Below are 72,089 nucleotides of genomic sequence, written 5' to 3' on the forward strand. Positions count from 1 at the left end.
GAGCCCTGGTTAAGCACAGGATTATTTTGTGGTAATGATCAAATTGCTTAGGTGTGGTACTTCTCATTTAATATTAACTGTCTAAAAGGTGTTAAATGCAAATTAGGCATCACTGAAGTACCCAACAGAGTAAACAGAGAAAAGTATCCTTTTCCTTTGTAAGGTCTCTGACCAACAACATAATACACCTTCTAGAAGTATTTCTCTAGGACCTAGACATGTGGCTTAGACTAAGCCCCTAGCCTCATATGCCAGTTAGGAGAAATGACCTCTTAACTTCAGTGTCATTTTTCAGAGAGTAGTGCCTTTCTAAGTCAAAGGGTACAAACTCCCATCTCTAAACCCACCCTCATGCACTCAAAATGCTGCTTTCCAAACCAACTGTCCTCATGCTTCTTGGTCAGAATTTTACTTTCCCTATGTTCCATCCTTATTTGGTCCTCTGGCCTTTTCCTGTTGTTCAGAGATCTTCCCAGGCTTCCACATTAGTCAAGCTGATGGCTTGAAGTTCACTTAATAAAGATTTGAGCCTGATCTCTATAGGTATGGGACTTAACTTGAAGCTTCCAGTCAGAAGTCCCAACCAGATGTTTTCAAACAAAATCTTTTCACAGTGTGCTGTGAAATTTTCCCAGGAAAATATGCTATAGTTTCAACAGAAAAGATTCTCAACTCTAGGATCAAATTTTTACTGTATGGAAAGACAGATCTCTCGACCTCTGGATAGTATTTTATTTTGGATATAGGGTTCTTAGAGTTTCACTTTGGGTTAAACCTGATTCTAAGTTTTCTTACTGCTTTATTTCCTTGACAAATTCTGAGCTTTCTTTGATTGAAGTTTCACTTCTCCCTGTGCATTTGGAAAGTTCTCCTTCAGTGATCACACTGGGACTACTTCAGTTCTGTATTTCAAAACTAATGTCAAATGTATGTCTTCTCAAGTACAGACAAGGTCACTGAATCCTCTATACAATCACAAGGTGACTGGCACCACTACATTTTTTTTGTCTATAGTAGCTGTTCCCCATTAACTCTATTTTCTATTTAAGACTACTCCTACATTCAGCTTTCTCTCTAGAGGTTAATCTTCATGAAGAATGTTCTAATATTCTGTTTGCTGAAAAGAGTCCATAATGATTTCTTTCTCCTCCCTCTTGTTGAGGATATTCAGGCACTGACTGTCAGTATCAAATGAAAAACTCTCAGCAGTAGTGGATCTTGCACTGATGTACAGCCAAGCTATTCAAAACACAAGAGAAAAGAATAGGATCCCAGAAACATCACAATTTTGTCACATTCCGCCATTCTAATATTACTGCTTATCTGTGCTGCTAGTACTGTACTGTGGCTGGCAACATAATTCAGCTGGAGTGGAATGGGATGTTGGCCCCACGGAGCACATGCAAATTGTTGACAGACTGGCAGCTTTCTTTTGCAGAAAGTACATGCTGAGCATCTCTGGATCTACTAAGATTATGCTGCAGCTATCATTCCTTCCCTGGAAGCTTTTCCATTCCTTGTAACTGCACGTACTACATGTTTTTTTCACTTTTTCAGGACACAAACAACACTGCAAGCAACAGCAGTTCTGAAATTTTCCTCTCTTACCACATTTCGAGTCATGACTCTATTTCTATTTTTGTTTTCTGGTTTTAAATCTAAAAATAGATGATTTATATGTATTTTGAGCATTCTTTACCTTTCCGTGTTACGTTTCTATGTTATGCAGCTGTTCACTCTACTGTGTTGTTTGCTTTTCCATTTTTGCCTTATGCATTTAGTGGACAGAAGGAACAGATCTTAATTTATTATCTACTTCATCATTACTATTTTTTTTTTCTACAAAAGCAAGATTATCAGTATATGTGTTGTTCCTCATTGTGTTTCATGTAATCTACTTTCAGGGGTCTCTAGTGAGGAAGATATTACTGACTCCTAGGTAATCTTTACCATGTTTTCAAAAATATTACCTTATTATGATCCCTGACACCATGAATAAATAATTTCTTTTCTTTTTGCAACATTCTCTACATATTTGCAGGTTGTTATCAGCTCTTTCTGATGTTATTTTTTCCAGCAAAACAACAGCAAGCTGTTCAGTCTTTCCTCCTAGCATACGTTTTCTGAAATTGTGCTTGTTTTCTCCTTGACTACCTTCAGCTGTTCAATATTTCTTTTGAAATTCAGTGTCCCAAAGTGGATGGCTTTCCTTGTCTTTCTAACTTTTCTCTCTTTGTTCACAGTCTTGGATATGTCCAAATAAGATATGATATTGCGGTAAACTAACCCTGCTGGGGCTACAGCTGAAAAGCTATTGTTAAAGGTCATATATTCTCTGATCTTTACAGTGAAAAAGAGTAATCATACACCTTTGAAAGTTTACATTCCTCTATGGTGGTAAAAGATGATTAGTTGTTCAGATTTACAGTTATTGTGCAAGAATTTCTTAAAATCTCTCTCATCTGTCTGGATAGAGCACTTCTTATTACAGCAAATAGTAAGGGATTTTGTTTATTTGTTTACTTGTTTAATTAAATTGGAACATAAAACAATGCTCTCCTTGTTTTCTGCACTCAAATTTAACCAAATCAGAATGCAGGAACAAGCATTCTGTTTTGGATGAACCTTGTGAATATTGTTGAACAGAACAGTGAGGTTTGTTTGTTTGTTTGTTCGTTTGTTTGTTTGTTTATGACGAGTTTGTCTTAGATAATCAATACACTGAGCAGAATTAAGTTCACAGAAGTAGAATTTCTGGCTAAGAGTCCCTCAGTTTCAGTTTGACATTTTTGGTTTAAGGAGACCTATCTTCAATATTTATGATTGTTGTTGCTCAAGGAAGATAATTTCAGTGTTTACTTTTAGCATAAATCTAAGAATAACTTATTTGGGTGACTGATTCTGGGTAGTTTATGCGTCTGTGACAATAATTGTGAGAAACACTCTGTAGCCAATAACATAGGCTCAGGCGAGGATCTCAGTGAAGTAGTAATTTATTCGTGATTGCAATGGCGGACGTCCCACAAGTAGGAGCGCACCTACTAGTCACATAGTACAGTTTATATACTTTCTTTCTCGAAGACCGAGACCCTCCCCTGTTTCCCCATTGACTGGGTAATCCAGGTTCACAACCTATCCGATGCTTCACAGACAATACATGGCTTTCAGTTGCTGGCCTGTTAAATTTCAAATTTCTTTTGACTTTTTTACTGTTTGAAGTGGTAATGTTTCTTCACTTATCTGATTTGACTTGACACCGTGATTTTCACCTAATTGCTCTAAGGAGTCTGGTTGTCTGCATTTTAGAAGGTTTTCTGTTAAGCTTTCTTATCACTGCAAGCATATCTCAATACCACATTCCTTCCCTTTAAACAATGTAATTCTGCAAAAAAAAAAAAAGCATTTTTTTCCCACATAATGTATTAGGACTATTATAAATAGAACCACAGAATCACAGAATGTCTTGGGTTGGAAGAGACCTTAAAGAACACCTAGTTCCAACCCCCCTGCCATGGGCAGAGATACCCCCCAATAAATCAGGTTGCTCAAAGTCCCATCCAACCTGTCTTTGAACACACCCAGGAATGGGGCATCCACAGATTCTCTGGGCAACCTGTTCCAGCCCTTTACCTCTGAGTAAAGAATTTCCTCCTCATATCTAATCTGAATCTACCATCTTTTAGTTTAGAACCATTCTGTCTTGCCCTATCACTCCACCCCCTGACAAAGAGTCCTTCCCCAACTTTCCTGTAGGCCACCTTTAGGTATTAGAAGACCTCTATAAGGTCTTCCTGGAGCCTTCTCTTCTCCAGGATGACCAGCCCCAGATCCCTCACCCTGTCTTCATAGAAGAGGTGCTCCAGCACTCTGAGCATCCCCATGGTCCTCCTCTGGACTCATTCTACTAGGATAGTTCTGGAGAAACTCAACACACTGCTGTAAAAGTATGTGGTGGAGAAGAGGTATAAGACAAGAAAGGATTTGGGAGAAACAAAAGGATTTGCAGTCTCAAGTTAAAGGAAGGAGTGGGGATGGAAACAGGAGTGACAGTGATGTGTGATTTTGAGCTATATATTAAGCATTTTAGGGCCATTAAAATGTATCTCTCACTGTAAACATGATTGATTTCAACTTTTGATTGAAACATTATTTTGCAAATTCCTCCTTCTTTGAAGACATCTAATTTCTCTGGTCCATCTTCTTCCCCACAGTAACAAATTCAGTCTGGCTTTGGATAGTACTTCACCTCAGAAAGGGGTCTGAGTCCTCCTGTTTTCCCCAGTTACTGGCTCACAGAGGAGAAAATCGATTCCTTTGGACTGAAACTTCATGCGTCAAGGATCCCACATTTAGCTTGGGGCAGTTAAGAGGGTGCCTGCAAAGGCATATATTATAGGAACAGAAGCATTGATGCTTCTGAGGCAGCAATAATAGTAACAGCTCAGGTGACTGAAGCAGTTCATACATTTAAAAGATGCTGTTTCAGACTAAATTCGTCTCCATGCAGTTTTCTCATTCAGTTGAGAACATTTCCTGGAGACAAATTGGCCACTTCACACTTCTGTGAACCTCCTAAACTGCAGATGGATGTGGAGAGCCCTTAGCTTTCATCCTTCCATGTAGAAGTCCTTTTTTTCAATACTGGCAATGTTACTGTGGCAATAGCAGTGTTTTGTGATTAATTTTATATAGTACTATACTGGAGAACCAGACTTCCTATAGTGAAGCTGAAGACGAATCACTGTCTCCCAGGAATCTCTTGAGGTATTTTGCAGTCTGGATGACTAACAGGATTGTGTTAAAACTTGTTTCTTTTGGTAGGAATGCAAACAGAATTAAGACTTTAGGATCCTGAAGCAAAATCCTCCCCAAAGTGAAAGTTATATACAGCGCAGTATATACATACTTATTTTTTGTATGTGTATACATATGAAAATGTGTTTGTACATAAATATTCATAAATAGGCTCTTAATACGTGTTCTGGTACCTATAAAAATAGTTAATAAACCCTAACATTTTTACTCTTTTTAATACCCAAGTGGATCTGGCTGCCTCCTTCTCACCACAACCCAATTTGTACAGTCCTTCAGGATTGAGTTTGAAAATTTATCTGAAAAAAGCATTTTGGCTAATGGCTAACTGTGGCGTAAGGACCACACGGACACCAGGGTTCTTTTAGGAGCAGTAACTGCTACTTCTTTATTGATGACATAACTTCATTATATCGTGTTGCCTCCCATACTGAGGACAGGCTCCCTTCTTATACTATTTGCCCCACCGCAGTGCTTTTCCACTAACTATTCATTGGTCAACAACTTTGCCCGGCAACCGCAAACACCCAGCAACTTCCATGCCTTAAGGGCTAGAGAACAAGCAACCCGAGATGGCAAGGCATCTCCTGAATCACCCTTCTTTGTTCCCTCTAAACTCTTTACATTCCTGATGGCCTCATCGTTAAGAGTCCGATGTTATCACCAACCATGGGGCTTGTCGACACCCGTGGCCACACTCCCACATCTCCCCCTTCTTTAGTAACACAAAAAAGCGCGATTAACACAAATTAAGAAAGCACATTTAACACTAACTAAAACTCAGAGAAAAACTACCAGGCATACTAATTCTATCTTTAACAAACTTTGTAACCACATCCCTAGGAGAGGCAGGCACTAAGTGTTGCCTAGCTGGGGGGGCTTTGGCTGCCCCTCCAATTCCTGGAGTCCTTGTTTGTGGGTCTTGCATTTGCCAGCGGGATCCTCCCATACGTTGTTTTTAGTTTGAGCTGGAGTCCAAACCGTGAAGGACAGTGCTGTGATCATGTTAAGGCAGATGATGAGATGGCCGGATGGACCCATCGTGCTGACACCCATCTAGAAACCAGCTCCTGTTAAAACACAAGCACAACCTCGGCCCCAAGCTATTAGAGTGTAGTGCCCTTCCCAATGATTGGTGCTTTAATTTTTTTACCAAGACATGTGCCCTTTCTTTAAATGAGTTTCTCCCAGATCTGTCTCCCAGATCTGTCTGTTGCCTTTTCTCCTGCATGGACAGATGCAAGGACCTTCCTCTGTCCATTGATTTTAAAATTTAAGAACATAGCATGCTTTAGCTATCTTTTCCTGGGGGTCACAACCCTATTCCCCCTTTTTTGTTTTAGAAGCATAGCTTTTAGGGTACAATGGGCCTGTTCAATAATTGCTTGACCTGTAGGGAGAATGTGGTATACCCGTCAGATGTTGAATACCCCACTGTTGAAAAAAAGTGGGTTGCATGGGCCCCATATCCTGGCCCATCATCTGTTTTAATCATTTTTGGAACTCCTAAATTCGCAAAAGCTGACAGAAGATGTTTACACACATCCTTTGCCTTTTCCCCTGCATGAACAGATGCAAAAATACAGTCAGAAAAGATATCAATTGAAACATAAACATAGCAAAGTTTTCCGAATTCTGGCAAGTGTTTAACAAACAATCCTTTAAGTCTATTACTATTAATGTCCATGACTAAGGGAGCATAGTTGGAGATGGTAATCTTGGCTGAAGTGCTCCCATATCTTCCATGAGTTCATTAATTTTTCTCAGATCATATGACAGTCTCCATTTTCCATTCCTTTTCTTGACTACAAACACCAGAGAGTTCCAGGGCTAGTCGTGGGAACAATATGTCTCGCTTTAAGCTGTTAAGCAACTCGGCCTTCGGGCCCTATGTATCCTATTCCTCCCGGATCGACGGGAAACAGATCCAACTCCTTTTCAGGGCCTATAGGGCCTGGATCAAAATGAACATCCAGGTCACCGGGGGGCGTAACAGCAAAGGCCTGCGATGGCTGTAGCGCTGGGGGGGGCGACGACATAGGAGGCGGATCAGTAAACGCGCCCGCAGTTCCCTCACTGTCTGGCAAAGCACGCGTTTCTGATTGTGGTCCCCCACAGCTCTTTAAGGCCTCAGAGATTGCTTGCCAGGTGCCGAGCAATCCCGCCGCAACCTTGTCGTGTTTAGTAGCAGAATCCCACACCTTGACCTCAATTTAGTTTTTTGTTTCTAAGGACATATGATTCCCCATAGTGCGCAACTGCTTACCTTCGGCCAGTGAGGGGCAGTTGTGTGCGTGGGTCCGCTTCTCTTAGCTTGAGCTTCCTTCCAGCTCGGGTGCGCCTATTTCCAGCGACTTTCAGTACGAGCTTCTTTGAGCGGTTTGCTGAGTTTGGCCGAACCTATCTTCATGAGGCGATCAATGTCCCTGTTCCTGTCCTGGTCCCTGTTCTGCTAGCCTGTCCCTATTCATTCCCTTTTTTGTTTCTGTCCCTGTTCTGTTAGCCTGTCCCTGTTCCTGTTCTTCGTGTCCCTGTTCAGGCACCATTTGTTGCGTAAAGACCACAGGGACACCAGGGTTCTTTTAGGAGCAGTAACTGCTACTTCTTTATTGATGACATAACTTCATTATATCGTGTTGTCTCCCATACTGAGGACAGGCTCCCTTCTTATACCATTCGCCCCACAGCCGTACTTTACCACTAACTATTCATTGGTCAACAACTTTGCCCGGCAACCGCAAACACCCAGCAACTTCCATGCCTTAAGGGCTGGAGAACAAGCAACCCGAGACGGCAAGGCATCTCCTGAATCGCCCTTCTTTGTTCCCTCTAAACTCTTTACATTCCTGATGGCCTCATCGTTAAGAGTCTGATGTTATCACCAGCCATAGGGCTTGTCGACCCCCATGGCCACATTCCCACAGGTAACAATACCGAGGAGGAATAATTAAGTCTATCCAGTCAGTTCTGCTGTGGTCCAGGTTGTTGTGGTTTAGCCCGGCTGGCAGTCAAACACCACACAGCCGTTCGCTCACCCTCCCCCCTCCCTCTCCGGGATGGGGGAGAGAAACGGGAAAGTGAAGTCTGTGAGTTGAGATAAAGACAGTTTATTAAGACAGGGAAAAGAATAACAAGAATAATAATAATAATAATAGTATTAATAGTAATAATATGTACAAAATAAGTGATGCCCAATGCAATTGCTCACCACCCGTTGACCGATGCCCAGCCTATCCCCGAGCAGCCGGCCCCCCCCTCCACCCCGGCTAGCCACCCCTATATATTGTTCAGCATGACGTCAGATGGTATGGAATACCCCTTTGGCCAGTTTGGGTCAGCTGTCCTGGGTCTGTCCCCTCCCAGCTCCTGCTGCATCCCTAGCCTGCTCGCTAGCAGGACAGAGAGAGGCTGAAAAGTCCTTGGCTTGGTGTAAGCACTGCTCTACAACAATTAAAACATCAGCATGTTATCAGCGCTCTTCTCATTCTAATCCAAAACATAGCACTCTGCCAGCTACTAGGAAGAAAATTAACTCTGTCCTAACTGAAACCAGGACACAGGTATTTCAATATGACATGTCAATTCAACATATTTCAACTGTACCTTTTTCATGTCTTTGAGGGAAAATAAAAAGAAAAACATCATCAGAGAATGATTGCACCTGTGTTGCTAAACTCTGGTCTATACTTAATTTCTGGAAAATATACTACTGGGAACAGTGCAGAATTAAGAAACAACAACAACAACAAAACCCAGCAAACTGTGTACAATTGTCCTGGTTTCAGTTAGGACAGAGTTAATTTTCCTCCTAGTAGCTGGCAGGGTGCTATGTTTTGGATTAGAATGAGAATTTATCTTCCCCCCCTCCTGAACAAACCAGTGGCCACCAACTAAAAGAATTTGAAGAATACTTTTGGAGAATACTTTTGGAGAAACTTTTTGAAGAGGTCCTAAAGAGAATTTATGTTCCCCCCCACCTGAACGAACCAGTGGCCACCAACTAAAAGAGAATACTTTGGAGAAACTTTTTGAAGAGGTCCACCAACTTAAAGAGAGTGTATTTTCTTCCCCACCTGTACAAACCAGTGTCTCGGCTATTAGGGGTAAATGTGCATCCGTGCAAAGAAGACAATATGGTGGGTACACACCCCGCGCCACCCTGTGGTTTTACCTACGTGACCATGGAGAGGACATGAGAAAATGGGATGGAAAATCTACTGAGACCCTAGAGGCACGGGTACGTGAGTTGCAAAAGAAAACAATCGGGAGAAAGGGGTTCTCTGAAAAGTTTGCTGCTCCAACTTCTAGCAGGCAGTCTTTTAAACACAGAAACGAAGATTCTGACCAGGACTAGAGGGGCCCTGCCTCCAGCCAGGGGGAGGAAAGGGACAACCGAGTTTATTGGACTGTGTGGATTCGATGGCCTGGCACGTCTGACGCACAGAAATATAAGGCTCTAGTAGACACAGGTGCACAATGTACTCTAATGCCATCAAGCTGTAAAGGGCCAGAGCCCATCTGTATTTCTGGCGTGACAGGGGGATCCCAGCAGTTAACTGTATTGGAAGCTGAAGTGAGTCTAACCGGAAATGAGTGGCAAAAGCACCGTATTGTGACTGGCCCGGATGCTCCGTGCATCCTTGGCATAGACTATCTTAGAAGAGGATATTTCAAGGACCCAAAAGGGTTCCGCTGGGCTTTTGGCATAGCTGCCTTAGAGACAGAGGACATTAAACAGTTGTCTACCTTGCCCGGTCTCTCAGAGGACCCTTCTGTTGTGGGGTTGCTGAGGGTTGAAGAACAGCAAGTGTCAATCGCTACCACAACTGTGCACCGGCGGCAATATCGCATCAACCGAGACTCCCTGATTCCCATCCACGAGCTAATTCGTCAACTGGAGAGCCAAGGAGTGATCAGCAAGACCCATTCACCTTTTAATAGTCCCATATGGCCAGTGCGAAAGTCTAATGGTGAGTGGAGACTAACAGTGGACTATCGTGGCCTGAACGAAGTCACGCCACCACTGAGTGCTGCAGTGCCGGACATGCTAGAACTCCAGTACGAACTGGAATCAAAGGCAGCCAAGTGGTATGCCACAATTGATATTGCTAATGCATTTTTCTCCATCCCTCTAGCAGCAGAGTGCAGGCCACAGTTTGCTTTCACTTGGAGGGGAGTCCAATATACTTGGAATCGGCTGCCCCAGGGGTGGAAACATAGCCCTACCATTTGCCATGGACTGATCCAGTCTGCGCTGGAGCAGGGGGAGGCTCCTGAACACCTGCAGTACATCGATGACATCATTGTGTGGGGTGACACTGCAGAGGAAGTTTTCGAGAAAGGGAAGAAAATAGTCCAAATCCTTCTGAAGGCCGGTTTTGCCATAAAACAAAATAAAGTTAAAGGACCTGCACGAGAGATCCAGTTTTTAGGAATAAAATGGCAAGATGGACATCGTCAAATCCCAATGGATGTGATCAACAAAATAACAGCTATGTCTCCACCAACTAGCAAAAAGGAAACACAAACTTTCCTAGGTGTCGTGGGGTTTTGGAGAATGCATATTCCAAATTACAGTCTGATTGTAAACCCGCTCTACCAAGTAACTCGTAAGAAGAATGCTTTGGAATGGGGCCCTGAGCAACGACAAGCCTTTGAACAAATTAAACAGGAAATAGTTCACGCAGTAGCCCTTGGGCCAGTCCGAACAGGACCAGATGTAAAGAACGTGCTCTACACCGTAGCCGGGGAGAATGGTCCCACCTGGAGCCTCTGGCAGAAAGAACGTGGGGAAACTCGAGGTCGACCCCTGGGGTTTTGGAGTCGGGGATACAGAGGAGCTGAGGCCCACTATACTCCAACCGAAAAGGAGATATTGGCAGCATATGAGGGAGTTCGATCTGCTTCGGAAGTGGTCGGTATTGAAGCGCAGCTCCTCCTGGCACCCCGACTGCCGGTACTGGGTTGGATGTTCAAAGGAAGGGTCCCCTCTACACATCATGCAACTGATGCTACATGGAGCAAGTGGGTTGCACTGATTACTCAGCGGGCTCGAATAGGAAACCCCAGTCGCCCAGGAATCCTGGAAGTGATTATGGACTGGCCAGAAGGCAAGTACTTTGGGTTATCATCAGAGGAGGAGGTGGTCCGTGCTGAAGAAGCCCCACTGTACAACAAGCTACCAGAAAATGAGAAGAAGTATGCCCTGTTCACTGATGGGTCCTGTCGTATTGTGGGAAAGCATCGGAGATGGAAAGCTGCTGTATGGAGTCCTACACGACGAGTTGCAGAAGCTGCTGAGGGAGAAGGTGAATCGAGTCAGTTTGCAGAAGTGAAAGCCGTTCAGCTGGCCTTAGATATTGCTGAACGAGAAAAGTGGCCAGTTCTCTATCTCTATACTGATTCATGGATGGTAGCAAATGCCCTGTGGGGGTGGCTACAGCAATGGAAGCAGAACAACTGGGAACGCCAGGGCAAACCCATCTGGGCTGCTGCATTGTGGCAAGATATTGCTGCCCGGGTAGAGAACCTGGTTGTAAAGGTACGCCATGTAGATGCTCATGTGCCCAAGAATCGGGCTACTGAAGAACATCAAAACAACCAGCAGGTGGATCAGGCTGCTAAGATTGAAGTGGCTCAGGTGGACCTGGACTGGCAACATAAAGGTGAGTTATTTATAGCCTGATGTGCCCATGACACCTCAGGCCATCAAGGTAGAGATGCAACATACAGATGGGCTTGTGACCGAGGGGTGGACCTGACCATGGACACTATAGCACAGGTTATTCATGATTGTGAAACATGTGCTGCAATTAAACAAGCCAAACGGTCAAAGCCTCTCTGGTATGGAGGACGATGGCTGAAATACAAATATGGAGAGGCCTGGCAGATTGATTACATCACACTCCCCCAAACCCACAACGGCAAGCGCCACGTACTTACAACGGTGGAAGCAACCACCAGATGGCTGGAAACATATCCTGTGCCCCATGCCACCGCCCGGAACACTATCCTGGGCCTTGAAAAGCAAGTCCTATGGCGACATGGCACCCCAGAAAGAATTGAGTCAGACAATGGGACTCATTTCCGAAACAACCTTATAGACACTTGGGCCAAAGAACATGGTATTGAGTGAGTGTATCACATCCCCTACCATGCACCAGCCTCCGGGAAAGTTGAACGATTCAATGGACTGTTAAAGACTACACTGAAAGCAATGGGTGCTGGGACATTCAAAAATTGGGAAACACATTTGGCAAAGGCCACCTGGTTAGTCAATACTAGAGGATCTGCCAACCGAGCTGGACCTGCCCAATCAAACCTGTTACGCACTGTAGAAGGGGATAAAGTTCCTGTAGTGCACGTAAGAAACATGCTGGGTAAGACAGTCTGGGCTACTCCTGCCTCAGGAAAAGGCAAGCCCATTCGTGGGATTCAGGGACCTGGATGCACTTGGTGGGTAATGCAAAAGAATGGGGAGGTCCGGTGTGTACCTCAAGGGGACCTAATACTGGGTGAGAATAGCCCATGAGTTGAATTATAGTATGTTAATTATCATATAACACTGTATGTCATCGCTGCCATGGTTGCTATACATCATAGATGAAAATGGTGATTGATTAGAAGGTATTGGAAAGAGTGTAACCTGAGCATGACATAAATGGTATGGAATAAGGGGTGGATATCTGTCCTGGTTTCAGTAAGGACAGAGTTAATTTTCCTCCTAGTAGCTGGCAGGGTGCTATGTTTTGGATTAGAATGAGAAGAGCGCTGATAACATGCTGATGTTTTAATTGTTGTAGAGCAGTGCTTACACCAAGCCAAGGACTTTTCAGCCTCTCTCTGTCCTGCTAGCGAGCAGGCTAGGGATGCAGCAGGAGCTGGGAGGGGACAGACCCAGGACAGCTGACCCAAACTGGCCAAAGGGGTATTCCATACCATCTGACGTCATGCTGAACAATATATAGGGGTGGCTAGCCGGGGTGGAGGGGGGGGGCCGGCTGCTCGGGGATAGGCTGGGCATCGGTCAACGGGTGGTGAGCAATTGCATTGGGCATCACTTATTTTGTACATATTATTACTATTAATACTATTATTATTATTATTATTCTTGTTATTCTTTTCCCTGTCTTAATAAACTGTCTTTACCTCAACTCACAGACTTTGCTTTCCCGTTTCTCTCCCCCATCCCGGAGAGGGAGGGGGGAGGGTTAGCAAACGGCTGTGTGGTGTTTGACTGCCAGCCGGGCTAAACCACAACAACAATAAATTGTTTTGATAAGGTGAAAGAAATACAGAATCACAGAATCATCTAGGTTGGAAAAGACCTCCAAGATCACCTAGTCCAACCTCTGACCTAACACTAACAAGTCCTCCACTAAACCATATCACTATGGTACTAATAGTACTGCTGAGCATGCATGTACAGGAAGTATCAGCTTCATCAAATCATACAGCAATGGGAAAAATTTTTGGTGAATGAGCTGATGGTGTAAGAACAGCCAAGAGATGAGAAAACTTAAATATACCTAGTTTATATCTGCTGTGTCACGGCCTAAGTTAAAAAGCCAACCCCAGGAATGCAGAAGCTGGGGCATTGTTTACCTGAGGCCTTTTTTACCTGAGAAACACTATTAACTTATATCTTAACAGCAGGTGGAATTGGTTTTAATTATTTAAAGTAGTGTAAACTGGCCACAGGGAAAATAATCACTTGAGCCAGAAGGAGTATTAAATGAAAGAATGCTTCAAATAAAATGTGTTGTAGTATATGTATTGCTTGTAGTATATGCAGTATATATGTCATTTTGTATACTTAGTATATGTAATATGTATATCATTTTATCATGGGCTACTTCTGGTAAGTACATTTTCCAAATCAAGTCATTTAGCAGCATTCAGAAAATAACCTACTTACTCCAGAAAATCAATCAATCAATCAATCATCAAAACCTTCGTATACGGAAGCAGCATGAGAAGAGATTCAATTTTAATTTACTTCTTAAAAAATTAATTTTATTCAGGGAATGTTACTTAAGGGATCCAGTAGCTTATTCATACTGGTGCAGGAAATGGTACAATATGAAATCATTCACTAATGACATCTTGCAAGAGAGAACTTAAAGTTCTGGTAACTTTTGTTGACTAAGGAGGTGTTGTGTTTTTCTGTTTGTTTATTTGTTTACTGTTAAACATTGTTTGATGCATTTCTTTGAAAAATGATGTAAAGTGATCAGCATGTGGGAAACTCAGTTGTCCTACACCTTTAATAAAAAATGAGAGTCACACAAACTACATTTCCCAGAGTGCATTTCTCTATCTTTCATGTGCGGTTAGGCTCTTCTTTCTTTCTCTTCTCTCAACTCAGAAATACAGCACTCTTGTCCCTACCTTCATCTCTGGGCTGTTTATGTGAAATGACCCTTCTTTGCTCCTTCCAGCCTTTGTATACATATGCAACAAAGAGCAGGGTGAATCACGGGAATGCTCACTTAGAAAGATGACACATTTTAGAGAAGTAGCATTGTTTGGTAGATATGATTTCAGGCTACGCAGATTTTTATTTTTTATTTTTTTTTTTTACTAAATGCTTGAGAAAAGTATGTTTGCCCAAATATTTGCCTGTCTGCCCACAATTTCTTTCACACTCTCTAAAATCTATGCATCTTTAACATATTGAAAACACCTATTTGCCAACTTTTCACTGACATCATCCTCACTTGTCACAGCACTGTATTACACCAAAATCAGCAGAGTTGATGCTCTTAACCTTGGCTGAAATGTGGTCCTTTCCATTCTCTCCTCCTTCTGTGAGTCATTAAAATATTAGGCAAATCTTGTTCAGGTTTATACCCTATACAGAGGCTCAGAGACCTTGGTTTTTTGGTAACCATTCAATGCACAGTGGCATTGAGAACTGTCTCCCTCCTCAAGAGAGAAGTATCCCACTGCTGATATGAATGCCATCACATCAGTGGTCTCTGATTTTTGTTGTCAGTGATGGTGCAAGGGCAATTTCAGCTTCCCTCTGCATTCCCCCCTAGGGGTGTAAAACAGCACTCTCAGGCTGAAAATTGTTAACTAATTTATTTCTTTAGAAAAGCAGAAAATAAATAAAATAAAATAAAATATAAAATAAAATAAAATAAAATAAATAAAATAATAAATAAAATAAAATAAAATAAAATAAATAAAATAAAATAAAATAAAATAAATAAAATAAAATAAAATAAAATAAAATAAAATAAATAAAATGCAGGAACAGTGCACATTTTGAACTAGACTAATATTTTTACTTAGATTTGGCTACTGACTACAAGTCAGTGCTAATCTGTGGGTCATGTTTCCACACCTCTTCCCATCTCATTTGCTGGTGGAAATAGTCCTCTACTGCTGTGTGCTTTGTCTGCACTCCCACCCAAAGTAATAATAAACCTCTACTTGTTTCCTCCTTTTCTTTCTACTTGCCTATTGGAAAGGCAAAGCAATGGAGAATCACAGCTTCTCAGAGCCTGACCTCTCAGCCAGCTTTAAGGGAGATGAAGAAGGACACTTAGCAAGACCAGCAAAGGTGACAGTATGTTTCAGTGTGTATGAGGGAGAAGAAATACCCTATACCTTCCTTATTCCTGGATTTTCACTAGTTTTAACTCCCACTTCACTACCTTGCCTAGACTCTTAGGTTGACTCTTGTGTGATGAAAATTTTTATGAGTGTTTCTCAGACTCGGACTCTGCAGACTCATTATGGTTGGAAGCTTGACTGTCCTTGAAATACACAGCAGATTTTTATAAAGTACTGCTTCATATTCATAGAAAAATACATAATTTAATTTCTTGGTTCTAATATATATATGTGTATATATATATATATTTGTACACATGTACATATACAAATATATACGTATATATATATTTTTTTGTCCGTGGTCCATGAATCCTTGAGGCCTACTTGTAAGAGTTGCTCAGAAGATAGGAAGAACAGACAGCTTCTGTCAAGAAGCCATTCACTATCAAGGGGCCTGTACCTCCTTAGGAATATTTAGAGGTTCGACAAACCCTCCCAAAAAGTTGATAGCCACTTCTCAAATATATTAGTTTCTAGCCAATATAGATGAATTACATCTGTATTTAACAATCTGAATCTTTCTGGTTCCGTGACATTAAAAAAAAAAAAAAAGTGACTTTTTCAGGTTACTTACTAGTAAGTAGCAAAGTAATCCCGTGAATCATAGAACATTTGCCTATGGTGCAAGTGCTTCATTTGAGAGGTTCCCTTTGGTTTCAGTAAGTGCAGAATAAAACTCTTTTCTCTTTAAAAAAATGTATCTCTTATTTATCTTATTTGGCAAGTTTCACTTAAGAGTTCGTATTTGGCTTTGACCAGAACTGCTCTCTAATTTAATTCCTTGACCTTGAGGCTTGAGTACCAATATATAACTCAAATTTTAACATTCACAAGGCATAGCGTATATGAAAACAGAGTTCTTAGGAATAATTTTCTGATTTTGATTATATTATGAAAACAGCTGACCAATCATACCCTTCTGCAGCATTTGTTCCATAGATACATGTATAAACCTAACAGAACTTATAAAATGACAGGTAGCTTCCAAAGGGTTGTTTAGAAACCAAAAACCAAATTCATACATTGCAAGGAATCAATCAGTGAAGCATTGCTTTGGTTCCAAAGGAGACTCTGAATAAGGGCTATGCTATGAAATTATTCCTGCCACCAGATGCTGTTTGTCTGCTTCTGTGCTCTAATTGCTATCAATAATTAAACACAGGTCTCTGATTCATATGCACAGAGGCAGAGATTCTTAAATTAAACATTTTAAAATCATTATAGTACATTTTATATGTTCAGCTAAACACTGCACTCAGGCTGATTATGATTAAATATACTGATACTAAATTACATATTGATTCCATAAATATCAATGGATACCCAGAACAAATAAGAAGATTCCTGGTAAATAGAGGGAACTTTTTAATTTCAGATGACTAACAGAAACTAGCTTATATTTGTTTATATATGTTACATTATGTTGCTGGCACATTGTGCAAAGAGACAGCATCTCCCATTTGACTTGCAGAAAACACAGAATAATTTCCATCCATTTGGAAAATAACGAAGACAATGTTTTGTACTCAAGTTTGTGTGACAACCACTTGAAAAGCCAAGTCTGAATTCAAGTGAAGCTTTCAGTTGTTAATCAGTCTGTGACAGACATGATCTTTTCCAAAACTATACCCCAAGGTGATCCTCACTCTTCTTAATATAATACGGCCTGTGGTATGTCTGGGAAAATAAAACTAAAAAAACAACAACAACAACAACAACAAAAATAAATAATAATAAAAACATTCCTTTGAAAATGCCCACCCTTACCCCTTGGCAGGTTCTACAATCTGATGACATATTTTGCTTATGATGATTGCTGTTAGTCATACTACTGTCCTGCCCAAATGTTTGGCAGACTTTCAAGCAGAGGTATGATGATGAGCCATCTCTGGTGATTCATTCTTTCCACTACATCCAGAGAGGTTAGTGCAGTATGTCCCCTAATATCAGGCTTGCAAACTACAGATTCTCTGGAGTCCGATGCCACTGTTCAGACATCCTTCATCTGCTCATTCTGGACCTTTGGGTCTGTTCTCCTTTGTTCCCAGAAGCCCATGAGTTGCTTTCTGTAACTTCTGTTCAGTAAAAATCATAGAATGATAGAATCATTTAGGTTGGAAAAGATCTCAAAGATCATCAAGTCCAACCATTAGCCTAGCACTGCCAAGTCTACCACTAAACTATGTCCCTAAGCACCACATCTACACATCTTTCAAATACCTGCAGGGATGGTGACTCAACTACTTCCCTGAACAGCATGTTCCTATGTCTCAAAACACTTTCAGTGAAGAATATTTTCCTAATATCCAACCTAAACCTCTCCTGACACAACTTGAGGCTATTTCCTCTTGTCCTATTGCTTGTTGCTTGGGAGAAGAGGCTGTCCTCACTCTGCTACAGCCTCCTTTGAGGTAGCTGTAGAGCATGATAAGGACTCTATTCGACCTGACCCTTTGGGCCTGGCTACCCAGCTAATTTTTTACCCGGCAAAGAATACATCCATCCAAGCCATGAGCAGTCAGTTTCTCCAGAAGAATACTATGGGAAATCAAATGTCAAAGTCTTTACACCTTAGCTGGGGCAGACTTGAGATAAAGTTTATTATCCATGGCATCCTTATTTGAAATCTACAGCTACAAGTGAGTCCTATTCACAGTTTCATAACTCCCCTTTTTCCTTTGCTGAGTTGTCACTGAACAGCTTTGGGAATATACAGGTCAGTGGAATAGAGAGTCTGTTGAACAAAGGTTACTTAGGGACAATGTGTTCAGTTAGACTTTGAAAGGGCCAATTATTTATGGAAAACAGTTCCCAATTGTATAGAGATTTCGCCATTGTGCACTGTGGGATGGGTATTAGTAGGGGACTTTCATTCTGAGACACTGGCAAAAGAACTACATAAAAATGATATCATATAAAGCTCTCTTCCTAAACTTACACTCCTGATCATTTAGGCTCACTTCCACAGATTTTGTTATCAGAAGGGAAAATCCCATCTCCTGAAAAATGTGTTCAGATCCTAGGAAAATCAATGTAAATAAGCACTTGTTTTTCCAGTTAAAAATATTTCTTAAATGAGCTGTTGTTGCTGAGGATATGAGATAATTTAACTTTATTACTTAACACGATATGGGTACTTAAACATAACTGTTTAATACCATTTGTCGTTTGGCACTAGGATTTTATGTACATGCCTCCAGCTGCACTCCAAAACGGTATGGGTCTCCCCTAGGTCCTGTGTCATATTTACAAGCCCAGCAGAATACCTCAGATATTCTAGAATGTTGCAAATGACATTTATGTTTAGGCAAGCTGACTCTTTGGCACTTGCCACTTCTAGTTCATCTGTTGCTAGTATAATCCTGTAACGGTTTAATATTCACGAACCATTTGGAAAAATAAAATGCCCAAAGTACAGTGTATGTCACACCATATTTAATACTAGAAATCTTCAATTAGCTGTTGTGCATTTTCGTGCTGTACTTAAACACTTTGATTGTGTAAGACACTTTAGGAGGAGGAACATGGAAAATATGACAAAATATGGCTAAAATCATAACACAAGCAAGGTATATTAAATGCTGAAATGTTTCCTAATGAAGAACCCCCCAGTCTAATAGTCTATTGCTTTGCAATACTTTTGCCATACAAAATAACAATAACAATAAGAACAACCTTAATAATAATGCTAATAATAATAATGAAGAAGAAGAATAATCAGAAGGATAAGGATAAGGATAAGGATAAGGATAAGGAGAAGGAGAAGAAGAAGAAGAAGAAGAAGAAGAAGAAGAAGAAGAAGAAGAAGAAGAAGAAGAAAAGAAGAAGAAAGAAGAAAGAAATAATCTTTAGAATTGCCTTCTAGACTTTCTGAGAAGCAAATATTGTTGGTTGGAACAGCTTAGTTACCTGTTATAAAACTCAGCTGACATTACCCATTTTAGAACCTTATTTACAGCTTTTCATAACTTTACTAACCCATAACTCTGTGGACTGAAAAACTTTGTGTACATGTAGTGCTTTCTTGATGGACTGTACAAGTAACCAGATTATACTAAAATATTTTCACAGAATCACAGAATTGTAGGGGTTGGAAGGGACCTCAAGGGATCACAGAGCCCAACCCCCATGCCAAAGCAGGTTCCCTACAGCAGGTTGCCTTAGGGAACATTCTGGACAAAACAGTTCAAAAATTCTGGACAAAACAGTACAAATATTCCTTATATTAGGAAAGCTGGTAAAACAGATATTCTGTTTTCCTCACACAAATCACATAGTTAAAATCATAAAAAAAAAAAAAAAACCTTTATTTTCACAGGTGTGTGTTCTAAAACAAAGTATGCATTTGGCAGGGATAAGGCCTGAGTGGCAAAAATGGCTTGACCAACCTTCATTCAGTCCCTCCTTGAGAATTACTAAATGATGGTATTATGTACCATGGGCTCCCTATCTGTTTCAGAAAACATGTATCTGTGAATCAGAATCATGAAATAATGTAGTTTATAAAACCCCATCTCATTTATTGAAAATGTTGAAATGACAATAGTAAACAAATTTTGAGACTGAAAAGAGAAAAAATATACTCTGAGAACTTATTGAACCTTGTGTGTAGTAGATTGGTGATTAGTTATCTTTTAAAAAGTTAATTTAAGCCCAGAAAGTGAGCTTACACCTTCATAGACCTCCAAAAAATCACAGGAGGTAAAAATACCATGAAGGCTTCAAGGAATAAATTTCAAGCCTGTTGGACATACCTTTAGTGGTCAAAAATTCTCTTGGAGATAAATCCTGTTCAAGGTGTAAATTCCCCGTTGTGTAACAAAGCACAAAATCTGTCCTATTCCTCCTCCTGTAGTTAGAACATCCAGCAGAAATGGCAGCAGAAAGATGAATTTTATAACTTCTGAAAGGAGATAAGTGCTTTTATTTTTATTTATTATTTATTATTTTATTTATTTATTTATTTATTTATTTATTGAGATCTTCTACCTGATCTATTACCTCTGTCTGGCCACTAATTCTAGGACAATATTCTTATGAGTTAAAAGGTATGAACTGCTTTCTAAAAACCATCTTACAAAGGCCAGGATGCACTTTCACTCACTCTCTCCCTCCTTTCTTCCCCATGTTTCCTAACTGCCAATGACCATCTACTTCTTCCCCACACTGTACCCTACCAAGTTCCTATTTCTCTTTTTCTGCTGTTAGGCAAGAGGCAACACATATAGAGTGGTGAATATGGTGAATGGTATCTGCCTCTCAGCAGCTAAATTGACCAGTCAGAATGTGTTGTTTTTTAGCAGCTACATGTAGCCCTGAGGCTTTATTTTTTAAAAAAATCTCACTTGTAAGTATTTTAATATATTTAAGATTTCTACTCCTTTGTCCAGTTTGGCTGATATTTGCCAAAGGGATCGAAAGTTACTGGGAGAAAGAGGGCTGACAGAAAGACACAGTCAGAGATATAAGAGTGATGCCATCACATCAGGTTTGTCCCCTTAGTAAATCAGTCTAAAATGTGGGACGCTTTCAGTATTAAGAAATCTGATTGCTGCCCTAGAGATACAGTCATGACACTGCATCTGGCATGACTTTCTTACATGACGTTGGGCACATCACTTCAATCATCTTAATATGACTTCAATTATGAAATGCAGTAGAGCTGAGCTATGGCAACTAGAGCTGCAGTAACTAGGGTTTGGGTTTTAAAAACACACAACATACTATATAATGTGAAGAACTCTAAAAATGTGGGTCCTATGGGACTCAAGTAGGACACTGAATTAGGGCAGACTCATGACCTGAATTTTTCTGGCTGACGTTTAACAAAAACATCTGGGTTCCTAACGTCATATTTGGCTGAAACTTAGAAGCCAAGGATCATGAAGGCAATTTTGAAAATAAATAAATAAATAATTAAATATGCTTACTTTTAACAGCTTACCACCTGAGTGAAACTGCAGTCTTCAATAAGGTATCAAGGATCTTTGGGTTCTGAACTTTTTGTCTGTTCATTTGTTATCTTTCAATTTCCAGTGATTTCTCAAGGCAAGGTATGTGATCAGTAATAGAATTGTAGGGTAAGAAAATCATTTAGGTTGGAGAAGATCTTCAAGATCATCTAGTCCAACCATCAACCTGACCTACCAAGTCCCATCACGTCTTATAGTGCCACAAGCCCTTGAAGAAAATCATTCTCTAGAACAAGGGTTCTCCATCATAGTTTGCTAGTGAGACTGGAACTGGCAGCAGCAATGTTGCAATCAGTCACAACAGCACCAGCAACAGAAGGTCTTAATGATCTGCTGGACTAAAAATCATAATCTTCCCAGTTCTTACCATAGCCTACAGCTGACCAAATTATAAACACATTCCCAGTCCTCTGTCTTCCCCCTACTTCTCTCATACTTTCCACTCCCATGAGCCATTTAAAGTTAATTCTATCCCCAGACAGTTAGTGCTAATCATCTGACTAGGGCTAACAGTTAAGAGGTGCATATTTACACTGAAATTATTCTAAGAACACATTTTTACAAGCTTCTCGTAGATGCACATACAGTACTTACTGGTTTCCTGTTCCTCTTCTAAAGCCAAAGACAGTCATAGGTCTTGAGAATCTTACTGTATTCATAATCATTTTTTGCTTTTTTTTTTTTTTCTTGGTTGCTGTTGGAAAGAGGTAAGAAGATAACTAAGTGAAAGAGACCAATTATTAACAGCAAGACGTGCTTGTTTTGTGCCACCTTGTCTTCTGGAAAGCTGTAGGATCCAGTTCCTATCGGACTGCATTAAGCAAATCATCTCAAGCTTAAGGTATGTACATACGGCCAGTTAAATAGAGAACATGTTTTCATTACTTATCACTTGAAAGTGAAGCTTTATGTAAATGAGGGAAGCAAATAAGATGAGGTCAGAAGGCCATGGTAGATCTGTATTGACAGGTAATCTTCAATAATGTGTAAGATACCTACTTCAGTGCTGGTACAGCTTTTGAGGACTATGTTATGTATTATCAATTTTTGCAACTATAATAAAAATGCTTGTTGTTCTTTCTAAAGTGAGTCACTCTATTGAATTATTATTATTATTATTATTTTATTTGAAAGAAAGTTTGTGGGACACCTTACAACATCAATAAGATAATGCTGCAAAGTTTTCAACCAAAACATGTTTCCTTTTTAGGGCATGGATGTATATACTACAGCTCAAAACCAAACACTCTTAGTATTTAAACTTAGATCTGGATTCTGGTTTCAGAAAAGGGGTGACAATAGTTGACAATGTTTCCCCTTTCTTGTATCAAGTGATTATGTTTTAGTGTTGTATCTGTCAGGAACCCAACAGAAAATAATTGATGTTACAGAAGTAGCACGATACTGTAACAGTGAGCAACAGCAAAATCTACAAGAAAATTAATTATTTTGTTTCCAGAGGAAGGTTTTATTAGCATGTGATAATAACTACCTGTGGCTATACATGGAACAATAAGCATTAACCAAGAATCACTGCTCATTAAATGAGCACTGTCCATTCTAAATTAGCCAAATGTCCTGTGGAAAAAGCAGTTTGTGATTGATGTAATTAGATGTTGTATTGTAAGGTGTATAAACATGCACAGGGTGAGCAAATTCAGGTACACAAACTGAGCTCTAGCATGTCTGGACATGAGCATTTAAGTTTGCAAGACCCGCTAAAAATCTTTTATGCAGATACTGTTTAAATTCTGAGAACGATATTAGGAGGTCTCCTCATTAGTTTCTATGAAGATAGGACCTCATTCTAAAAATACAACTGAAAACAATACAGAGAAACTAGGTAAACTGTTGGATATTTGCAACTCTTTACAGCTCTTGCAATCTGATTGGAAAAAATCAAAAGTACTACCTGGGTCTTTAACAGTACAAAGTTTAGAACAACTCAAATCTCCCTGTTCAAGAGGTTGGTAAGAGTCAGAGATGTAATGTAGATCACAGAATCACAGAATCACAAATTAATCTAGGTTGGAAGAGACCTCCAAGATCACCGAGTCCAACCTCTGACCTAACACTAACAAGTCCTCCACAAAACTGTATCACTAAGCTCTACATCTAAATGTCTTTTAAAGACCTCCAGGGATGGTGACTCAACCACTTCCCTGGGCAGCCCATTCCAATGCCTAACAACCCTTTCAGTAAAGAAGTTCTTCCTAATATCCAACCTAAACCTCCCCTGGCGCAACTTTAGCCCGTTCCCCCTCATCCTATCACCAGGCACGTGGGAGAATAGACCAACCCCCACCTCGCTACAGCCTCCTTTAAGGTACCTGTAGAGTGCGATAAGGTCACCCCTGAGCCTCCTCTTCTCCAGGCTGAACAATCCCAGCTCCCTCAGCCGCTCCTCACTTGTTTTCCAGACCCCTCACCAGCTTCATTGCCCTTCTCTGGACTCGCTCAAGCACCTCGATGTCCTTGGATGGCATACTGAAGTACTGGACATTCTTTGAAAACATAATAGTGGACAATATTTTCTGTCTGCTGCTTATGAAAGTGGAAAAACAAACAAACTTATTTTCTGCTATTTCTTACTGAATTATACAAAAGGTACTTTTTCCTAAAAGTGTCTCTCTTTTTTTTTTTTCCCTTTTCAGCCATTCTCATGTTGTCTTGACTTCAATATAAAATGTTTCAGAAAACTTCCTTCCCTTCCCTTCCCTTCCCTTCCCTTCCCTTCCCTTCCCTTCCCTTCCCTTCCCTTCCCTTCCCTTCCCTTCCCTTCCCTTCCCTTCCCTTCCCTTCCCTTCCCTTCCCTTCCCTTCCCTTCCCTTCCCTTCCCTTCCCTTCCCTTCCCTTCCCTTCCCTTCCCTTCCCTTCCCTTCCCTTCCCTTCCCTTCCCTTCCCTTCCCTTCCCTTCCCTTCCCCCTTCCCTTCCCTTCCCTTCCCTTCCCTTCCCTTCCCTTCCCTTCCCTTCCCTTCCCTTCCCTTCCCTTCCCTTCCCTTCCCTTCCCTTCCCTTCCCTTCCCTTCCCTTCCTTTTCCTCTCCCTTCCCTTCTCCCCCCCCCCCAACTTATCTGCATGAAATTAAAACTCAATCTAGAGTTCTTCATGTGCTTAAGAATTAGAATCTCTAACAAGACCAGAGCCTGAGAAGTGATGCATATCATATTAAGCACAAATTCAGTGGAGCAGAATTGTAGTTGTAGATTCCCCTTTTGGCTTGTCAGCCACTGCTTGCATCACTTCATTATTCATTTTTTCATCCTTGTGTTTCCTACAGTGCAGAGCAACATCTTTGCCTCCCTTCTTTCATTCTCTCTCCTTTCCTCTGCTTCTGAATTAGGTTACAATAGAATTTTGTCCAAATTTAGGCTTTGCATTACATCCAAACCACATTTCAAAAAATTTTACCAATTTAACGAGAGTAAATCTTCATTTCCACATATTGCTGGTACATATGTGAATCATTTGGTTGCATAAATGTACAGGAAGTTCATTAACTGATTATAGTGGGAGGAAATAGTCATAGAAGCAATGGAGAAAAATTACTGCATTTCTGACGGCACTGAAGAATGGAACTCTTCTCTCTCCATTTGGCAGACTCATACAGAACAAAAAACAAAGATCTCCAGACTGGTCTCTTAAAGGCATCTACTTTACTCTTAATAGTACTGATATAGAAATAATTTAGTTTAAAATTCCTGGTGCTATATTTAGTTAAATGAAAACATGTCTCATAAATGCTTTTAACTGCTTGTTTTTCATCTACAGTTTCCATTTACTTCTCTGGTTGTGCCAGAAGCTTCACCCTCCCTTAAAAAAATAAAATAAAATAAAAAATAAATTAGAATTTACTGACTGTATTTCAGCTTTTTACTTCATGTGTTTCTCTTCCCCTTGTGTTGAGGATATATCACTCAGAATGGAGCACGAGATATAAGGCTACAATATCAGACTTTCAACAAATTTTGGGAGTAGTTGATTTCTGAAAACTAAGCTCCTCATGTTGTAATATTAATTTACATACTTAAAACACATTAGCATTAAAGGTCTGACTTCCACCAGAACTTTCATATGTGATGAAGACACCCGGTAATTACAGAATATGTAGGGTCACGCAGTTACTACCAGATCCAGACTTTTAGTTTTTTTTTTTTTTTTTAAAGAATAATAATAATAATATTAACAATAATAAAATCCTCTTCAGAATCTCTCTTCTTCCCTCTCTTTTATTTACTGTTCACTTCACTTTCCTAAGTTTTATCTATTTCTCATTGCAAATGGATTCAAATTTTAACAATAAGTGTTGCAAGATTTTTACATTTAAACTACAAATGTTAATAGTAATATATTTTCTTAATTGAACCATGCAATCCCTGAAGTCCAGACAAAAACTAGTTTTAAGATAGAATGTGGTATACAATATATTAGTTGTCCTTGATAAATCCCTCTATTGTGCAGAGGCTTTAGTCCAAGTTTCAGAGAATTTCTCCAATGTTTGAACCTCAAAATACTGAACCTCCCCTGGAGTGAAGTGCTTGTACATGTAATGTTAAGTTGCCAGAGATACAATATGAAAACATTGATTGGGAGGAAGATGAGAAAGAAGGCTTCCATTCTTAGTGGATTATTTAAGTTATGTTGCATATTTATTTCATGACTCAGTACATCATCACATTGGACAAAAGTCAGTGGATAAAAGTCCATTTCTTCCTTTAAAGTACTGTAAATAATGTTTCTTAGGATATTTCTGCAAGAGCACAGGAAATACTTGAACCTGAGTTATGAGTTTTTTTGATGGAGCTCTCCTACCTCTGTTTTCCTAGAAGGCAGTAACTCTTTCTAGATGCCCTGGTCTGCACCTGCTCCATGAGGCATGTCCGGACACTGGGTCCAAAGCAGGTGAGCAAAGTGAAGAAATGAATTAGGTGCTTGACTTCGGGCAAGTGTTCTTGAGTATGGTGAGAAAAGTAAACATTTTACAGGAAGTCCTTTTTATTGTTCTAAGATTTCTTAAGGTGTTCTTGCTCTTAAATATAAGTTAAGCAGTGATTTCAAGCTTTGAATTTTAGATTAAAGCTCATAAAAATGAGGCTAGGTGTGGTTTAAGCAACTAAATCCCTGTTCTAGCATAGTCCTTATGTTTATTAATTAGGTAATAATAACAATAAACACACGCACACAAAAAAAAACCCAACAACACTACAGCAACAACAACAAAAACAAAAACACAAAAACATAAAACGTCTGTCTGTTAGTTAAGACGGAGATTTCCAAGGAAGTCTGAATGAATTAGATATGAAATTCAGATTAATTCAAGCCTCTTAATACCATAACTGATCTATAGTCTCAGCCTAATTCCCTAGTGATACCTTTTTCTTTATTTCATTTATACTTTAACAACTAAAGCTAAGTAAAATGCAAAAGAGATTCCTGATATAAATAAGGTTCTGATTCTGTTTCCAATTTTCAGCACTGTTGGTATCAAAACATTTTTTTTTTTTTTTTTTTTTTTTTTTTTGCAAAGGCTCCAGAATAGTTTCAATCCAAGTATACTGGCATTCATGGACTTTCCAAAGTGTCTGAAATCAGCTGGCTGGTGTATCAGCTAGAGGGTGATTCAGTTCCCTAAATCTTTATTACCATTTCAGGAATTCTGTGGTATCTGCTGTTTTCACATGGGACTGGCAAATATGTTCCAGAAAGCCTACAGCATTCTTCAACAGAAACTGGAGGTCATGCTAAAGTATCTCATGTAGCACTGGACATTACTGTGAGTGCAGACAAATTTAGTCTCAGCCCAGGGAGGATCGATAAGTCTGTAAGGCCTAGTAGGCAGCAGGATGAGTCTTTGGGTTATAAATCCTGGTTTATGGGTGTACCTAGCACACAGAGATGTTTCTTTATGCAGCTAAGGAGTGTTAAAGGCTGAGAGATGAGACATGGAGGGCTGCTAACCCCTTTCTACTGTCTTATTGCAAATGGAGGCAGAGCAACTGAAGTGCAAATTAAGCAGAGTGTAACTGCCTAAATCCCTTTGTAGATTGCTCGGAAGTTGTTTCACTTTTAAAGGTGTTGGATGCTCTGCACTTCCCCCAAATCAGGGACTTCCACCTGTATTCTCACTGAGGTTTTATTCTGTAAGTGTAGCTGGAGGGCTTGATTTTCACTGGTGCCGAATAGCATTAATTAATGTCTGTAGTTTGGCACCTGGCAACTGCAGAACTCAATCCTAGACACTATTTTTGAAAACATGAAACTGTCTTTAAGCTCCAGGGAAACATTTCACAGAGATGGAAAAGAGCTGTTTCACCAGCTTCACCTCATACATATAAATCACAGAGTTTTATTTTTAATTGTTGGTTGACTCTTTATTGGATATAGTTTAGTATTTTTTTTTTATTATTTTTTTTTTTTAGAGGGGAGAGTTAGGATTTCCTCACACCCAGGGTAGGGGATATGAGGAAAGATGACAGTTCATTTGCAGGTAGGGGACCCCCTTTTCCAGCCCCATATGCCTGTTTGAGGCCTGTCTGCTTCGGGAAGCGTACAGGCCGCGTCGCTTAGCAACCACCCTCCCTTCTCTCTGCGTGGCACGAGGGTGCGCTGCGCATGCATGAGCACTGGCAATCTGCTTTGCAGGCCGCAGAAGGCCCTGTTGTGATACAGCTAGATTATACATAGAGATGTTTTGCTGGTGATCAATCCACTGCGACTCAGTGCAGGCAAAATGTCAGGCAGCTCCTTTTAGTGTTCTGTCTCTGAGCTGGAAGCATGCAGGATCATTGTATTTCATCTGCTGCAAAACTTAAGGGAGTATTACTAGGGCAGTGAGTCCTTAGTGCAAGTTTTTACTGAAAAGCTATTTGCAAGCTCTATAAAGTTTTGCTGAAGTGTCCATGATGTTTCTCAGAACAGAAGGAAATGTAAAGAATGTACAGTCACAAAAAGGGAGAGTCATTATTGTGTGGGACTGAATTGAAAGATAGTCACTTAACTGGTTAAAAAACAAACAAACAAACACAAAGGCTTCACATGATGATTTTTTTCCCTCTGGCCACTTGTCAGAAAAGTACATGAAGAAGCAGTGAGGTGGTTGCATACATTTACGTTTGTGGTACCTACATGTGTGTATGCTAGTCATCTGGTGGTGGGTCTAAGACGTACACTAGATGGTGCTTGCTCAACACAGGGAACAAAAAGTGCGTCTGTCTCAGGATGTGTCAGCAAGTCAATGCTCCACCTCCTCCTCAAGTATTTTCTGGGATGTTCATTCTGTTCCATTAAGTGGAGTCATGAATTAAATATAGAAAGTTCATGAGTGATGTAGAAAGATGGTTATTCGTTATTTCACTGACCAATGCAATGAAGAAATAATTGGTGTATTTGCATATATGTTTATATATGCTTATGTACACACACAGTCTTGGCAGCTCCAAGTTTCTAAAGACAGAAAAGTGGTACTGTGAAACCTTTTCTATAGTGCTTTGTAGAGCTACATGTGCACAGAAATGAGATGAAAGGAAGGGCTCTTTACAATATGTTTGTACAGCACCCAACACTGAAGGGGTTTTGACAAAAGTCTAAAACCTAAGAAATATTTATTTTTTTTTGGGGGGGGGGGGAGGGAGGAGACGTGGGGGGGGTGGAAGGGAGAACATTTGTCTTTCCCATGTCAGCAGTTTATTCACAGAGAATAAAAATAAAATAAAATAAAAATCTGAATCCTGACGGAAATGATCTCTGCATGTTTTATAAAGACATATAAATCGTATAAAAGCTTTTATATACCTTTAGGACATCTAAGAAACTAAAAGGAAGAAAACCTGAACCAATAATTGTTATACTTTCATGTGGTCCATACATTTGTATATATCATCAAAGGATGTCTCAGATTTCATTCAAAATTATAATAATAACAATCATCATCATCATCTTCACAAACTATTGACAGTAATTCAATGTCAACATATATGCTCACAATATCCTATCTCATCTAGGATTAATAACCTAACAAGGTATACCATATATTTATTATTGGTCTATTGTTCTTAAATTCAAGACACTGGAACAGCTTATAATAGTTTAACAACCCAGATAAACACATTTAATTCTAAATTCATTTAAGGATCTTGTTTATTTCAGTCATGTCTGGAGGCTTGTATACCTGGAAAGTGGTTTTAAATCAAATATAATTACTTTCAATGGATGTACATTTCGAGCATGGATGAATTTTGGACAGAGAAAGAGAAGTGGATAGCAGGGCTGAAGGGAGGGAGGACTGGCAGGAAAAAGAGAGAAGTTGAGCCAGATGTACTTGGATTGGTGCCAACATCTGAACCCAAACATCCCAGATCAAATTGTGCTGCCAAAACATACAAAAAAGCTGAAAAAATAGTTCATTGGACTCCAGGTGTTTGTAAAAAGATCAGTGGTGGGAAGCTATTTTCTGTGTTTTATTAAATGGGATAGGATATAAAGAAGGTTGGAGAAGTGGATTTGACTGTTTGTGGAAGTCTTGTGCAGGTGCATACCAAGGCCAAGTTGCTAAAAGGTGTAACAGAAGCAAATAAGCATAAACAATATTAGTCAGTGTGTTTCCAGTTCTCAGGACTAGACAGGCATTTCATTCAGCTGTGTTTGGGCAGTAGCTTGCAATGATTCCTTGGCCTTCCCATTTTTATGTTTCTGAACTTCAAGGAGCTTCACTGGCTTCAGTATGAAGGAAATACTTGCTTTAAAGGGGGGCAAGATGTCCAAGCAGCCCATTGTGGGGCAGGGTCATGCCAGACTATGCTTGCATCTGGATTTTGTTGTTTAGAAAAGCAACTACACCTGTTTCCCATTTATGCAGCGGGTGGTCTCCAAAGTTGTCTGCTACCATTCTGAATCCAGAAGGAGTCAGATGCCAGGTGCTGGCTTTTTCAGCTCTGTTGCACCAGGATTTAGCTTGGCTTATTTTATGTTGTAGTGGTTCTAGTTACAGGCAGCTCTGCTTTCTCATTCTGTTTCCCTTCAGTCCTCCTGCCTGCCTGCCCCTTCCCTCCCCTCTACATGTTCTTAGTCCAGACTGGTAGACAGACATGTAAATTGGGTAAAATCCAGAAGTATCTCAGTAGAGTCAGCTCTTTCCCAGACAAGCAGGAAGGTCAAGAAGAGAAGAGAAATATATGTGCAAAGTGAGGCTTAAAAAAAAAAAATAGGCTTAGGGTTTTGTATGGGGGTAGCTAGTGGGGAGAATCAGGGAGGAGGGACAGGGAGAAGACACATCAGGAGTTTTCGTGATTCAAATCCAGTAAGTGTATCATGTTAGTCATAGGAGAAAACTGCCTTGCAGTTGGAGCCAAGGTGTCTGGACCATCTGAGCTGGCATCTCCTTCACATCATTGTAGCCTGTCCAGCTGATAGATAAATAAGCAGATAAATAGATCTTACCCCAGAAAAACAGACACACCCATGTATTACACAAGATGCATTGAATCACAGACATTAGCATTCCCCTGTCTGTGTCCGACAGAGGGTGGGAGCTCATATCCTGCAGCAGGGCAGTTAAAATAATCGATGAGTGCATGTTCAATCCGAAGAAAGATGGAAGGGGGGGGGGGGAGGGGGGAAGGAAGGGGGAGAGAAGGGACGAAGAGAGGGAGGGTGTGGTGGTTGGGAGGGGGGGATGGGAAGTGGGAAAGGTGCTGATTTCAGCCCTGTAGCGTCAGGATTGCGTCAATTTGGGTTTCAACCACGTCTTCAGTCTCGGAGCGGAGCTACTCAGAAGAGCCAAAACAGGAAGGGGGTTGCAAATCAGTGTGCAAAGGGGAGGACCGAAGCTTCCCCTCCCCCCACTCCTCCAGCCCCCTCTCATCCTCCTCCTCCACCTTCCCCACCGCTCGTGTCTCCAGGTTTTGTTTTCCGTTTTTTTTTAATTATTATTATTATTATTATTATTATTATTATTATTATTATTTATTTATTTTCTTTTTTTAAACCACGTTGGAAAAGCCGGCTGCCCGGGTGGTTTGAGAGACAGGGGGTCAGCTTCGGAGCTCCGGGCAGGTCTCTGGACACCGGGGGTAGGCTCAGGCTTCTCGGCAGAAAGCTCCAGCACCGCGGGCGGAGGCTCCAGCACCGTGGACAGCATCCCCAGAACCGGGGACAGCATCTCCAGCACCGCGGGCAGCATCCCCAGCACCGCGGGTAGCGCACGCTGCCAACATGGCTCCGATCGCGGCCAGCCGCCAGCACTTCGGTAAGCGCATCCCCGTCCCGGCAGAGGGGTTGGGGGTGCTGGGGTCTACTCCCTTCCCCAGGAGCAGAGCATGCAGGCAGGCTCTGCTGAGGCACCCCAGCGCCTCACCGCACGCGGCGTGTTGGGAGGAACCTGATTTCCCCTAGTTCTGTTCGATTCCAGAAGTTGGGGGAATTTGCTTTCTTGCCCTTCTACCCCTCTCTCTTCTTTGCCCCTGCCTGTTCCCCACAGTAAATCACTGGGGGAGATGGAGAGGTTTGACTGGTTGCATTTTTGGATGATGAAGGTTTGAGGTTGTTTTCTCTGTCTCGGTTAAAGTAGCATGGCTTTGGAGTTAAATGATGTAAATGCGTCTTGTGCCACAGAGATAATCTGTCATTCTTGAAATAATTGTCATTCCTTTTTTCTTGTCATAGAGGAAGACTTGTCAACCTTTAGTTAAAGTGAAATGTAGTCCTGTAAAGAACATTGCTAGGAGGATGAAAGTACAGGATCCCAGTGTTTTTGGCTAAACAGCTCTGTCTTGATTAATCTGTGTTCACTGAGAATAGCAATAATAACAATGAACTTTTCAGTTGTGTCATTTTTACATGTTGAATAACTATGATACTGGAAGTTTCAGAAAAAGTCATAACGTGCACTTATGAAACAGGTAGCTAAATAGCTTTACTCAGAAAAGCTGTGAGTAGAAATGTTTCTGAACTCTGCTTTACAAATATTGACTCTAGCCTGGATGTTATTTGCTTTAGCAGTGGTTTAATTCAAGGATCATTCCACTGACTTAAGTGAAGTGACTCCAGATTTGCATCAGATAACTGAAACAATAATTTCTCCTAGGATCAATAAGTGATGTTTCATATTAACACACTGCCTTGAATGCTAACTAACTGATTTAAATTATGAAAACAGCAAGAAATTCATGTTGTAATATAATTAGCTATAAATGTAAAAACATTTTATTTACCATTCCATCTTCTTTCCTGCCTACCCTACCCACTTGATGTCTCTAACTATGCTTGTGACATCATACTCATCTAACTACTTATTTAAGTGAACTAATTAATATTTTAAATACTAAATTGATTCTACCACTGCTTTCAGTAGTTGTAGAATAAAAATATAGCATAATTTTCATTACTATAAAAATTTTAAGTGTCATCTCATGAAAAAGTATTGAAAATGTGAAAATCCTTCTTAAAAGTGATTTAAAGTATTCTAATTAATTTTCAATTACTCCTTGCTTTCTACCTTTATACCATGTACATTTAAATTTCTGCAGCCCAGGGAATTCTTGTAACTCAGAGCCACGTGTTTAACTTGGAAAAAAATAGTTTTTGATTATGTATATATTTTTCAGTTATTTCATTAAATCCTTATGATTAAGTACGTAGATTGATACAGTTTGTAGGTAAAGGTGAAGTGGCATGAGCATTGTCAGAAGCAATTAATAGCCAGGCCTGATTCCTCCTGTGCTGGAACATTATGTCCTACTTTGTTGTGTTACTATTGTGTTTTTTTTTTTTTTTTTGACTCATCGCACTGAAAAGCGAAGTTATGGTGGTAGCACATCTATTTGTCCAGCTTTTACCTAGATGAACCTGATTTAGTAATTCATAGAGGGGGATAGTTTTGCTTTTCTCATTCAGGAGGATCTGCTAATTATTTGTTAGAGGAACCAGAACTGTTACACAATTGAATTTATGCATAAACAATGTCATTCCATTAATATTCTACCAGTTTCCATTGTTGCAGAGAATAAAGATTAAGCTCTTATTGTTATATCGTGGGAGTTTTAAACTCACTTAGTAGTGTTACTTATGGGCAAAATTGGATTTCCAATTAGTTGTGCTCATTTGCCCTTTCAATGCATGCTTGTGAAGGGCTAATGATACTCTATATGCAACTGATGTATCCACATGACAATTGAGGTTGTAATGCTTGCTCAGTTTTCTCTTCATTCAGTATTTTAGTATAGGATTCATACTAAGCTAGAGAAGAATTCTGTTTTTATGTTTTTCTTATATACTCCTTAAAAGTAGTAACCCTTACTGTAAACTCCCCATGGCTTTGATTCATGATGTTTTAAATTCAAAGGTATCAGTGATACACTTAAGCAATTTTTTCAGCTTTGGACTCACGTATGACTGCCCAGTGTCACATCCATCTGTATAATACACTTGGAATATAATTATCCTAAATTTTCTTAGTAGTCGTGTTCCAGCAAAATATTGAAAATCCCATTGAAACTGTTGAATATTATAACCTCCTAGTAAACTTTTTTTTTTTTTTTTTTTTTTTTTTTAAGAGGTACCTCCAGGCAGTTATGGGATCAGACCATAAGAATGAGTTAATTGAGTGTTCTAGGAAGTGGTGTGAAAAGCAGATGCTGTATCTATAAGTAACACATATTTCAGAATCTGTATTATCTAACCAACAAAGCTACATAAATTCAAAGATGAAAGCTGAACTAGTTTTACTCACTGACATATAAACACAGAAACTACACCTAGAGGGATGAGATAGTCGAGCTATTACTTATGATTATTGCTGTTAGGATGAGAACAGTATTTTCCTTCCAGACACCCAATATATGGAAAAATACTGACATAGCAATTGTCTTTGTATGGGACTGCACATTCATGCCTGCAGGTGGCGAGCGATATGTACAATGCAAAGAACTTTCAGTCCATTGACTCCTGCTATTACCATCTCGTATCAGTTTATTTTGCTAAATTCTTACTTTATTAAATATCACACAGAGTCCAAGGCATTGCTGTTTATTTGCTTGTTGTTGTTTATTTAATTTGCAGATGAAATTCCTACAGTGGTTGGGATCTTTAGTGCATTTGGCCTTGTCTTCTCTGTCTCCCTTTTTGCTTGGATCTGCTGCCAACGCAAATCTTCCAAATCCAATAAGACCCCTCCATATAAGTTTGTCCATGTTCTGAAGGGAGTTGATATTTATCCTGAGAATCTCAACAGTAAGAAGAAGTTTGGAGCAGATGATAAAAGTGAAGCAAAGAACAAATCGGCAATGCCTAAGAATTCTCTCCATCTAGACCTGGAGAAGAGAGATCTAAATGGCAATTTCCCCAAAACAACCTCTAAAACGCAGAGCTCTCCAGATCTTGAAAACGTGTCTCCAAAACACTTTTCAGAAAGGAAGAAAGATTCAGTATCCCCTGATAGTTTAAAGTCCATCACATCCTTGTCATCTGAAGAAAAACAAGACAAGCTAGGAACAATCTTTTTCTCTTTAGAGTACAACTTTGAGAAAAAGGCATTTGTAGTGAACATCAAAGAAGCACGTGGGCTGCCAGCAATGGATGAACAGTCAATGACTTCTGATCCTTACATCAAAATGACAATCCTGCCTGAGAAAAAGCACAAGGTGAAAACCAGAGTGCTGAGAAAAACATTAGATCCAGCTTTTGATGAGACTTTCACATTCTATGGGATCCCCTACAGCCAAATTCAAGATTTAACACTTCACTTTATGATCTTGAGCTTTGACAGGTTTTCCAGAGATGATGTCATTGGAGAAGTCCTCATCCCCCTTGCAGGAATTGAATTGTCAGAAGGAAGGATGCTAATGGACAGAGAGATCATCAAAAGAAATGTTAGGGTAACATATTTCTTATTTAAAATTTAGAAGTGTTGTACTAGTTTTAGCTATGATTCTTGTGCAATGCTGGTAGCATATTGGAAAGAGAAGGGTACAAGTTTACCACGTGAGCTATTGAGATGTTTCCATAGTGGCAGCGTAAGGAAGTAGCTATACAAATGAAATAAAAGAACATTACAGGAAAGAATGCAAAGATTTATACATGATTATAATTATGATTATGATTATTATTATTATTATTATACTCCTCTTTTCTGTTTGAAATCATGTTTTCTCGAGGTTTTATTGAAATCAATGGAAATCTTTCACTTCATCTCTAGGGGCTGATAAGAAAGTTCTTAAAGAATACTGGTAGTCTTTATTGAAGGAACTGGAACCTCTTTGAGACTACTAGTGGTGCAGTAGCACGTTCTTTCACTTCAGTGCTGTTACTACCTTTTCTCTCACAACAACCATGGCAGAGGCTGTAGCACTTCTAAGGACTATAAGATATGAGGGAGATGCCAAAGCCTCACTGAAGTCAATGCCAAAGCATATTAACTTCGCTAGGCTAAAAATATGTAATAAATTTTTTTCTCATTTCAGAATGTAAAGACCACAATCATAGCTGAACCACAGAAATGCACATGCCTCACACACACGTCTTTTAACCTCTGCTAAGGAAGTGGACTGTATATTGACTTTCAATCTGATTGTTTTCAAAGAGCAAGCATGCTGACAAATTAAATAAATGTCTCCCAGACAACATACCTGTAACTAATATTATTTTGCAATTCTATCACTATATTACAACTACAACTATGTCACTGGTATTTTGTTGATAACTTACTAGGTTTTCTGGAGTATAAGGTAATCTTTTTGTTTGTTTCCCTTGACTTTTGGTGAACTAAATTACTCCTGCAAATTCAAATCTAATAATAATAGAGAAAGTATTTGATCTCATCTTTATTCCATTTATATTATTTTAGAAAGTGTCAGGGATTTCACTATTTGTTATTTTCACTAATTGTTTTTGAATAGCTAATGGCTAAAAAGATCTACTGACGATTTTCTTGTGAATTACCTTTATTCATTTTTTATCAACATAGCTTTCACAGAAGTTTGTTTTTCTTAAGGTGTTTTCCTTTCACTGAGACTTCCCCCGCCCCCCCCCCCCCCCCCCCCCCCATGTAGGATTCCATTAATTATCTGTGAATATAATGATGCCATGTCAACCCATATTTTCATTTAGTTATTTATTTACTTATTTACTTTGTTCAGTCTAATAGTCAATGATAAGAAGAGTTATGTAACTGTAGTACAGGGAAATTATATTTGCTAGGCAAAGCAGCATAGCTCCATAAATTGTATACTTTTACACCAGTCTGAGATGCACAGTAATTTGACATTTGAGGAATCTTATTAGCTCTACTTTCAAGTGTTGTCGATATAATTGCTCCTAAATAATCTTTTTTTTTTTCTTTTTCTTTTTTTTTCCCCTTTCAATTCCTCAGAAATCATCTGGGCGTGGAGAATTACTGATCTCTCTCTGTTATCAGTCTACAACAAACACGCTAACTGTTGTTGTTTTAAAAGCCAGGCATCTACCTAAGTCTGATGTGTCAGGATTATCAGGTAATGGTTTTACTAATGAATAAGCCCAAAGTATGTACAATAAACAGAAGACAGTTGAAATGTGACATTTCAAAGATTAAAAATAGCCCAGAAATGCAGAAGTGCTGTAAGTATTATTTGTAGTCTATTAATTTCATTCAAATCTAGGTCAATGCTTTATTTTGCTGAGTATATATTTCAGAATTTTGTTCTTCAAACACACTAGAAAAAAAGATGACATCTGTTAGCACTGGAAGCCATTGAGTTTTGTCATTGTCTTGAACAGAATCCATCTGCCATAAGTATGGGATGTTGTTTGCAGATACTAAAAGCTTTTATTTATGACAAAAGATCAGTTTACTTATGACGATCAATATTGAGTGAGATCCTCACAGGGTATATTATGGTATATTTCAGCTTACCATCCAAAAAGGCGACCAGTTACATCAGTCCTGAATTTGGCCCACTGAGCATTAACATTTATTTGACAAGGTGAAAAGGTGAACTATCCCACTGCTTGGGGTACACTAAAGCTTTTGCAGTCCCTTTTCGTGGTCTTGTGCCATTTTGCACTCAGTGAAACTTTCTTTGAAGTCAATACTAGAATTGCATTTAGATGCATGTTAATGCTACATAACAATATAATAAAATTTAAAATATACTAACCACCTGAGAATAAGACAAATACACAAGAAGAAGAGTACACAGCAGAGGACTACACAAAGTGTAGCACATCTGCTATTGATTTTCTGTAAGACTTAACTTTTTCAACACACAGGATTTTCTCAAAGGAAGAAAAAAGTAGTTTTTGCAACCACTGAATCATAATTACTACAGCCAATAATACAGTCTTTCTACTTCTCACACCAAGAAATATTGGTGCTGAGGTCTCCTAGTAGTCTTAATAAAATCAAGAGGAACATTGCAGCCTAATCTATTAGCCAGAAATAACAGCCAGAAATGGTCATTTAAAAAGAAATGAACAATGGCATGAATGCTCTGATGGATACCGATTTTGATATTTTTAGTGTTTGTGTAGCATATTCTCATTCCAAAGCTAATGAACATTTTAATTATATAAAGCCAATTTTTAAAATGTTTATTATGATGATAGACTATGAAAGTGAAGATGTATTCTATCATACCTTACTCCTGTCAAACCATTGTCAATCCAAGGAAACAAAAAAAATTTCATTATCTGACCATTTCAGTCTGATAGCTTTGGCATAAAATTTCTAAATATGAGTCATAAACTACTTCACTTGATAGAAGGGGATTAGCATTGCATCTCTGCACCATGAGAATTTGGAAACAGGTACATATTTGCACTGAAGTACGTGTAAATATAAATGCAAAATAAATGTACTTGAAAGGGATGATTTCTAAAGTGTTCCTTAGAATTTCTCTGAAGAAGAATTATAGCCACTGTTGAAGACAACAGTGAAGGAATCTTGCAATAGTTGAAAATTTCCAAGGAATGTGCACTCAAAGTTGTTTAACAGAGCTAAAATATGGATATTTTCTCTTCCCTTTTTCAATAGTACAGTACAGACATAAAGTCAAGTACATATCCTATCAAGAAATATAGCCTTACATTTAAAGTTTAATGTTAAATTTGTTCAATAAAAATTGGTGGAGAAATTTAATCAAGCTAATTGACTTTAAAAAAACATGCAACTGAAATGAATTGCATCCATTCTCTCAGCATGGGATTATTCTCTTGGTTTTGAGGCTTTGCTTTCCATGAGTCTTATTAACACTAATGATTATCCCCTACTTGTAAAATGTGTGAAAAGCAGATTTCTGTTACATGTAAAGATATAGTGATATATATTTGTCAGAATTCATTACAATTTAATGTTCTTTCAGACCAGTTTTAGACGCAGTACAGATGTAAACATGAGGGTTAACGGACTACAGGGCAGGATTTATCTCATGGAAGAGACACCAGCATTTGGTTAGATGAATCATGCCCTAAACTACTGACTGTCTTGATTACATATTTGGTGACCATAAAAGGAACTTAAAGAGACTAATTCAGAAGCAAACACACACACACAAAAATGAATGAGACAAATCATCTTCAGTAATTTGAAACTAGCCCTCACTGGGACGTAATTCTGTTGGTATATTACAAAGTTTACTATCCATCAACTAGATCAAGGAATTTCTAAATGACAGTCCAATAACTTACCTGTGTTCTTTGTCTTCATTGCAGATCCTTATGTCAAAGTGAACCTGTACCACGCTAAGAAAAGAATTTCTAAAAAGAAAACCCATGTGAAGAAGTGTACCCCCAATGCAGTGTTCAACGAATTGTTTGTCTTTGACATTCCCTGTGAGGGCCTTGATGATATCAGCATTGAATTTTTGGTTTTAGATTCAGACAGAGGATCAAGAAATGAGGTCATTGGCCGGTTAACCTTGGGATCTTCAGCAGAAGGTACAGGTGGAGAGCACTGGAAGGAAATTTGTGAATATCCTAGGAGACAAATTGCCAAATGGCATATGTTGTGTGATGGTTAGCAGCTCAAAGAGGGGTTGGAACTTGAAAAACTATATATATTTCCATAGGCAAGGAGCAGTTTTCTTTCTTTGCTATGTATAATTACAGGCTTGTAACTACAAGACTTTTTTTTTTTTTTTTTTTTTTTTTTGTGAGGGTTGGGGAGTAAAAACTGGATTGAATTATCAAAATAGAAGGTAACTAAATTTTCACAGTAAATAAAGGAATTTCTATTTCATTAGGCTTTAACTTAATTTGATTAAATTTATATTCTTCTGTAGTTTACACAGCCTAAAACTTCTGAAGCAGTATAAACTTCAATAAGGACTACGCTTTACCAAAAAAAACAAAAAAAAAGTCACTAGAAACCTTATTAGTAGTGTTATACAGAAGAAGATAACCTCATTAAAATATATTGCTAGATCCAAGAACACCAAAAAAATGGTGGCTTATTGTGGGAAGGGATTGAGTCTATAAAAGCAATGGGGAATGAGGGTGAGTAGGAGGGGCATTCCTTCTGCCCCTCTATCATAAACCTTCTTTTATGAAAATTCAATCATTATTTGTAAGTTTTGGTTACTTATACTTTGATCATCCCAAAGACTGAAGAAATTTTCAGCAATTTGCTTTACATATCACATCATGTGCAACTAGTTGTTTTATGTGTGGAAATACTCTATAATTATTTACACTTGGATTTTTTAATATGTATATATATAACCTGTTTTGTTACAGTGACCGAAACAGATACATTCTACAAATTGTTGAGTAAGTTAACGTACATTGTCTTGTCAAAAGGGCTCCTTTACGGGTGACTGTATGTGTTACAGTAAAGTTAAAATTTGGGATTAAGCACGGCTTGCATACTTTCTCCTCTAGTAAGGATTACACCTCTAGTATTTCATGCCAAGAGAAAGCACTTAAAATGATGTGGAAACACAGAGGACACTACCGTCATTGACCTTTCACAATTTATATTTCAAGCCGTTCCGTAATCTTAAAAAAAAAAAAAAAAAAAAAAAAAAAGTTTATCTTTTTGATTGTTTAATTAAATTAAAAACAAAGAAAATTGTGAGACAGAGTACAAAACCTTTTTCAGCTGTTTAGCTTCCTGAGCTGTGAGTTATATCACTACAGTCAATAAGACTACTCACAAAATACAAAGTTCAATGCATTTTTGAACTTTTGCAGGACAGGAAAAAAAACTGTCATTATAATTTATACAATATTATGTTAGACATACTACTTGAAAAGTGCATTTCAGTTAGCTGATATGCATTAATGTCCATTACTGATTGTACTGAAAATTGGTGGTGGTAAGAAAAGTTCTATAATTTCATGCTAGTGTGACATATGTATGCTTAAACTTAAGTTGTGCCAGCCTAGGGGGATATAAAGTGTCAAAACCCAAGTATATAAACAGAGCATTTAGGCCTGTGAAATTTACTCTTGGTCACACTTCATGCATTTTTAGGCTGTCAGAACTATAGCACAACTATAAGATTACTTCCTAAAGTTTGTACACTGATTTCTGATACAGAAGTTTGCAAATACTACTCCTATGTCATTTTTAATTATAATATATATAAAGAAGAATATGATGATGTTAGTTGTTAACTGAAGAATGGTTTAAAAAGTGGAAAACGGTTTTCAGTATTTTTGCATATGTCATTTTGTCACATGTAATTCCATTAAAGTCAATGAAACTATTTGGGAATTAAGGTATTGCTCAATGTGAGTAAAGATAACAGAATGGTCATGCCAGGAAAAAAAAATTAAAAAAATCTTCTAGATGTTCAGTTACTGTCATTAAACAACGGATGCAGGTCTTATTCAAAACTGTTGGGGATTTGTTGATTTTTCCCTGTTCCCATATGGCCAATTTATGTTTGCAGTAAAGGACACTGAAATATGAAATATGCAAGTAGAGAAATAGTACTGGAAGAATTCTATTGAGGCTCTTTCAGGTTTTGTGTCAGTAATTTCTCCAGTTTTTGAGAATGTGTTTGATATAACAGTGTTTATAAAGTTCTGTAAAAATTCATTTTCAAAATAACATAAACATGCTTTTTATGATAACGCTCAATGTAAAAAAATGCGTATTGTATGTATAAAGGAGAGGAATCTTTTTTGCTTATTTCTTTAGAAAGCTGATTAACTGCTCAAGGGCTAGAGTTTTCCAATGCAATTATATCAAGTAGATACGATTCAAATACACTAGGTCAAGGAAAAGATGCCCACAGGCTTCAGTGGGGTTTGAAGTGGAATCACGGAGCAAAACTCTTCTTGTGAGACAACCCAGCACAATGGGACCATAGGCAGGGGAGACACTCTTTGATTTAATATTGTCTGGGAGAGTTTAAGGCAGTACCATGCGGCCAGAATTGTTACTATTTCTAGTAAGGACAGAATTTCATAATGAAAGTGATTGCACCAACTAGAGTGGGATCTCCTGCAAAAAAAAAAAAAAAAAAAAAAAAAAAAAAAGCCCATAAAGAAAACATTATCTCTAAAAATCAGATGACAGGTGTCATCTGTCTCCAATGGACACAAATTCTGACATCAGGATTAAAAAAGTCCACCCTTTAATGATGGGCTATGGCCATTGTTCACTTTGCATCTAACAAGTTGTCATCAAAATTGTTTAAAAGCTAATATAGCAGCCTGAGGGTTAATATTTGTACGAGCTAAATGACAGTTGTTGATGGGGGTAGGGGGTAGGAATGGGAAAGGGAAGCAAATAAATTTTTATTAAATTGAAAAAAATGTAAATAGTGGTGGTTTGGTTTTGTTTTGCCTTTTTTTTTTTTTTTTTTTTTTTTTTTTTTTTTTCATTTAAAGCAATGTTTAGCTTGGAAAGTTGAGTAAAGAAGACTTGTAACACATCTGTAAACCAGACAAGGCAGGCGCAAATGTAGACCTGTCTCTAGATGAGAAATTCTGCTGTTTTATAAAGTATTCAATTCTCATTGTGAATATCTTGAACACTGTTAACGATACTGTATTGTATTAAACATGTAAAAAATGATGTTTGTCTAAGTAGTTTACAAAAACAATAACTCCTTGAATGGGAGGCTATCCATGTCTGAAATCTGTCGTAACTAAATACCTGATTTGTTATGGTGTTGTAACTTAATAGAAGCTGTTCGAGAGGAAGCATGGTGTATGAGATTTTGTAAGTTATTTGTGCTGGTTCTGTATGTCGTGCCATGTGTGTAAGACAAGAATAAACTACTGCTTTTGTTCATCCCATCCCAAAACAATTATCCCACGAATGTGTCTTTTCCAGAGACTTCTGCTATTGTTTGTGCTCACAATCTACTCTACCATGCTTCTGTCAAAAAAAAAAAAAAAAAAGACCTAAAAAATCTTCCTCTTCTCATAGAGGTGGATCAGAGTTACTTTGCCAAATATTACCCAGGCTTATCACATGTTCTTTATTCCTAGATTCTTGGTGTATGCTTACATTTGTCTTGAATTTTACTATATACTCAGGCTAGACCTTGAGATATTGCCCATGTTGGAAAATCTGAGTCCTACGAAATGAGGATGAATTCTAGAATATCAGGTGAAAGAAGTAAAATGCAAGTCATATGACTGTTGGAGTCCTTATGACATTCCATTTTGTCTTCCAGAAGGAAAAATGATTCCTTGGACAATCATGCTGTAACACCCTTACTTCCTTTGTAGTCATGTTCGGCACTTTCTCATCAGATGAGATGGATAGAGAACACATTCCTTCAAATGTTATGTACAAATGCAAACTTTGTTGCTGTCACCTCTAAGGTTATTAGGGTATTTTACCAACACAAGCCCAAATCAAAGGAAGGGAAGGGAAGGCGGTTGCACACAGGATACACATTGCCATTTAGTGACTTCTAGTGTAAACCTACAACCGCTTGCCTGGAATGGATCCCTGATCCTTGTCACATAAATTGATGTGTGAAAAATATGACAGGATCCACTGTCAAACAAATGACACAGAACATCTTCTATGGATATAAGCTGCCAAAATCTCCCTGCCAAATCTCCTGTCCCCAAGGGAAAGGTATCAAGTCTGAAAGACTGCTCTCTTCTGTTCTGTGCAGCACTTTTTTTTCTTTCTTTTTTTTTTTTTTTCCCTGTATTGTGCAGTTCTCCTCAAACAATGGTGATTCATAAGTCATATTTCAGACCTTTTCTTCAGGACATATGGAGAACATCTATACCTTTCTTTGACTACAATGCTGTTGAGCCTCAGGGCAAGTCTCAAGGCTACTGTCCTGATTGCTATTTGTTTCTCAACTTGTTGCAACAGACAAGTTCTATGAGGCCTCAAGAGAGACCCTACAGATGCCCTCCCCTTTGCAGTAGGTCTGATTCCTAAAGTATAACACTATTCCATAAGCCCCTTGTATTTACACAGCATCATGGATAGCGACATGCTGCACACACAGTAGCAATGCATAACAACATGAGCAATACTTCTTTTCCTCAAAAAAAGACTCATATATGTTCTGTTTAAGCTGCTACCCTTCAACCTCTGCCCTCTGCTTCATAAGGTCTGAAGCTGCTGAACAGGTCAAGGTGCTCTTACAACTGCTATGACTAGTTTTGCTCTGTCAGTAACTCCTGAGCAACAATCTTTATTCAAGAAGTTCTTCTCAATTCTCATAGGCATTTCCTTAGTATCATTTAGCTTCTATCACTATTTAGCAGCTGCAACATGACTTCAGGCCCAGAGGCTTTGAAGCACTAATTATAGGTACAGCATTGCAGCACCTTTTAGTTCAGAAATAAGAATGGAAGACAAGAAGTTGGAGGAATTAGTCTCTTTGCTATACTATTGTTATGCTTATATTACGCTACTTTGGCTATTGTGTATTTAAAGTACTTCATACTTAACCAGAGAATGGCTGGTCATAGAAGCAAAAGCTGTGCTTATACCACCAGTGACACAATCAGGCGTTGCCCTATCTGAGTCCACTTCTGCTTGAGCCTTCACCCTGCAGCAGCAGGCCTGAGGAGACACCATGTAGACCGCTTACCTTACCCCTACCCCCCACACTCTGCAGTCACCCTGATAAACTCTGGGTTACACCAGCACATGTGGAAGAGCTGTAATAGTTCAAGACCTGGGCAAGCCCTATCACCATCCTGGAGCCCGGCCTTAAACCAAGCACCAAACGTCCCAGGGAATAAGGGCAGGGCAGCAGATTAGGCCCCCATCCCCAGAAGAAACTCATCTTCAATAATTACCACACTCCTCCTCTATGCAGACACAAGGTTTAAGCACAGCTGGTTCCAATAATCCACTGGCTGTCAGTGACAAGAGCACTATATTTGCTCTGAAGTCAAAGGTGGGAGTATGTTTGCTTCCCCCTGTTGCTAGGATGTGCAGCTTTTCTTTCTGAGAGCTGCCCTCCTCCAACTGCCGGACGGGCAGTAGCAGTCACAGACCCCACAGCTAGAGCTCTGTCTGGGTCTCCAACAGGCCAAGGTAAGTAACACAGCTCAGTGTTGCAAAGTCTTTGGCACACTGACACCACTGTTACACGATCTTTGTCCCTGGGGTGCACTGCAGCCTGCCCTTGCTATGCTGTGCAGCTGTGGCAGTTGCAGTAGTGGAGGTCCCAGGTACTGGCAGGTGGTTTGAGTTCATAAACCACCTCTTGTAGAGAGCAGAGAGCTGCCTTGCTGAGCTGTGGGGTCTTTCTGTAGGAGTCCTAGAGTGAGATGCTACTGAAGAACAGGCTGGGCCTGACTGGAAATCCTGTTTCCTCTTGTCCTCAGGAAGGAAGCTTCATCTGTAATTCAGTGCTGTTCCTCTTTAGGTAATCTCTCAAGTGAGGGCTTTTAAGTGACTGAGCAGTTAGGGGGTGTTGTCTTTTAGTGGACAATGCAGAACAGAGTTTGGTTTAAGTGAGATGTGCAGGAATGTAAGGTCCCCCTGGGTGACCGGTAAGGACATTGATACTGCAGGCAGCTTCCTGGGGTCTGTGGCTGTGCACAGGGCTAAGGGTGCACTCCACAGCAGCTCTGAGGCATGGCAGTCTGGATTTTCAGTTAATTTGCAGGAATAAATTAGAATAGTGTTTCTGATATAAATTAGTGTTGCAGAAAGATCCATTTTTTTTTCTCCACATAAGAAATACTGCCTTATGAAAGTCTGATTCTAATGAAAACATTGAATATAGGGGGGGAAAAAAAAAAGGCATGAAGTCCATGTTGCAGAAGGTCAAAATGCACAAAAGAAGCATGTAAGACCGCTGTCTCTTGAATCTTTTGAAATTTCTAGAGAAGCAGCATGATTTTTAAAAATTATTAATACTATGGCTGTTAGTGTTTGGTGTTTTTTTTTTTAATTTTTCCTAACCAACCAAGGGTACTGTATGATGACAGCAAGATTTAATTTAGTCTTGAAGACGGCCACAGAGATAACTATATATTTTCTCTGACAGTTGCTGTAAATATTTTACATGGCTCTGAAAACATATCTGGTTTTAAGGAAACAAGTGTAAAGTGTTTCAGAGAATCAGCAGCAATATTGATTACGTTTCAGTAATACCTTCCAAATGAGATTGCCTTTAGGATGGTATGAATGAAAGTTTCTAGTTGGTTACTAACAGATGGATGGGGAAACCTCTGTCTGTATCTGAGGTGCATGTTTATGTAGATTTGTAGGACAAATAAACAGTATTCTAGCCTCAATTTTCCTTTCAGTAGCATAAGATAAAGCTTAACAACATCAATAGTAGCTACTAACTTCTGTTATGAGTTATTTTCCGCTGTTCTCCAGGGTAGTAATGCTGCTCTAGGGACTGTATTTTCTTTAGATAAATCCCTCAAAGCTGTATGCTGCGATGGATATATATGGAGAAGAAAATGCATGTGAGTCACAAATAGGCATATAACAATGGAGAATTATCCCAGGCTAAAATCAGAAGTGATATTTAGCAGCAGTAAAACTTAGAGATAAGTAAATCAGTGTGAGGAAAGTGCACATGAGTAAAATGTTGTCAGCAGAGGTAGAAGTGTGGTATGACTTCAGATCAAGAAAAAAAATTATATATGTGTGTATGTATATAGCCTGCATTTGCAGATTTCTTTTGGTTGTTTTTCCCCTCAGTGCAAACAATACGCCTTATTTTAGACTGCTTTGAGTCACATTGGTCAATGGACATTTATTCCAACACTAATGAAGTTTTACTTTGTGTAATGGGTTCTAAATTTGCTTTGAACAAAGGCCGTGAGGGTTAAGTGTGCTCTCTTATGTCCCTGAAGGGCTGTTGAGGCTTCACTGTTAGCAAGTGACTGGGACAAGGTTGATGCTGTAAGGTCTGGCCTGATTTGAGGACCCTGGCGTGCTCTGTTCATTCATCTGAAGTGCTCCCCTGCTATCCAGGGAAAGCAGCTTTTGCTTCTGGGCAGGAGGACCGGGAAAGGAAAGCTTAACCTTGGGTATGATCAGAATGACTGTTTTGTTTTTTTGCTGTACTCCAGGCTTTATGAGTAAGTACAGAGCTACCAGGCAACCTGTGTAATGTAACTCACATATTTACTCTTTTTCCGGCTTGTCAGCCCTCATTTTTTGCTGCCATGGTACCTCCTCTTCTTTGCCTTGAGCTTTGCCCAGCCAGCCAACCTACCTCTATTATTCTCCTTGCCTCCATTCTCACCTAGAGTCAGTTTTGCTATATCCATACCCAAATTTGAAATTTCTGGTGCCGTTACCTAGGTAACCTCATCCTCACATACTTTTACTAATACCTTTTCTCAGAAACTCTGGCTCTGCAAAGCTTGGCTCCCACAAAGGTCCCCAGTGCTTCCCTCCAATTGTATGTGAAATTTAGCCATTTCTGACTCCCCCTTGACCGCTTGAGAGATCCATCCCTCCCTCCCTCACTATCTGCAACTTTTTTTTCACTCCTTACAATGTTGGTCATGTTCAGCAATTTCTTATGTCACGTCCAGTAGCATTTCTGTTCAGTTAGCTAAACCTGAGGCTGAGGTTCAACCAACCTCTGGCTATTTGCTTTTCTAACAAAAGCAGAGGAGGCTTCACAGCCTCTCTGGGCAAAGAGTAGTAGTAGGTGCCTTATGAAGCTGAAGGGTAAATGGAGAGGCATTTACATAATAGATACCATAGCTTTAACACCACATTTAAATGGCTATAACTTTCTCTGTTGAATCATTCAAAGATAGCCCTTGTTGAATGCTGTTTATTATGTTATTCCTAATTTGGAGGAACTGTTACCATACAGTTAATGCGTAAAATATACAATGAACAAATACAGTACTTTAACATACTCAGCAGCAAACTTGTGCTTTATCCCTGTCTCCCTAAAGCCAACATTACAAAGCCAGAGATCGATGTACAAATGATCCTTCAATACTCAGTGGAAAATCCTGGTCCATGAGCAGCTCTGAAATTTCACAATAAAAGTTCATCCATCTCTGATTAAAACTATAAAAATGCAATTAAGTTAAAAGCAAGCTTATGTCAAATTTCAGGGTAAGGTAGCTTGAAGTGGCCAAATGACTGTCTCTTGAATAATGATATCAAAATATTCCTTATGGAGAGGTAATATGTTACCTACCAGCTTCATTGTGAGTGGAGAATTTTAATTTATATTTCTTAATATTCGCCTTTATTCAGGATAGAAAAATCTTGTTACTAAGCATGTCTGATCACTGGACCTGCCTATCTGTCCCAAGGGGGTGTGTTCACAGCCCATGGAGGCAAGCTTGACATGGCATTCTAACAAAGGCAGTCTTCTGAGTGGGAAAAGGTGGCTACCAACATTATATGGAGCTCAGAAAATGTGTTATAGGGATGGAAACTCTACTGTGATTTTTTTTTTCTTGTTTAGAAGTCTAAGATAGTTTCAAAAGGAAACAGTTTTCATAGACCTTTTAGATGGAGCTATTTAGCTCTAAATTAAATAAGAGAAGTCTGTTTTTTGGTCTATATTATATTAATTGAATGGCATTTGAGATGAATCGTGCTGGCATAAGTTGTTGCTCTGACTCTGTTTCAGGTAAATATCCTGTCTTTGAGATCACTGGGTACTTAGAGATGCATCACCTTTCTACTTGTGCTTTGCTTGATAACCAGCTCTGGAGCTATGCAAAACTTTCCCAGCAATTCCCCAAGGAGGAACGCAAAAGCCCATATCTCACCTTCAAGCAGAGAGTTGGACTGAGGCCATCTCCAGCTCAGAAAAGTGCTTTTTTCTTACCCTCTTTCTACCTTATAAGAAGTAGAATAGGCATGAATTGTTGCAGAAAAGGAATACTCTGAAGATTTGGGCTATGAAAACAGTTCAATTCACACCGAAGTGTAAGAAGTTCTTAAAGTACTTAGTTTAGAATGGAGTATAAAAAGAAGATTATATTGATGTTTGTCACTGTTCCTTAGCAACCAGAATAACAAAAGCATCAATATGATATTGAGTTTCTACGGTACAAAACCGAGTATGTTATCTTCTGAAGTTAGTGGTGGCATAAAGAGGTTGGTATAAATGTCTAAGTGTAAATTAACAGGAGGTGTGTTTCCTGGCTCAAGAGCAATATTGATCACAAGTATCCTTTTCTGTTCACATCTGTGTGTGTGCAGAACCTCAGGGCAAAGAGCACAAAGCTGCTGGTGACTGAATCCCTGTGTTCACGTGTGTGTAGTATGCATGCTTCTGATCAGTTTCATTCTGACAGCAACTGACTGCTTTCATAAAGGATGATGGGTCAGTCTGCTCTCAGTTGGAAGGTGTCAGTGCTATGTATTTCTGAGTGATCATAAAGCTTAACTGAAAAAACACAAACCCATATGTACATGAGTGTTGCTAAGAATTGCTATGAAAGTGGTCAGGCTTGAACTCATGCTTGCCTGGTGGTTTTTGCCTTCTCATTGGTAAGATTGTGATGTAGGAAAACAAGAGTTATGGTACCCAGAGCTAAGAAATATTTGTGAAAAGATTATACTGTCAGCCATCATCAATTATTAGGATTAAAATTTGATGCAAAAAATAATGCCTGTCCTAGAATCCCCTTGCTGATATCTTTGTTATATATAAATGGTGCTGCAAAAATATCATTCATCCACGGGCACTTAACTGACCTTGCCCTTTGCCTAAATCTACAATATATAATATATATAAACCTTTATAAACCAGACAATGCTCAATATGAATCCTCTCTGAAATATAGTCCATAAAATTGATATGAAACAGGAATAAAAGCAATGCAACTAAAATATTTACAGTAAGTCATTAGGCCTATAATACCACTTTTTTAATGTGAAATGCTGAAACTGGCCTATAGTAATGAATGAAAGAATTATAGTAAGGTATATGATGTTCATGTCACTTTTATTCAATGCAATAAATTTAAATGAAATATACACTATTTGAATTGGTGTTTGCTATCTGAGCTTAAAAGAAACATGGTTTCCTATAATCCTCATGCTATATTGCTCCATTGTGCTTCTTTCTCATCACTTTTTCTACCCTTCTGATCATAAGCATCGTGTACAGCTTCTTCTGGAGCCCTGCTGGTCAGCCTAAATTCCTAATTCCTTTCTGGATCAGGATGCAGGAATTGCTCTAAACCCCAGAAATCTTGATGAAAGTTCCCTCAAGTAGCTGTGTAGATGTCAGACTGCACATGGAGTTATTAACTTCTGCCCATTGCTCCTGCGGTATCTGATCAAATGTCTTGCCTGGCTGTGCTGAGGTGCTGCTGTCTGGATTCATCTTCTGTGCATGCATAGGAAGTCATGCTCTATCAGATGTGTTCACCTAGTTTAGTAACTGGTGCAAAGAGCTGGGTGTTGAGGGGGAAAGCTGTGGATTTTGAGAGCAGACGGTTCCAGCTGAATGAAAATACAGGTGCTACTGGTGAAGTGGATGTATTTGCCTCTACCAGATCTTTATGAGAACTTATTGTCCGGTAACTAGGTTATCAGACAATTACATAACTCCAATATAAACTAAACTTAAACTGCTTAAAACAGCAAATTATGATGATTATCTTCTCAGATAAATGGGAGTGTAGTAATCGCAAGTAACAGGGAGCATGCCCAGCACACCCAAGGCAGTGCTATGATGCTCAGGTCATAACTTCTGCAGTGCTTTGGAGAGCTGTGTTCAGAGACTTACTCTGCCTAATGAGTGGGGCCAGCAAGGGAAAGAGATCTCTGCTTAGCTTTGTGAGATAGTGGGAGCAGGACCCTGCTGAAAAGCTTTTTCTTGAAAAGCAGAATTCTACAAGAATCTGTATTTGAAGCTAATCAAAATACAAAGTTATCGCAGGAAGAACAGCTTTGGAGAAACATAATTCTGATCACACTTTCAGAATTTGAAATAACTATTTTAAGTAATGTTGAAACTACTTGATTTGTCAAGGTGAGAAATTGAAGACGTTGGTATTTGATTCCAGCTTCATTGTTTGTGTTCTTCAAGGTTTTACATAATTTTCAATGTCTTGTTTGTGCACCACAGTAAGTAGAAAATACACTTTATAGCATTTTGACAATATGTAAACAAATAGTTTTCGTATTTCTGAATAGAACTACATTTCTAATTATTCATCCCAACAGTGATGCTGATGTAAAGATTTGAAACTACAATACAGTCCAAATTCTCAAATGGTAAGTTTTGGAATGCTGTTTAGAATATAGTTTCTGTTTTACAAGAAAAAGTAGCTTTGTTTTAGGAATTAGATTGTGCAAATTTAATGTGCTTGAAGTAACACAGATTAATCCCAGGCTATAGATGTAAATGAGCCTAGGGGAACTTCTTAGCTTCCAGGGCTTTTCTGAGGTTGTTTTTCCATATTAATGCACTGTGATCTAGAAAGGAAGAGAACGGCATCCAAACTAAATGCCTTCTGTTCTATCATCTTGTAGGTAATAAAAACAGGATTAGAGAATTTGGGGGTAAAGTCAGGTTTTTACTAGTGATTACAGTTCATTCCTCTATAGGCTTCTCTTTTGATGGGTGTTTCCTAGGGGTGATAGAGATCCCTTGAAGAGGTCAGGGCTGGAACACTGCTGTTTGTGTCTCTGAACACAAACTTGTTTTGCTGTCAGGGTTAAGAAACATAACTATTCTTAGTTTGCTTTATGGGCAGAGGGGTCTGAGACATAAAGTTACTCTGCATAATTCACAGGGACTCCTGAATGTAGGCTCTTGACAACTTGCAACCCAGTGATCTAACAAGATGTCAGTTGTCCCTCTGTTCAGGCCTGCAACATGGGGATGAAATAAGACTCACAGTCCTGAGTTGACATGAAATTGTTGAGCAGCTTTCCTCCCCATAATATGGCAGTAATACACATCAGCTTCATTATATATGGCTGTAAATATGTGAATAGAAGCTGCCAGAGCTGTACTAGCTGAATACCTGACAACATAACCACAAACTTTTGAGGTGGTGCTCTCAGATTGTCGTGTGTGTTCTGCATCAATTTAGAGTCCAAAATGCAGGACTACTCTTTTGTTTCACAGGCATCGCACTTTCATGATACAGTGCATATGATCCACATATTACCAAAACCAAGCATTACTTATGGAAGACTATGCTCCTACTTCTGATAGTACCCCCAGAGTCTCAATTTGCTGCATCAAGGCTTTTGATACAATATACAAAACTTTACACAAGGAGCAAAATGCATACATTCTTGATTGCCATACTTACAGATTTCATAACATGAGCTGAATAGAAGAAAGACCACTGCAGAGCAAAAGAGTATGGCTTGTGTTGGTCTTTGGCAAATCTAAAACTTTGTCTCAATTATTGAAAGACAGCATTGCTGAAGTTCACTGTGGACAGTGATTTTCTGTAATCATTGGAATAGATCCTTAGAAAGAATAATGCATTAGGCAATTGTAAGCCTGAAAGTTGGGAATTAGAAACAAAGGGTGTAGGAAACCTTCTATTTTAGAGCTTCAGAAGAGAAAGCATCCATGATCCTAATGTTTTCTTTGCAACTTATTATCACTTAAACACAAGTACAATATTAAAATGAACTTAGAAACTTCTCAACTTCCTCTGCTGGCATTCTGCCTGAATTTATAGGAGTCTCTGTACATTTGAAGTGTTCCCAGTAATCACAGGGGACTAACCAATGCCAATTTGGAAATGAAGTTCTCTTTACAAGCTCATTCATTCTTTACCCCCTGCTCAGAGAAAAAGTTCTGCAACAACCCAGCCACCAACATCAGACAGAATAGTTAGGGTAGTCTGCATAAAGCATCAAAAATAAGATGAAATCTTTTCATTGCAAGTGAAAGATGAATCTTGCTCATATGCTGGGCAGGTATCAGATGCACTGAGTGCCATTCAGTATGAGAAATAACACTTTCTATTTTAATTAGAAGACCTCATTTTTATGAATTTACGAAGTTGCATTTTGAAAAAAAATAAATCCAGAATGACTTATTTGAAAGGAGACTTGGAGGAATTAACAAGATGCTTGGGAAAGCAATAAAAGATGATATTGGAAGGTATCATTGTTTTTAAGAACAGTTCAATTTTTTTCTGTGCCAGAAATGAATAGCCTGGTAGTTTCTTTTAGCATCGTGTTCTGACAGAAAAGGTGGCTGAAAAGATGAGGAAAAAAAAAATTGCCCCTAAGGCTACTTGAATCCTTCATAAAGACAACAAACCATGTAACAGTTTAACTCAGTGAAAAGATTGTAATCATAGCATTTTTGTTTCAGAATATATAAGTACAAGATAGTAATGTTATAGAATAATTATAGAATAGAATTTCTATCTTAAAACGAATAGACTGGATTAACAATTTTAAATGCATTAAGTATTTTGTTGCAACAGCTATATCCAGATAGTAATATATTTTGATGAGGTCTGTTGCAGAATAATGTTAAGGACCTGATCTAGAAGTTGTTCCTTTATTGAGTGTACGATTGGGGCTGCCTTTATCTAGAGCCCCTTTATATAGAATAGGCATGACATTCATGCTTAACCGTCTTCCTCAAAGGAAGTGACAACAGTGTAATAATAACCTTGAGCTTTCTCTTTCAATGGGATTGTGGAAAGAATGAATGTCTAATACTAGAAAACAAACAAAACCCACGCAGGATTACCTAATAAGTTTTTTATTGGTATGGTACTTAATCTTATAGTGAAAAGGCACAAATCTTCCTGCTTTCATGATTTTGAAGTAGCCAAGATGCTACTTTTGCAGGTCAGACACTTCCAACATTTATTCCAGTGCTGGGAATAAACTGGGAGAACATGGTGCCTCCTTTTGCACCCAGCCATACCTGCAGGGAAACAGAAGACTGCAACAGGGACAGCTGAGATGTCTGAAGCTGCCTGCCTTTGAACTAAAAAGCAAATTGTTATGAAATAGCCTACACTGTCCTAAGGATGAGTAGATCCTCTTTGTGAGTGCAATTGGGATCACAAAGGGCAAGACATTCTTCAGACCTTCCTATGATGTGTTATGTTCTCTACCAGACATGCTAGGTTTCTTTTCCTAGCCCTGTGTTGTTCCCCTCCCACATTGAAGGTTTTCAAGATTTTAAGGAGAGGTATTTAGGAATGACAAAGTCTTCTAAAGTGTTCTCCCAGTGTCTGCCAGGCAGTTGGGATTAAAACAAAGTAAACTGTGTAAATTTGATAACCTGATATAGGACTCTTCTGCTGTGAACAGTCATTGAGCTTCTAGTTTGTAGTCAGTACTTAATTATGATCAACAAAATAAAGGCACCAGACTAAAGAAGCAGGAGAAGTTGTATCCAGTATGATTGCCTGTGATGGGGATTGGCATTCAGTGACCCTGGAAGGGCCATCCAAAGAAGATCAAAGCAGGTATAATTAAAATATAATTTGGCTGGAGAAATTAGTCTCTACAATGACACAGAAAAGTTATCGGTGCTTGAAATTTCTGTTAATTCTACCAATGTGTTGGCACTAAAAGACATGTTGGTGATAAATTCATGACATTCAAATTTGCTGAGCTTACATAAGTTCATTAAAAATGATAGGTTCATAGTGGTTTTATGGTAGTAGCAATTTGATATGCAGGAAACTTATTAAAAGAGATGACAGCCAAGACGGATTTCTGTAACAAAATCAGAATTAAGTCTTGACTTTATTTACATGCCTATCTTAAATAGAAATGCTTCTATCATCCCTTTGCTAGCAATCATAAGACTAAAAAAAGATTCAGGAGTAATCTGAAAAAAAAAACCACACTGCAACAGTATTGTCTCTGGAGCGAAACAAAATTGGTACTGGAATGACCTTTAGAGGAAAATCTGTAAGGCTGTGTAATCAGATTGTCAGATTTTACCGTGAGATCAGAGGCTTGTATTTATATGCTCGGGTAGGTGTTCATGTAATGATTTGGTTTATTAGTCTATGACAATACTGAAAATTGTTCATGAAAATAAAGTGTACATACAGAACAAAAAATAGTTGTAAAAGTCTGTTGTTCAAAAACCCATTATAACTTGTGAAGAGGACTTGTTTATAACTATTGCTTCTAATTTTTTAATGATTAAATGTCCTAATAAAAAAAAAACAAACAAACAAACCCACCAATATTCTGGCTTGCTACCCAAAACAAAATAATCTTATGTATTCTAAAGTATTGAGGTGATTATCAAAGTTGTGAAGGGTGTAAAGAGATGTTCTTTCAATGAACTATATTAAAATGACCATTTTTACCTCATGAAACCATAACATTCCTCAGCATACAAGTGAAACAAGTCATTGGAAGAGTGAAGAGCAGAGCTCTTCAGAGCTTCAGAGTGGAGAGTTTAAGAGCTTGTCTTAAATTCAAATGGAACCAAACTGAAGTGGCATAATTGTGCCTGGCATTAAACTAACACATTATGGATAATGTGTGTGGCCTGATGTCATTCTCTTTACTTAATGAGCAACCACAAAGTTTTAGCAGATTGTTTTTTTAATTGTTTACATGCTTGTAAATAACTCCTCAGAAAACTACAGTTCTATATAACTGATTGGAAAAGGGATATGCGTTCTCTTCTTGTTGTTCTCAGCTAGACTGCTTACTGACTCAACAGAGACCTCAGGAAAGTCAGGTAGAAGTTTAGTGTATCGGCTAAAGTAGTGTTCCTGCTTTAGTGCAGCTTCATTAAACTTGTGATGTGTCTAACAGTGTTGCATTGCATGGTATAAAGATCTTTGGAGGACACAGTGAATTGATGCTTCCAGTTTCTAGTTTCCTAGTCACATCCTTATCTTCACTATGGAATTGATTGAAAGTCCAAGTTCATTCAGTTCAGTCATACTCAGCTAGTCATCCACTAGAAAAAAAAAAAGTATCCGGTTACTTGTTAGTGGCCCTCTATTTCCTTTAATTCTCCATTCCTCCTAGTGCAGTCTGACATTTTTTGGTTGAGATGCTGAAAGAAGTTTGTGCCTTCACTGTGTAGTTCTCTTAATTGGACTCCCACTGCCGTCTTGCCTACCTCTTTACAATATGTTGCTTGTCCTAGAGAAAACATGCCTATGTTTTCTCCTGTGCACAGGAATCATCCTCCCTGTTTTAAGTTTTCTTGTCCTTTGTTATTCCCTATCACGCTAAAAACAAATCAAACGACAACAACAAAAAACAGCCCACTGAATTCAAGTCTCTTCTTTATGGACAAGAACTTGTTTAAATTCTTTCTCTCTGAATATTTTCTGGGCTTTTTGTTTTCTGAAGTGTTTTCCTTAAATCTTAGGAAGACCATCCTAAACAGAGCCAAGGAAATGCTATGTATACCGTAAATGAATGTCTAATGATTTGGAAACCACCTAATTCATTTGATATCTAATGTTCCCTACAGAACTGTTAGTTGGAAAACAAATTGCTTCATTTGTGAAGCAGTACTTTGCAGTTCAGTGGTTTTCAACATGTGACCTATAAGTGTTTTGGGGAAATGAGTAATAATAAATTTTGAAAGAAAGGTAAATAAAGCAAATAAGCTTCCTAGAATATCAAATTTGATGTACCTCTCCTGGAAAGGTGCTGAAGTCTGGAATTCAAAAAAGTGGCTATTTTGATTATAATCTTTCATTTTAAACCCTTTCAACAGAATTTTAAGCTGGTTAGACCTACTTTGATAGATTCTTTCAGTGCTGATTTTCAGCACTGAAAATGTGGTCATACCCAGAGTCCATTTCATGCATTTTAAATGACTAAACTCCCATGAAATCTACTCAGTGTAGTTGGTTGAGCCTGTGGAGCTAGAAGGCTTCCTGGGTGTAGTTGTGGCTTCAGAATGAGCTGGATAGCTTTGGAAGACTCTGGAACAGCAGTATGGGCCCAAGCCAAGTTACAGTGTTTGTACTGATATTTGAAGTACAACTCTGTTTCATTTTCTTTGGGTTCACTTGATGTCTTTGTATCTTCATCTTTACCGTGATTGCATCTCTCTATGCAACTATCATTTAGATTTGACTTGTCTAACTTTTCTCCAGTTGAAACTACTTACCCAGTCTGCCTTTTTAAGCAATGGAGAAATGTAGCAAGTTTTCTTAGAAATGCACTTTAGGATAGAAACATTTGTCATCTATTCTTTTGACTAAAGGAAGTATAGGTCTATCATACATAGTGCACTGAGGATCAGGTGAGATAAATCCCAATCACAACCAATTATTTTTTTCTGAGAAAGGTATGTGGGAAGAAAATCCTACTGAACACTATAGCATTGCTCTTGATTATCCAGTGAGGTTTTCAGCATAAAATTTGAGGTGGCAGGGAGGAAATCCCACACCCACCCTTCTAGCTCTTTTTGACTAAGAAGTAATTCAATAGAATCCTGACATAAAATTAATTTGCTATTAACATTGTTATATAGAAATACTAATTATGTAACTTTTGCTATAATTCAAATCATTCTTGCATTCATCACTTAAGTTGGAAAAAAACCTCTAAGACCAAGTCCAATCATTAACCTAGCACTGTCACGTATTTTATTTTTGAACTGTTCTTTTCTTTAGTGTATTATTAAATTTGTTCTTATCTGTGGTAGCTCTTTAAGAGGAAGAAATACAAATCATTTTTTTTTTTCATTTAAACATTGCAGCTGGAGAGCTATCAAGATCTACGGTTACTGTCTGTGAAGGTTTGTTGCACCTTCTCTCTCCACTTCATAACTTTCTGAAATGTGCAGGCTCCAGGTGACAATCTTATAGTCTAGGCTCTGACCCTGATGTGTTTTTGTTTTTCAGAATCTGAAAGTAGCAGACAAGTCTTTTCTCACTTTGAGAACTTCAACATTAAGCAGAACCCCAGCACACTGTAAACACTGTCATTGCTAGAAGGAGAATTGTTAATAGATCTCATAAGTGATCTGCATCATGCCTCATCCTCCAGTGAGAGGTATCTGTTGCTGCACCTGTACATACATGCCACATAGCTACAGACAGTAGCTGTGTGCAACAGGATTAAATTCTTTTGTTCTGCAAACAATGGATTTTATCAACTGAATTAAACGTTTTCTTCCATCTGACATCTTTCTTGGAGAACTTAGTGCACCTGTATGTTTTAGTAACCATTGTTCACAAGGAAATACCAATACACAGAACTTGATAGAGTGGAAATGGGGTCAAAAGAAACCCCATGGGTAGAACACTTTCTCACAAACATATAACACTTGTTGTGTATTCCTTGATGTTTTTTTTCAAATCTGAATTTATGAACATGAAATTCAAATTCAAATCAGGAGAAATGCTGTGCTATCAGGAACTGTCTAGGATATTATTAGTATACTCATTCCTGTTTTTATCTAGCTGCTCTGGGATGAGGTGAAAGTGGAAGGGCAAGTATAGAAGGAGATGTACTGTGTACTGACAATGTACTTACACTGAGACATAAATTCTTTACTGCAGGAACTATAACCTGAAGTCTGTTTCTCAGTGTTATAGCCTGTTAAGATATAAAGATATATTAGGGTCTGCATATACAATGGTTAAAATACCTCTTTAAATTTCGTTCGTAGGTCATTAGTGGTCATATTAAGACCAGAATGTTTTCAAGGCTAATGAAATACAGGAAGGATAATCCAAGCTAAGAAAGTATAAGTACAGAATGGAAGACCCACTAAATATTGTCCAATCATGCTAAATGGAATGAGACTGGGCTTTCACCAAAATAAGTTGATAGATCTGTCCCACTCTTTCCAAAGATTCTGATCCCCCAGTGAAGTCTTCATTTCAATATCCCTACAATGATATCCCTACAAAACTTTCTGTTCACTTAAATATGGTTAAAACAAGTTTGTTTTTTTTTTTTAATTTAAGCTGAACTCCCACTTCCCTTCTGTAGAAAATTGGCTCAGCAGGCTCACAGTTACCAAAATGCCATGATCTAGAGTAAGAAATGGATCTGTGATTCCTCTCTAATGATAGAGCTTAAGGAAGTGGAATACCTAGTGACAGCTGCTATATGAAAATAATCAGCCTTCAATTGGTGGGAATGATCTCACAGCAGGCTTCTATTATTCAATAGCAAATGTTTAGAATAAAAACTTTATTGGTGCAGAAAGGAAAAAGAATTAAGCAATAAATAGCTTGTCAGAAACCCCATAGCAAGTTTGATTAGGGTTGCACTATTACATACTCTAGAGACGGAGAATAATAGTTGCGATTTTTTCATCTGAGACTGGAGCACGTTGCCATCCCTGCTGATTTCTTTTTTTTCATAAATGCTCAATAATAGGAAATGAATTATTTATGAAAATACAAACTTGTAATGCTGACCTGCAACTTCAATACACCATTAAAAACTCAGCAATTTTAGCACAAAAAAATTAACAAGCTCCTGTGCTTTTACTGAAAGTTGCAGATTTGCTGCTGAGAGTTGTTGATGCCTCTATATCAACCCATAGTTATTGTAATGGGTTTATCAGAGGCAATAATAAATACAACAAAACAGATGATGGTATAGAACTGGACATTTACAATGCATGTTTTTGCAATAGCATTACAGATAGTCTTTCTAAAGTAAACTCATATTAATGCACCTTAAGTGCCTAAAAAAAAAAAAACAACGCAAAGCAAGTTAGATTCTGTGGTATTGCTCATCATCTTGCAACATCATTTTAGGTGAATTTACAACAAGAAAGGATGAATTAAGACCTGATCTAAAAGATAATTATCTTGTACGGGATATAGAGTATCCTTTATTGCCTGTTTGACCAAGTAGCTAATACAGAAAGAGTGAGTGTGTGGGAATAAATTGATTGCATTCTTTAACTCTCTTATATTTTGAAAAAGTAGTAAAGGTAATGGCAAATAAGATTTTCCCACCTTTTTTTCAATTCTTTTTCAGTAACCCCTAGACGCATTTCCCTAATCATTATCGTCCCAGATCACAGAGTCCTCCTTTATGCATGCTGGAGAGACTTACTACTTGTAAACACTAAGATACGGTTTGGAAAAACAGGTTGTTGGTTAAAATGCCATGTCTGCTGAACCTCACTGAACTCTTTGGTAGAATTAAGACTAGATGTTATCCCAAAAATTATTATAGAACGTACATCATGACACTTATGAATGCATGTTCAGATATTACTGGACTAAAGATATGGTGGCTTCAATTGCTTTTTTCAGAAAGCATATCCTTCACAAAGAAACATTTACTGCAGTAAAATATACGCTATTTAAGAGTTGGTTCTTTGTCTTATTAACTTTGTCTTGTTTCAGCAAAACAATTGTGCTTTAACAAACTGCATGAAATATTTCTTATGATTCTGTCTAATCACTTGATTCTAGACAAGAACAACTGTAGTCAGGCTGACTCCCAGTGAGTGCTTTTGAAGAAAGATTTTATTTACTGAATAGCCCTGTTGTGGCTCTGGAATTAAAAAAGGAGGGTGGAAAGGGAGAGCTGGTTCCCTTACAACCTCCATAATGCTCCTTCCATAAAACCTATCTAAACCTGACTTCTTCATATGAGAAGACAAATGTTCTCATTCTATAGTACTGTTCGAACTGTTTCACTGATCACAACCAAACAACAAAAACTAAACTCTGCTGATTTTTTTGACTACAGCAATTGTATTTAAGTTGAGGGTGTTTGGATGCCACTCAGGGAAGACATGTCCCAGAGCATTTTGTAACAAAATACATTAGTACATTCTGTTTCTTATTTCAGATGATGAGTTGCCTGAAGGAGGATAAATGGCTCATAAAGTTCTCAATGGTCTAAAAGCAGGACCATCTGTTGAAGTCATCAGTGACTTTGTGGCTAAACTTAGCAGCTGGGAAACCTTCAACTCGTCAGCTCTTCTTTAATCAGGTAGGCATCTCTGAAGTCAGTAGGAATTATCATAATAGATTCTCAAAGAGCTGAAACGATAAGAGCCTTCCCCATTTGGAAATGATATCCATATTTCAGCTCATTTCCATACACAGAGTTTTGTTTTTTTAAGTACCTGGCAGTCATGCTAAAACTGCTACACATCTGCTCATATTGTTGAGAGATGTCAGAATACTATAAAGTGATAAAGATCCACTGGACCCTTAGTTATGATACAGCTGATAAATTTGAGTACTCAGATTTGTATATGTGCTTGTGATTATTGTTACTTTTGAATTTTATCATGCTTGGGAAGACATGAAGGTCCAGGGACAAAGGTAGGAGCTAAGGTTTTGCTGGTGCAAAAGGAGAGAGTGTTTTTCATGAGAACAACTAAGATCACAAAGTTCTGGTTTCTGTTTCTGCTTGGCATGTAGAAATACTATCATGTATGATTAAATTTATGTATTTTTTGGTTGAATTATGGACTTGAAGTCACATGTAAACTCTTCAGGCACTATGTGGGGAAAGTTCTGTGAATCAGAGTGGAACATATGGTAATGGATGCTGAGTGTAGGTTGTTTTTAGCTATTCACTAAGGAAATGATGAGGATTGGGGTGTCTTAAATATACCTTCCTGGAGAGGTGGATTGCATACAACTGTAATGATGTATATTTCTGACCCAGAACTCTCCTCAAAATGTAGTAACCTGATCCATTACTTTTGAAATATATTTCAGGAAATTGGGGAAAAGAGGGAAGCAGTCATTCTTGCAAAAGATCTCAGCTATTCTTTTCAGTAGCTTCAGAGAATAAATTATTCATTTAAATAGTTATTAAAAATAAATAAAATCCCCTGCTTTACCTGACTAGATTTAAACATAGAACTCTTATTTTCTAAACCTCAGTGTTGGATAAAAATGTAAGTGACAACAGTTGTTGAATAATACATTTTCTCTTCATGCATTTGTCACTATTTTTTATGACTTGCTCAAATACATGGCAAATCAGAGTTTGTACTTTACCACTGTGTAACTTGTATATTGTGTACCTGGTAGCTATACAACACAAATCCCCATCAAAATGTTGGCAATGGAGTTTCAAAGGAGTGTCCTTAAGATGCAAAATTATAACACCTTGATGCTTTGATAACATAAATCTCTTCATATAAGTGAAAGATTTTGATGTTGGTGAACAAAAAGTGTGTGATCCGTTCAGCAACAGCAATTATGTTAGAAACTACTGTAGGCTGCAAACCCATCTTGTGGGATTTCTTGGTTTGAAAATAGCCATCCCTCCCAGAGCGAGACGAGGAAGCCACAAGACAACATACAGATAGTTAAGAGATCTCGACTGCCCAACAGATAGGAATATCCTGGGAAATAAAATGAGATACAGAGACCCTGATAGACCAGTTCTATGCTTTTTTCATGTTTCTCAGAAGGAAAAAAAAAATCTTAGAAATTCTTGCTCATGTCTATTGCTGAAGTTTTAAGATTGTTTGGAAACAGGCCTTAGGGCAAAAAAACCCTTAAAGATTTGGAAGCCCATGCTCTTTTCTTGCTGCAGTCAGCTGTTTTCTCAAAAGCTTTATTCAGAGGGTTAACTGGCTGCTATACTCTGTATCTGTCAGGGATGAGTGTATCACATAAAGGGGTGAGTCACTGATTATTTTAGCTTTCTTTCTCTTCTCACTCAGCAAGAGGCAGGAATGCTGAAATACTAATTCAAAACGTTGCTCAGTATCTTCTTTCGACATACAAGTATTTTCTTTCCATGTGGAGCAGTTCCTATGAAAGACTTGATTAGCATTTACTTTAGCCTCCTGGTGCAAAGTGCAGGGCAGTTGAGGGAAGATTCTGGTTCCTTAATCATCCAGGCAGTCATGTGTTAAGGACTTGCCATGCTGGCTTATGAACAAGAAAAATGACAGAGGTGGGGAGAAAAGGTTTGGGATAGTCATAGTTCACATTGATACAGCGGTGCACACCCAGTCCTTGGAAAAGGGAAGCACTCCACAGTATACTGCTGAAGAAGTCACCAGCTTATATTAAAATCACAGCTCACTGTACCTTTGTAAGGTACCAGCTCCTGCCTGACGCAGCTTTTTTAGATGCCTAAGTGGTGGCATGATGCAGAGATATCCCTTAGAGATAAGTCAACGTGCTACAACCAACACAGCAAAGCAGCTGATCAGCAGTGACTTATTTATCTGACATGCATCAATACCTTAACTGTTGTAGGGCCAAGTAATGGTTACTCTTGTTTTATAAGTTACATGGAAGCATGTTACAAATTGGTCAAAATAATCCTATCTAATTACCATCATCCCTTTTAAAGTGTTCTTGACATCAGTACTTCCATGCCTTCTTCCTATTTATTCAATGTTCTCCACACTATCTGTCAGACTTCCAAATCCCCCTTTCTCTTTCATTATACAGTATTCCTGCTTCCCCAAGGCACGTTTCCTCTTTTGACTGCGCTAACCAAGCTTTGTCCTTTCCACTTGCAGCTATTAAATAATTCCCAGGAATTGCTCTATATAGTTTTCCTGTCATGTGTAGAGTCAAGAAGTCAGACTCCTTTCAGTGTTGTGTGGTCCTATCCCCTGCTGAATGCCAGCACAGCTGCTAGCCCTCAGAGCTGTGAGTGACCTTTGGCTGCTAAATGTTTGACAGAGATGAGGAAGTGAGGGTACAGTTGGTAGCTGCTTAGTCTGGCAGGGCATAGATGTTACTTGATGGGAGTTAGGCTGCATTGTTGAACTGGCCTGTAAAAATCATCCTCCATATGGAGGGCATTGAATCATCAGAGTGATCTCAGTGCCTAGGAGGCCAGCTAGTGTATCAGGGACCAAGAGAACACTATGACCTTAGGAAAGAAAACGGATCCAGGCTCATTCTTCAAAAATCTCAGAAATGACTAGTTTATTTCTGTTGCAATTGAGAAAGACAGTTCTACAGATAAGAAAACGTTACAAATCTTTCTGAAGCAATCTGTGTGCATGAGGCAAGGTCATGAGGCATGGCCATCTAGATTTGGCAAATGCTTTCTCTAGGAATTGAATTTTTTTATTAGGTCTGTGTGCAAATGCTGTGAGTGCTCCTGGGGGAAAAAAAAATAATCCCGTGGAGCTTTTTTGAAGTTACATCTCTAAATATAGGAAACTTGTTCTACGAGAGGGAGGAGAAAAACAGGTAAGTATCAGGGCAGTCAGAAGCGCCTGGGTGCGAGCTGGTGCATGAAGATTTTGAGAAATTCTCTTAAAAATGAAGAAGAAGATAATGCTCCCAGTGGCACAATTTGGAGTATGGCCTAGGAGCTGTACAGATTGTAACACAAATAATTTTTCAGGGATTTGTTTTGTGTGACTGTCTCTTTCTTTTTTTTTTTTCTTCAAGTTGTTCTAGAACTGCTTGTTGGTTTAGGTGAATAAACTGGATTTGTTTCATGTGATTTGGATCTATTCCAAATGATTAAGGTCTGTAGCTGTTTGAGATGAGTGATATTCTATGTTGTTACATTTTTGAAGAGCCAACTCCCCATAAAAAAGGGAAAAATCAATATTATTACATGGAGTGGAAATGGTACTGTTTTTTTTTTTTGTTGTTGTAGAAGAGGATGTCGGTAATTTCATGAAGTGGAATTAAGTCTTGAGTTACCAAGCTGGATGCTTGCTTGCTGGTTTATAATAGCTTCTTTCCTCTCTTCCTAGCAACCAAGGAACACAGTAGTTTCAAGCTAAGTGAAATAGTCCCTACTCAATAAGAATTAATCACCCTTTGAAATACAGAGACATGTTTTCTGGAATGTCTGTGCCTCTTAGGTCCATTTGTACCCATACAGCCACCTACCAGTCTTGGGCACAAACAGGCATGGATGAAGCTGTTATGAGTATTCCACTTTAAAATCAAGCTCTTGGTTATGATTCTCATGTATATTATTACAAAATGACAGTAAATCCAGAATAAAGCTGGTGCAAAATGGGAACATATCCTCATCTCCTCATCACTTTTTGGAATTCTATGCTTTTTATTTAACCAAGCTCTATGCCTTTTTTCCCCGTTTATTATTATTAATATATATATATATATATATATATATAAATATATATATATTTTGTTCCCTGATTTCCTGCCTTCAGCATCACTTTTTTTCTTGAAGTTTAGACACTTAAGGGAATACTAGCTTGCTGCATGGTACTCCAGAAGACTGTGACAGCAAATGCTGTCTCTACATCATACTCACTTAAATATATACAATACTCAGTATTACTACCCATTTAAGGAACCCCTGAAAATAATAACTTATGTTCTCAGATACTGCACTAGGATTGAGCTGTCTTAGTTGCATTCTGGAACTAGGGATTTATACCAGATAAAATTCAATTTATAGGAAAGATAATGAAGCTATCAATTTAGAGATGGAAATTGTGTCCATTGTGCATTAATATCAAAGGTTCAGCTTACTCCTGAATCTGCATATACATGGTGTCATGCCAGGCACTGGTGGTTGTTCTTGATGACTTTTATATATGTTACTCTTGACAAGAAATTGTTAATCATTCCACAGAGTGCAAGTCTCTTCTTGGCTGTGGTATGTTGTCACGTTGTGTATTGTATTCCTATCGGTTCAACAAAGAGGGATTCATAAGACAATTGTTAACTAGATGCTTTCCATTCTGAATTTTCTTTGACGGTATCAAGATTTTTTGACAGATTTTAACGCCTATTCTCATTGGACTGTAGAGTTCAGTTGTCCTTTTTGAAAAAAATAAAATAAATCACTTTTGATAGAGGAGCAGTTATCAGCATTCAGTTGTGTGGGAGTGTGGCCATGGGGGTCGACAGGCCCCATCGTTGGTGATAACATCGGACTCTTAACGATGAGGCCATCAGGAATGTAAAGAGTTTAGAGGGAACAAAGAAGGGTGATTCAGGAGACGCCTTAAGGCATGGAAGTTGCTGGGTGTTTGCTGTTGCTGTTTTGTTGTCGACCAATGAGTAGTTAGTGGAAAAGTACTGCTGTGGGGCGAATGGTATAAGAGGGGAGCCTGTCCTCAATATGGGGATGCAACATGGATAATGAAGTTATGTCATCAATAAAGTAGCAGCAGTTACTGATCCTAGAAGAACCTTGGTGTCTGTGTGGTCTACGCCACAAGTTGTGCTTAAAGTTCTTTCATTCAAAAGCTAAAACATACAGCTGTCATACAAAACAGGAGAACAAAAGCCATTTTCTGTCTTCCCTATTGCCATTAATGCAGTGAATTTTTTCTTTCTACTTTCTGCTCAGTTCTTGGTAGCTTGAAAGACATTTGGGGAATTATTTTTCAGTTAAGAAGGGAATTTCAGAGGGAGAAGTATTTCGAAAAATGGATTTTCCTTAAAATGAAAAGGAAGAACCAGTACTTCTGAGATCAGAAAGCACCTATAGTCTTATTTTAAAGATGATATATTACTTTGGACATGTTACATTCTGTTGTGTCAAACATGTTTCTCCAAGTGAGAAGTGATGATGTGAGTAATGCTAAAAGATAGTTAATATCATAATATGATGTGTCAAAAAAAAAAAAATTCCCAAATACCTCCCCCCAAAATGTTTTATTTAACATATCTCTTGCCTTGCAGCACTTTACAGCACAAGCTATCTTAGCTTTTTTTTTTTTTTGAGATGGGAAAATTCCAAACAATTATGTGTATATTATCAAAGGCTAATAAGCTCTTCCTGTCAAGAATATATGGCATAGTTTTCTGTCTTGATATCTGGCTTTTAGTGAAACAATGCTACTGACGGGATTCATATCTGTCTTCTGCCATTAAGTAACAGATTCAGGGTAGGAAAGATAAGAGTTAGCCATATTAAGTAAAGGATTCAGAGTGATGAGAGCAAAGAAGTGGATCTTTTGTTTATCTGACCCAACAAGGTTAGAATTTCAAAAATGCTTCTGTGCAGAGAGTTTAGCATAATTACAGCCAAACAACAAACCGTACTAAAAGATTTTAAAATTGAGTTTGTGCTGATAAGTCACTGGTGCAGTTCAAACGATAGCAAAGGGCATCATAATGAAACAGATTAAAAAAAAAAAAGTCATTATGGGAACTGAAGTACCTGAATAGAATCACAGCACAGAGCAAAATTGATGATTTGGGGGGTGGAACAAACAAACAAACAAACAAAAAAACAACACAAAAACTATAGAACAAACCAAAAGCTTGAAGGAGATTGTGAATTTTGAAGCAGCTCGCTGAAGATTGATGATGGAAAATAACAAGAGCGGGGCTATCTAAGTTGTTGATAGTGGCAGTATATGTAAGGGAACTGTTGTCTTAGCGCTTTATAAAACTGAAGGTAACAATTTATATAAAAGTGAGTATGCACAAGAGGATTTGTAGTAATTTTAAGCTACAGGCTAAAACTACGTGGATTACTTTTTGGATGGGTTTATGTGAGGTAGAAGTCTGAGTAGGGGTGGGGGATAGTACAGGAATTGTGTGATAACAATGAGAGCATCAACCTGTAAACATGGAGAGAAGACTGAGTACTGGAAGTAGTACTGAATACAATGTGCAAGCAATTTTAATCAAGGTGCAATTTGCGAAATCCTTGCGTTTTCTCAAGGGTACAAAAGTCCAGTGAATCAGGTCATTTCTAGACTGTTCATAAGTATGTTTCACATCTGAAAGAGATTAAAGATGACCAGTAGAAAGTTTTCCTCGGCCTGAGGTTCTAGCGCATGACAGCTGGAATTCAGCCTATTTAAATGTAGCTGTCTAAACAGTGACCATCTTGCTCCCCCAGGAACAAACCAACTTTATTTGCAGCCAAACAGGCATGACGAGAAGCCAGCTTGTCTGAACGGGGAATTCCAGACTGATGTCAAACACAAAAATGGAAGAATGCATGAAACCGGAAGCAGGGAAAGGCAACCACAGGAAGCAAAGGGGAATGAGTGCATCCTAGATGTGTCAGGATGAATTTAAGGAAAGTCAAAGCTATCAGCAGGAGTTGGCATGGGAGAAGGTTATGGAGGACAGAAATTAAAGGGCTTCTACATGTGAATGACATGGCTGCAGTACTCACTGCAATCTTTGCCTCAGTCTTTGTTAACAAGTTCTGCTACTGGGCCTACCTGGTCTCTGTACAGAGTAGCAAATTTTGGAGGAGAGAGATACTACCTGCAGCAGGGAGAATGAATGACTTAGTTAAACTGGATATACACAAGTCCTTGAGACCACACAGAAAGAAGGCATTGCCCCCTGCCAGTGAGGGGTTGAAGAAACTGTCTTATGTCATTGTGAAGTTGTTTTTTGTGTCATTAGAAGAGTTAAGGTATCTCAGGGAGAACCCTGGTGACAAAATAACAGGTGAAGAATGATTATGGGAACTAGAGTTTGGTCACTCGTCTCTGTCCCTGGAAACAAATTTCCAGGCCCATGGACAGGAAAAATGACTGGGAACAGATTTACCAGGGTTAAATTTTGGTAGACCAACCTAATTGCATTTTTATTTTGAGGTGATTTGTTCCGTGGACAACAGGAAGGCAGTTAAAGTTAAAACCTTGCAACCTAGCAAGGCTTCTGATGCAGTCTCACACAGTATCTTTCTGGTCAAGGTGAGGAGATATGGACTGTTTAGGGGAACTCTGAGGTGGGTGAAAAACTGGCTGGACTGTCAGCCTGAAAGGGCTGTTGTCAATGATTAAAAGTCTTACTGGCTGTCACGTGTGAATTACATTCCTCAAGGCCGCTGGTCAGAGGGACTTCAATGGACAGAAGGAGTGGGCTGAGAGCAAACTTTGGAATTTCTACAGTCATATGTGAAGTCCTGTGCCAGGGACAGAACAGCCACATACGTGGTGGCAGGCTGGATTAGAAAGTTGCCTTGTGTCTCCTTATATCTTGCTTCAGGTTTTAATAAGAGGTTCTTGATAAAAAAGGGGAGAGGGGGAGAAGAAGCAGCTAATATTTCTGTAATAAAAAGGGTGGGAAAGAAAAAAGGCAAAATAGAGAATCAGTATTTGTGACTTTTTCTTGGTGAAAAAGGCTGGCTTGTCTTACAGCCATTGGTGTTTGTAAGACTGCACGTATCAGATAGGCAGGGACTTCTAAAATCCATGACTCAGCTATTGTTATTCTAAGCAAAAACACTAGGCATTTCCAAATTATTATTTGTCTTCCACAAGCATATAGGTGACAAAGTTATTCTTGAAAAAGTTTGCAGATCTAGAGAGTTTGGCAAATTTGAGGTTATTTGCTGCTCCAGTGGCTGATGTCAGAAGTGCTTTAGTACTGCACTCAGAATGTTGTGATTCTTGGCTAACCCGTTACACATGCGAGCAAAGAGTAGTCCGTTCATGAGCTTTGGTAATAAAGCCTAGAAAATGATAGTTTCTAGGGGGTAAATTGCTGGCAAGAACCTTTGGCTGTTAGAGCTCTATTGCTAATTCAGTGTGAAGTATATTTTGCTTCAGTAGTAGTGCTTTGTGTAGTCATAATAAGGAGAAATGCTAAGTAGATAAGTGGACAGTAGAAGGTCTCACTGTTCCAAAATAAGGTAGAAGCTTGAGAAAAACAGGATTAGCAGTGTGAGAACAGTAAAACAAAGATCACAAGTTCTCAAAACATAAGAAAGGAGAAATTAAAGGGTTTAAAAAAAAGAAAAATTGTACATATATGGTGTAGAGGAGCGTCAAGCAGCTTGTGAACCTGTAGTACTCAGCCAATGAGGAAACAGGGGAGGTGATCAGGTGTCGAGTAATAGGGAATAAAAGGTTGTGATTTGTTTACTCAGATGCACTCCTAATTGACAGGATGCCCGCCATTGCAATCGCGAATAAAATAGCTTCACAGAAGATCCTGTCTGAAGAAAATTATTTGAGATTTTTCTCACATAAGAAAGCATTACAAGTCTCCATAAGTAAAACACTGGTCCGTTAAATCTGCTGTTGTATTAACAGTTACAATATGGATCTTGCCTCTATCACTAAGGCAGCAAAGTTATATAAATATTTTAACAGGTATTTCTGTTGTGGTGCTTTGAGAAATTGCTCATTGAAATGCTTAAAATGAACATGCTAGAAGCCCATCAAGCTGAATGTAATACTTAGTGGTTTGAATCACAAGAAAAGGAAACAACAAAAGTTTGCTAGAGCTTTGCTGAGAAGTGATAATACAGCTTTAAACAGTTTTTCACTTTGGCTTGCTATAAGGCTACTCAGCAAAGAAATGCTTATCAGATTTTTATGCATAAGAGTATAATGTGAAAGGCATTATAAGGCTCTAAGGGCCTTATGGGACCTATATGGAACTCAGCATCACATAACTGAACGTACCCTAACACGGTAAATGGACATGTAAGATTATTTTCAAGCAGAATATTTTTGTTGAATTTTCCTTTAAGTAAATTTTTAATTTTAATTTTCAGTTGTTAAATAAAAATAACACATTCTCCCCTTCTCATGGTATTTTCTCATGTTTCAACATTTGCCAGGAAAAAAAAAATATATCTTTTTGGCTTCCTGTAGACAGAAGCAATCCTGAGAGCACTGATGCTTAGAATTCTTTAAAGTATTTTTCTAACATACGGTTTTAAAATCTACAAACCATTCATTGTATGATTAATAGAAAGGTAACCATTATCATCAGAGTAGGTAATCGTTATCAGTTTTCTATCATTCCACCTCTTTACCTGCTTCTCCCTAGTTGTCTTCAACAAACCTGGTGTTTTTCTGGCCCTTTTGTCCAAATTAACTGTACTGTAATTATAGAATTTTACATAAATATTTTTCAGGTTCTCATTGTAATAATTCAACAACATTAAATGACTTAAATGAGCATAGTTATACTCTCACGTCAATATATAAGCATAATTCTGAAGCTTAATGCCTCAGGTAGTCATATAACAAGCACAAAATGGTTCTGGGCTTGAATAAGTCAAATATTTCAAAAAGGCCATTTTTTTTCTTCTTTGAATGTGATATCTAATAGTGCTAAATTTACTATTGAAGAGAAGAAACAGTGAGATTAAAATGCTATGCAGGAAGTCTGTGACAGAAACACATAGTCTGACATCAGATGAGTAATTTAAATGTTCTTCATCAAGTACCATAAATGAATTTCAGTTGTGCTGATATTGAAACTTCACAAATCTCTCAACTTTGGACATACCTGGTTTTAAATAATCACAAGGACTGTTAAAGTACCAAACACTTTATTTCCTTTAAAATGTAATTTAATTGTCTAATGCTTAAATTATACAGTAGTATGGTTATCATATTGGTTGACATCCTTAAGGGATGACAGAAAATGAAACAAGTAAAATTATGAATTCCACGCCATTCATTATCGGGCATGGTTTAACTCTGCACGGGGAGGATGGTCTTTCTCAGAAATGTTTAAAGCATACAAAGGTAGAAAATAAGAGCAATGACACAAGAAATGTGTTTTTTTTTTTTTTTTTTAACAAAAGGAAGGGAACGGAAAAATACTTCAGTATATTGACTGACAAATTGGGGAACCAGTATAGAATACTGATTTTTTTGCAGTAACTTTAGAATTTATCCCTCCATTTTTTTTTGATGGATTTGTCACTTTAGACTTAAAATTGTTTTGTTCTATAGCTGCTTTCTTTAAACTACATATTAATGTTATTTGGGGGAGAGATCTTCTTCCCTTTAAAAAGAAAATCACTTGGTTAGTTAAAAAAAAAAATTTTGGAGGTCTTAATTTGGACTGTGTTCCTATATATGGACTCTCAGTTGCAATAAATCTCATTGTTTTCAAATATGTATAAGGTATTAAAATAGTGCTTGTATTACTTAGATGCAAATCATGTTTAGGATGCAGACAGGTCAGTGTTGCGTCAGCTAGATACATAAAACTTCCTTAATACATAGGGAACATTCTCAGAATTAAGATTGCAAAGATCATTGCTTCTATCAAAATTCAGTAAAACCATGGCTTTCTTAATATAATCTACTTAAAATAAAGAGAAAAAAAATCCAACAATGTCCTATTTGGTGATTTTTTTAAATTTAATTTTATTTTTTAGTACAAAATGCAATAGAATAAAAATAGGAATAGTTATTAGTTTATAGTTATCTAAAGATAGAATGAGTTTACCACCATAGAAAGAAATAGATTAATCTGTTTGAGAGAAAAAAGCTGACAAGTAAAGTGAGTAGCATTTCTAGTGTAAAGAAAGGTAGACATTCCATGATTTGCTATGAACCACTGAACAGCAGATTACTCTATGTCTATCTGTCAGGAAGACTGATGGTTCTCTGCTGCTTGTTAATACCAGATCTTTTTTCATCCAGAGTCATCTTTGTGATGTGCATATTATGGCTCTACAACTTTCCAAGGTTACTCTATTTCTGATAGATAATAGTTCACCAATTCTGCCTCTGTTACTTAGAGTAATGGTCGTTCTAACCCAAAATTACA

General features: G+C 38.4%; 1 protein-coding gene across 2 annotated transcripts; it reads left to right on the forward strand.

Moving 5' to 3' along the window:
* Nucleotides 1-31,125: 31,125 nt before the first annotated feature.
* On the forward strand, nt 31,126-39,764 carry SYT4 (synaptotagmin 4). 2 transcript variants are annotated; one of them, XM_040541647.1, is made up of 4 exons: nt 31,126-31,653; nt 34,464-35,272; nt 36,772-36,892; nt 39,090-39,764. In XM_040541647.1, the coding sequence occupies exons 1-4, from the start codon at nt 31,620-31,622 to the stop codon at nt 39,395-39,397; spliced, it is 1,272 nt and encodes a 423-aa protein (XP_040397581.1). In that variant the 5' UTR covers nt 31,126-31,619; the 3' UTR covers nt 39,398-39,764. The 2 variants fall into 2 exon arrangements, with proteins under 2 accessions (XP_040397581.1, XP_040397580.1); XM_040541646.1 differs by having other exon boundaries at nt 31,128-31,653; nt 34,464-35,278.
* The last annotated feature ends 32,325 nt before the right edge of the window (nt 39,765-72,089 follow it).

Source organism: Cygnus olor, chromosome Z (genome assembly GCF_009769625.2).
Source record: "Cygnus olor isolate bCygOlo1 chromosome Z, bCygOlo1.pri.v2, whole genome shotgun sequence".
Taxonomy (NCBI): domain Eukaryota; kingdom Metazoa; phylum Chordata; class Aves; order Anseriformes; family Anatidae; genus Cygnus; species Cygnus olor.

Bases quoted from the DNA above. Each gene is read 5' to 3' on its own strand.
- SYT4 (XM_040541646.1), top strand. From the start codon at position 31,620: ATGGCTCCGATCGCGGCCAGCCGCCAGCACTTCG. The intron at 31,654-34,463 runs GTAAGCGCATCC...TTTAATTTGCAG, and splicing joins GGCCAGCCGCCAGCACTTCG to ATGAAATTCCTACAGTGGTT. The intron at 36,893-39,089 runs GTAATGGTTTTA...TCTTCATTGCAG, and splicing joins TGATGTGTCAGGATTATCAG to ATCCTTATGTCAAAGTGAAC.